Source organism: Mytilus galloprovincialis, chromosome 6 (genome assembly GCF_965363235.1).
Source record: "Mytilus galloprovincialis chromosome 6, xbMytGall1.hap1.1, whole genome shotgun sequence".
Classification (NCBI taxonomy): Eukaryota; Metazoa; Mollusca; class Bivalvia; order Mytilida; family Mytilidae; genus Mytilus; species Mytilus galloprovincialis.
Genome location: NC_134843.1, coordinates 92,851,714 through 92,923,802, shown reverse-complemented (window position 1 = coordinate 92,923,802; position 72,089 = coordinate 92,851,714). Strand labels below are relative to the sequence as shown.

The 72,089-nt window shown below is 33.6% G+C and overlaps 1 protein-coding gene and 1 long non-coding RNA gene across 2 annotated transcripts; one reads left to right on the top strand and one right to left on the bottom strand.

Moving 5' to 3' along the window:
- The first annotated feature begins 36,419 nt into the window (after window positions 1–36,419).
- Window positions 36,420–41,504, top strand: LOC143080742 (uncharacterized). The gene is made up of 4 exons (XM_076256743.1): window positions 36,420–36,940; window positions 38,041–38,103; window positions 39,102–39,162; window positions 40,911–41,504. The coding sequence occupies exons 1-4, from the start codon at window positions 36,434–36,436 to the stop codon at window positions 41,312–41,314; spliced, it is 1,035 nt and encodes a 344-aa protein (XP_076112858.1). The 5' UTR covers window positions 36,420–36,433; the 3' UTR covers window positions 41,315–41,504.
- A 1,798-nt stretch (window positions 41,505–43,302) lies between these two features.
- Window positions 43,303–45,188, bottom strand: LOC143080741 (uncharacterized). Its single transcript, XR_012979786.1, has 2 exons — window positions 44,424–45,188; window positions 43,303–43,998 (listed from the first exon to the last, which is right to left on the bottom strand). It is a non-coding gene; the product is annotated as an uncharacterized LOC143080741 (long non-coding RNA).
- Between the last annotated feature and the right edge of the window lie 26,901 nt (window positions 45,189–72,089).

The following is a 72,089-nucleotide window of genomic DNA, read 5'->3' as shown; positions in this document are numbered from 1 at the left end:
TTTACACAAAATGCCTCAACACACAGTGCGTAAGCAATTAGACAGGTTTGATGGCTATCAGTAGGAGCACCAAATTTGTAGAAGATATACAAAAGAAGATGTGGTATTATTGCCAATGAGACAACTATCCACAAAAGACCAAAATAACACAACCATTAAAAATTATAGGTAACCATACGGCCTTTAACAATGAGCAAAGCTCATACCGCATAGTCAGCTATAAAAGGCCCCGATAAGACACTGTAAAACAATTCAGACGAGAAAACTAACTGCCTCATTTATGTACAAAAAAACATTAACGAAATACAAATATGTAACACATAAACAAACGACAACCACTGAATTACAGGCTCCTGACTTGGGACAGGCACATACATAAATAATGTGGCATGGTTAAACATGTTAGCGGGATCCCAACCCTCTCACTAACCTGGGACAGTGGTATAACAGTACAACATAAGAACGAACTATAAAAATCAGTTGAAAAAGGCTTAACTCATCAGATAGACAAAAAATACAAGTGGACGTGGCCGGGTACTTATACATCCCGACACAAAAAGACACAATGAACAGATCTGAGAGTACTCGCAGTTATCTGACAGCTAGTTCAAAGCCACTAACAACTAATAAAATAATCATGCATCTAAGACTAAACAATCAATCCGTACACATCCACCATCCTATGGATTTAGTGTAAAGACGTCATAAACAGCCAGAGAAAAACATGACCTTGTGCAAACTTGTAGGTCATATTGCAAGTTGTGAGTCGGAAAATCCGGAGGTAATGGTTTGGCTTGGAAAGGAGGGACGAAATATACTAAAGGGACAGTCAAACTCATAAATCAAAAATAAACTGACAACGCCATGGCTAAAAATGAAAAACACAAACACACAAACAATAGTACACATGACATATTATAAAAAACTAAAGAATGAGCAACACAAACCCCACCAAAACCTAGTGGTGTTCTCAGGTGCTTCGGAAGGGTAAGCATATCCTGTTCCACATGTGGCATCCGTCGTGTTGCTTATGTGATAACAAATCCTGTAAATAGTCAAATTCGGTAGGTCACATCATTAAAGGGAAGGAGATTGTAGTTCGATATCATTTGTGTAACAGTCTGGAATGTTGCTATTTAGAAATGGAACGCAGAAATCATCTCTTTTGTCGTAAAGTTTTGTTTTCAACCGACCCTCATTGTCAATTTCTAGATCTATGTAAATCAAGATATGAGGCCTACTTAACTGTATCTGTTGTATCCTTTATCTCCTTAACTGTATCTGTTGTATCCTTTATCTCCAGTTCGGTTGAATAGATGCGTTAAACATACTCACCAAATTTTGAATTATTTAGTGAAAGAATATCATTTATATAGCGGAAAGTAGAGTTAAACTATGCGGTATGGGCTTTGCTCATTGTTGAAGGCCGTACGGTGACCTATAGTTGTCAATGTTTGTGTCATTTTGGTCTTTTGTGGATAGTTGTCTCATTGGCAATCATATCACATCTTCTTTTTTATATTAAAGGATATTGCTAACTTCTTATCTTTCTTTCTAAGAAGTTCCTGTATGAGGTCAGCCTCATAATAATAAAGAAACAAGTCGGCAAGAAGAGGGGCACAATTTGTTCACATTATAATACCGATCTGTTGAAAAACACGTCCTCCGAACGTAACAAATATGTTATCAATCAAGAAATCAAGCATCTTGATAATGTCAGTATCAGAGAATTTTTTGTTTGAATCAGAGTGGTCCTTTACAAAGTAGGATTTATCCCTCCCTAAGACAAGATACTTGTATCTACGTTTTCCATTCTTTTTTATGAATCAACGCAATACCAACTCTTTTAATTTGGAACTTGCGAGTTCACTAAAAAGGTGAGCTCACCGATTTTATTCGATCAATTCGTCTGAAAATAAAGATGGCGTAAATTAAAAGTATCTAAAAAGGCAAAAATATTAGAGGTTATTTTAATTTTTATTGTGTCCAATCTTTTCTACCAGACACTGGAATGCATACCAAGGATATGCTATTTAATTAACGTTTGCAGACGAGGACATCTAGCTTCAGGAAGTTATTGAAATTTTCAGGGGCGGGTCCACGCAAGGGCGTAATGGGCGTACGCCCCCCCCTTTCCACAAAAACAACCCCTATCGTTATTTGCTTTATTAAATAATTAAACACTTACTCTGATTTCTTTTTATACTAATTCCCTATCCGATGGGGACTTGGACACCTTTTTTATACAATAAAAACGGTAAGTAAATCCATACATGAAATGGTTGTTTTGTGTGACACTTCCCCAATTGCCATTTTACATGTACCTGGTGGATACTCACTATATATGATACCGAGACGGGTATGTTCCGACAGACAGGGTTGCATTTTCAGCTCATTTGTCTGAAATGGGGTTATGTTTTTTTCTTTGTATTTGAAAGGGTCAGGTTTGACTATTTAAAACGGAGTATTATAAATACAATGTTACACTATTGTTTCAGATAAGGGCGAATGTTTGATACAATTAAAATGTTTTAACTCGTTGCAATTGTTTGCACCTGTCCTAAGTCAGGAATCTGATGTTCAGTAGTTGTAGTTTGTTGATGTGGTTCATAAGTGTTTCTCGTTTTTATATAGATTAGACCGCGTCGGTTTTCCCGTTTGAGTGGTTTTACACTAGTAATGTTTGCGCCATTTATATCTTGCTAATCAGTGTCAGTCAAGACTCCATGTTGAAGACAGTGACTTTTTTTTTTTTTACCTAAAAAGTATAATGGTTTACTTTTATAAATTGCGACTTGGATGGAGAGTTGTCTGATTGGCATTCACACCCTTTTTTATATCTACTAAATGAAAAACAACGTTCAGAAATGCCCATATAACAAATTTTATATCATATATTTGGGAACTATTCAAGAGACTGACAAAATATAAGTTGAAATTACTAAGGTATACATAATAATTATAAAGACGCAAGAAAAACATTTTTATTTTTATTTTTCAACGTTTCCCTTTATCAAGGTTCTGAAACAAAATTCTGGAAAAGGGGGGGGGGGGGGGGTAGGGGGTTTTAATTTTATTAAAACATAATGGTTCTCTTAGGGAAAATGTGGGAGTTTTTGCGATTGAGATTTTTAAAAAAAACTTTTCACAATGCATGATTGATCATGTGGTGTGACAAATTAACTCCCTTCTTTCAAGGATAGATTATCGTTTCATAAAACGATAATAAGAATTTCCTTTCTGTCGTTTTGAAACAAACTGTATTCTATTCTGGATTTTGAAGATATAAACTACGTTTAAAAAACGTTGAAACCAATCGTCGCAAAACGATGCCATAAGTTCGTTTTTTTTCATTTGGATTTTATATTTCGAAAATTAATCAAATCTGGGCGCCATATTTAAACTGGTGTTATTGAGCTCCGACTCGAGAATAAAATTTTCTTAAAGTGATGGATTAACTATTTCTTTAGCACAAGTAAGAAATTTTTTTAATAGTTTTCGTGCTCAAGTTATTTAAAATGATATTTGGCCCGTTATATATTTGACCTAGAAATAAGATTGAAGCAATTTTGTTCCGACCTGAAATCATGTCGGAAAGTGCTAAAGGAATTTAACGTATCTCGATATGACTTCGCATTCAAAAAAAATAAAAAATGAAAACATCAGTATAAAAACGTTAAAAATTGAATAAGAATGCGAAGTCATATGTTATAGGACTAAGAGAAAGGTTGAGGCGCATGACAGCTTATGATTACCAAGATTGTATTTATATCCTCTGTGTTCTCATGCGATCATAAGAACACAATGATTATATGCGTGAAATGAAACATCATATGAATGAGAATTAGTATTATTTTCAGTTCACTTAAGAGATATATTGATTACTTGTATGGTTTTTTCCTAATTTGGTTAATATATTATGCTAAAGAGGAACACCATTACTTGATTTTTATTATGTTCATGGCCAAAATTTAAAAAATGTCTTTTCCTAATGGAAATTGAATTATAAATAATAAAGAATCTGTATCGCATAATTGAAGTATCTTTTTTTTTTAAATTTATTTATTCCAATGAGTTGAGTGTTTTTTCTTTGCAATGGTTTTTTTTTTCTTTCAAATTTTACATGAAGGCTATCATTCCAAAATTTATTTATTTGAAATAAAAAAAATAGCTACATGTAGCTTTACTTTCAAAATATTTTTTTTTTGTTTTAAGTCACGATGTTTTGTGTTTATATTTTGTTATAGATACTCAAAACCTAATAATTTCGACCAAGCTCTCAAGGCCTGCAGTTGGTTAGATGTAATATTGATAAGAACGACAATTTGTTTAGAGCCAATGTGTGAATCGTAGAAAAATCACACTTACTGACAAAAAATCGGTATTCGTGAACGTCTATTTATGAATTGAACATTATAAACATACTTATTATACAACTTATTGTCATTTATTTCATTTAAATACTTACCAATACCGGCAAAATCGTTGATTCTAAAGGTACCAGTCTTGTATTACAACTCCAGTTTCCGGTTCATGTCAAAACATGGAGGGAAACAAAATAGTGCATTTTTTTCTGACATTTTTTATGAACTCAATTTTTTCTGTTTGATTATAGATTTATGCTGAATTAAAATATATATAATATAAGACTTTAAAAAAATCTTGTATCTTTTAGGGGATATCAATCCAGGAAAATGGAAGGATATCCTGTTTACTAGAAGTGGTGCGGCCTAGTAAAAACAGCAAACCAAAAGTAGAAGAAAAGTGTTTTGACTTCAGGACTACATAACTTTTTATTCTTCGTAGCATGACCCACTTTTTTTTTCGATTAAACCACAATTTCACATTAGTACATACGTGATATGATCATAAAAAATTTCTATGTAGCATTTTTATTTTCAAAGATCAGCTGTTTTGCATGTAGCAGTCAATTACAAGACTGCAACCTAAAACAGCAAATTCGTCTGCTACATTGCGGTTATTTCCCTTTTGTGAACTCTTTCATGCTACGACAGCCTGAATGTTACGTAACCTACACGGAAATTAAAATTGTAATCAACTTTAAGAAAAAACAAGCCGATCGATTTTTTGTCGATTTTGTTTAAACATAACTTATTCAAATTGCACAAAAAATTCTTTTTTTGCAATTTCTTTCACGTTAAACTTTATTTTGACTAGACTATTATTTGTTCACATTTTATGGTCATAAATCTCCTGACCTTGCAGAGCATTTACGCATTCCCTGCCTTTTTGTAAATGCCAAAGTTCATCATGAAAGTAAAACAAAAACAAAACCTCGGGTACATAAAATGTATACAAAAATGTATAAAGATTTTAATTTATTAAGACTTAAAATGGTGATGTTATATAATCAACTTGATATGCATGTTGTTTGAGGTTATCATTAGGAAACAACGACACTGTTGACGACTTTTCATAGATCATGTCTGTCCCACATGTAGTTCTTCACAACGGTAATATCTAATTTTACAGTAACATGTATAATTATTTTTTTACTTGGCCTTATTCTTGAGATTTTCATTTAGTTAAGTTAATTGAAACCAGGTGTTGTCAGTTTGTTTTAGATTTATGAGTGACTGTCCCTTTGGTATCTTTCTTCCCTCTTCTATATATATCATCAATATGTCAGTGGGAAAAGCCGTTTTTGTACGATAACTGTCTGTTTAACGTCAAAAGACAAATATGTCCTGAAGATTTAGGTATACAACGATTTAACAATGAATTTTATAAGTAAGCTCTGCAAATTAAATGGGTCGAGTAGGACGACGGATGGACATATTACCTACGTGGGAGGCGCAAGTTTTTGATTTGGGACTAACTTACAGCAGACTTAATGACCCTTTAAAGAGTCATTTCACAAAAGGCATTTGATTCAACGACCCTAGTCCAATTGGACGTGGCTGTGTATGATAAATCAAATCAAATTAAAAGGACATCCTTTTTATGCCCCACCTCCGATAGTAGAGGGGCATTATGTTTTCTGGTCTGTGGCTCCGTTCGTCCGTCCGTCTGTGGTTCCGTTCGTCCGTCCAGGTTGAAGTTTTTGGTCAAGGTAGTTTTTGATGAAGCTGAAGTCCAATCAACTTGAAACTTAGTACACGTGTTGCTTATGAGATGATCTTTCTAATTTTTAAGCCAAATTAGACTTTTGACCCCAATTTCACGGTCCACTGAACATAGAAAATGAAAGTGGGAGTTTCAGGTTAGTTTTTGGTCGAGGTAGTTTTTGATGAAGCTGAAGTCCAATCAACTTGAAACTTAGTACACTTGTTGCTTATGATATGATCTTTCTAATGTTAATGCCAAATGAGATAATTACCCAATTTCACGGTCCATGGAACATGGAAAAGGATAGTGCGAGTGGGGCATCCGTGTACTTTGGACACATTCTTGTTTTTTTTAGTTTTCCTGATGAAAAATTCTAAAAGATAAAATTGAGAATGGAAATGGGGAATGTGCCAAAGAGACAACAACCCGACAACAGACAACAGCAGAAGGTCACCAACAGGTCTTCAATGCAACGAGAAATTCTCGCACCCGGAGTCGTCCTTCAGCTGGCCCCTAAACAAATATATACTGGTTCAGTGATAATTAACCCCATACTAAACTCCAAATTGTAATAGAAGTGTACAGTTCAATGTCAAGTTAACCATTTATGAAATCTTGTGAGGATGGTGGTCATGATAAGATTTCTAATCAGATTTCAAATCGTTTTAAAAACATCATTTTCTATAAGAAGGATATGATAAACATTTTCGACAATATTTTAACTATAAATCTAACCATTGTGAATTCATAAGAACCTTTATGATTTTATATATACATATAGTGCCCAGAGTATATATATTGTATTTTGTCTCGTGTTTTAAACGGTAATGTGGGTGTACACTAGTGCGGATATCTAGGTAAGCAAAAAATAACTTGAAATGTCGGTCAGAATTTGTTTCTAACAGCCTCAACGCGCAGAACTTCTAATTTTAAATGAAAGCATGTCTACCGCAGCATAATATTGATAAAGATTTTTTATTTAAGAAATTTAATTTTCAATATCAATCGATGTTTTATTTCAATGATTGCTTGTATTGTAACTTTCTCACAATTCCCTGAAAAAAACATGCTGTAACTAATTCAGTTACAATAGTGTTTATGATTGGTTGATCAGATGTTGTCCGTAAAACGACAAAGTGCCATCTGAGTATATATATCTAATAATGATGATCGACAAGGACTTCCGATGAGGAGCGGTTTTTGTCTGAGAAATTATGTCTCGTAAAGAACCAATGTTATTATTGTATTTTGATTACATCCAAATTGCTTTGCCTGAAAACATTGCACTGATATCGTGTCATGCAGTGAAACAATTCTTAGCTTGTGGTTTGTATTTGAACTTTATTGCTCTAAATCCAAAATATTACAGACTGCAGAAACTGTTTTCGTCATGCTAATTAATTCCCAAATCATAAACGTTCAACAATAGGATTTAACATGTTTTCATAGCAATGAAGGGTCATTTGAGTCTTGTATTGTCACTTTGAAAATATTCATCTTTTTCTTATATATTTTCGGATGTCAAATAAATTCATAGATATGAAACAATGCATGGAAATTATAGTACCACATAAAGTCACAATGTAAGGTATGAGTCGACGAACATGCAAGTGTAAGCAGTCGGAATAGCACAATAAAGAGTTAAGTAAGACCCCAGGCTCCAACAGTGTAAGCGTAAAACCACAGGCATCGACAGTGTAAGTATCAGCTGCTGGAGCAGGCATAAATAACATTCTGTCCATTCAGCTTAGTAGCCTGTACTCTGGTACTGTCTTGCATTAACGGAAATTTCGATTAAAGAGAAAAAGAGATGATTTTGTGAAGCAACATTTAATCTGACTCAGATAAATGAACAGAGTAAATTTATCTCAACATTAATACAATATTCAAAAATTTGTATGTCCTTTTAAAAAAAAGTTCATCGGAAGGTACCAAGACCTTGTTGATAAACTTCGCAAACAATACATGATGGTCTTGATATACAGATTCTGCGTACTTACGTTGTTCATCGTCTTAGCAGCGTGTTATATTGTTCTTTTATTTGTCTTTGTTCAATTATTAATAATACCTTTACTGTTTGGACTGTTTTCTGTGTTATCCATTTGAAGTGGCTCGGTACTGATACATCTCGTCAATGTGTTTGTATTCTCTTTCATTTTTGCTTGTGTGGTTTGTATGTGCGACTTTTTGTGGTTTTTTTTCATACGACGTGATTCTGTGATTTGTAGATCTCGTCATTATGTTATTGTTCTTTTATAAATTTGAAAATATTTTGAACGACTAGCGACACAATTATTTTATTCGCGTAGTGGTATTTACAATATCTGGATTCTTAAATTTTTTAAGGAACTTCTGGTTAATTTTAAGTCTCGATCTGTTTCTGAAATTATTTTTATCATAACTTGATTTTTTAACCCTGTATACCACCATTCCCCATGTGAAATAACAATTGTTTTGAAAATACTATGAACGACGAAATTTTGTGACGTTGACATTTTCTGAGTCAAACACGCGCAATGCATGTGGTTTTTTTTAATTTCATCAGATGCTTTTGGGGCTTTTTTGTTTAATATTTATTTGTTTGAGAATATGACTCAGTGATGACTGCTGTACACATATTTCGACTATTTTATTACCAGCTCAGTAGTCAGCACTTCGGTGTTGACATGAATATCAATATTGTGGTCACTTTTATAAATTTCCTGTTTACAAAACTTTGAATTTTTCGAATAACTAAGGATTTTCTTATCCAAGGCATAGATTACCTTAGCCGTATTTGGCACAACTTTTTGGAATTTTGGATCCTCAATGCTCTTCAACTTTGTACTTGTTTGGTTTTATAATTACTTTGATATGAGCGTCACTGATGAGTCTTATGTAGACAAAACGCGCTTCTGGCGTACTAAATTATAATCCTGGTACCTTTCATATTTACACCACTGGGTCGATGCCACTGCTGGTGGACGTGTCGTCCCCGAGGGTATCACCAGCTCAGTAGTCAACACTTCGGTGTTGACATGAATAACAATATTGTGGTCATTTTTATAAATTTCCTGTTTACAAAACTTTGAATTTTTCGAAAAACTAAGGATTTTTTTATCCCAGGCATAGATTGATTACCTTAGCCGTATTTGGCACAACTTTTTGGAATTTTGGATCCTCAATGCTCTTCAACTTTGTACTTGTTTGGTTTTATAAATACTTTGATATGATCGTCACTGATGAGTCTTGTGTGGACGAAACGCGCGTGTGGCGTACTAAATTATAATCCTGGTACCTTTGATAATAATTACCTATTAAATCTGGTTTGTTTACTCATCGTTGTAAATATAACGGAATTAGATGCGACTACCATACAAGTGAGAGGTTAAGCGTTATAAAACAAGGTTCAATCCACCATTTTCTACATTTGACAATGCCTGTACCAAGTCAGGACAATGACAGTTGTTGTCCATTCGTTTGATGTGTTTTATCATTTGATTTTGCCATTTGACTTTCCGTTTTGAATTTTCCTCGGAATTCAGTATTTTTTCGATTTTACTTTTTTCATGATTCCCTTGATAATGTTTGCTGCTTACAAGGGAGCTAAAGAACCAAAAGAAGAAGTGCAATTGAAATCATCTCTAAGATCATTTTGCGGACGCCATGACGAGTTACCTTTATCTAAGGATAAGTATCTCTCGTAACTACAATTCTGTCTTCTTTTGCATGAAGGTGACCTATCGAATACAACTACTACTGATTTTGTTATTGAGTTAATACATTATTACATATGTAATACTGAACAATTATGATAACTTGTGGTCCTTGAATATGCCGAAACTTACATTTTGGTGTTGCAGAAGGTTTTATTTTTCTCGCACTATTTATGACGTCTATATACAATATACCCTTTGGATGATTACTATTTGATATTTAAGCTTCCAAAACAAGATATTTTTTTAGTTCAATTTGCTTTGACCCTGCTTTCAGTAACACAGCCACTTGTTTTTATTCATGGGAAGACCCACTATCCACGTATATTTACGAAAAGGTACCCAACTACTTTTGTCACCTCTCCGCTTAAAACCCTTATTTCTCCGTCAATTCATTCTTAAATTTCTTATTCCATTCACCATTTGATTCAAGAAAAAAAAATGTTATTTCAGCTGATATGAATTGTATTTACCCATAGAGTACCCCTTACCTCCAATACACATGATTTGCCAATACATTTTCACGTGATTGTTTTAGTCCGCCTTCTAGGTCTTCCCATGGATAGAAACAAATGCCTATTGCAGTAACTACAAATAACTTAGATTTGTACTTTGTATCGTACGCTTCTTTTAATTTTATTTTTGTCGACCTTACGTTTCAGGAGGCTTTCCATTTTTTCAGCTGTCTTTTTTTTTTACAGTTCTTATGGTGTTTTTTCACACCAGTTGTCCAGGGCTAAAAGGGGTTGAGCTCCTGCAAATTCGCCACATCCTACATGTGCCTACCTCAAGTCAAAAGCCTATGATTTTATGTCTCAGCTACGAAAGTGAAGGGGCGTTATGTTTTCTGGTATGTGGATCTGTTCGTTCGTCCTCTGTCCCGCTTCATGTTAAAGTTTTTGGTCAAGGTAGTTTTTGATGAAGTTTTAATTCCAAGCAATTTGAAACTTAGTATACTTGTTTTCTATGATATGATCTTTCTAATTTTAATGCCAAATTAGAGTTTGATCCCAATTTCACAGTCCACTAAACATTAAAAATAATAGCGCGAGTTGGGCATCTGTGTACTAAGGAACAATTGTTGTTTTGGTTTTTCAAAAGCACAGACCGTTGGTTTTAATGCATCCTTGTGGTTACCTATAATTTCTTACACCTACGTCATTTGATCTCTTGATAATCAATTCGCATCTCTTAGTTTTTGTATCTGTAAATAAAAGAAAGATGTATGATTGCCATTGAGATAACTCGCCACACGAGACCATTTAACACAGAAATTTACAACTGTAGATGATTGTACGGCCTATACCAGTTAATTTTTCGATTTCATTTTTCCCTATTCAATATTGAAAATTCGAGAATAATTCTGAAATGACGATTAAGAAGAATGTAAAATCAAGTTCGATCTGTGTTTAGTGCATGTGGTAATTTAAAAAGTAGGCAACTACAAAATAAAATGATGATTCTATAAACCGTTTTCTAAAACCATAAAACAAGAACAAAAAGGACGTATATAGAATGAAATTCAAAACAGTGTGGCTGTGGCCATTGATTGACACATTAAATTCATCTATTGACTGGGACAATTTACGTGAACGTTTGTCTGTAACGACCACTGTTCACGACGTACCTACGATAGACATTTAAACTGTGGGGTCACCAAAGGTTTCTTAACGCCTTTAATTATAAAATAATTCGAAAAATTAATCAGGAATAACCTTTATGTTTTGATTTATATAATTGATATAAATCAAAACATCGTGTTATTTCTGATTAATTTTTCGAATTACTTTATTAAGGTGTTGAGAACCTTTGGTGACCCCATAGTTTAAGTGTCTTTAAAAAGTACATGGTGAGCAGTGGTCGTTACATACAAACGTTCACCTAAATTGTCAAAGTCAATGGATGAATTTAATGTGTCAATCAATGGCCACAGCCACACTGTTTTGAATTTCATTCTATAGTAATTATTTAACTTGGTTCCTCAACAAATTGCACAGTTAAAAGATGAGCAACAAAATATGCTTGCCATCTCTTATCCTTTCTGAATAAGGATAACTGTAGGTAATTCTGTTACTTTTGTAAGTAAATAAATATCCTTTTTTTATCTGGTAATTCGTAGTTGACTTTAGACGAGTTTTATCATCTCTAAATGCCTTTTATTGTCGTTATATAACTGCTGTTAATATATTCAAGCATTTTGCTTCCCACATTTGTCTCCGCGTATATAGCTATCAAAGGTACCAGGATTATGATTTAGTACGCCAGACGCGCGTTTCGTCTACATAAGACTCATCCGTGACGCTCATATCAAAATATTTATAAAGCCAAACAAGTATCTGATGTTTACTTTAAAAATACATTTTTGGTAAGTACTTTACGTATTACAGTCTTCTTTCTTTTAGGATAATTTGCTATTATAAAGACACGAATATCTCTTTCATAAATGCTTTTGAACAAATCATTTGTGAAACACATTATTATCAATTTGAACAATTTCCATCACTGTAATTTATTTATTTACTCTTATTTGATCGGTTTTTAGTGCACTTATCCTAGTATGTCGTGTGGACTCGGAGATATATATTATTTTATTCTGTAAAGTTATGAAATAGGGAAGAAAGTATATGTTTATATATATATGTGTGTACTTACTGGGGGCATTTACCTCGTAGTAATATAAATAAAACAAATTGGCCATTCTCGTCTTATGATAGTCTCAAATTGTGTTAATCTTATTGCATCAAAAGCAATAAACGACTTCTTATCACAATTTTATTGGGTGTAATTGGTATGACGTGTCTCGAGTTGCTAAGATGAACTTTATTAACCATAACCAGTGTCTTGTAAGTTATTGTAAATATACAAATAGTGTGTAATGTGCATTATCCATTTTCCTTTCATTTGTTTGTATAGGTCTTTTTGTGCTTATCAAATGGCATGCTTACACGACAATTTTACCGTTCTACATTTGAATTGTACAGTTAAGACAGAATAAAGAAGATGTGTAATGATTGGCAATGGACATCCGACATCTGACAATAATATTTTGACCGTCTAAATTATAATGTTACAAATAATACAACAATGTACTTTGGGGAAAATGTAAAAGTGCCAGTTGGTACAGGGGTATGAATTATATGCAGATAGTTTCATTTTTGTCCAATCCTAAACCTGTTATTAGTCTTCCTAAAACAAACATGTTTGTAAAAGCTTGATGAAGAAATAACTTCAGAATATAATCGATCAAAGAAGAACTGGCAATTAAACTAATACGAAGAAGTTTCGATACTAAGTCACTTGGATATATATTTTGCAGCTAGGAAAGTAGTTTAGTAGGATATTTAACGCCGTCATAAACTTAGTGATCCATGTAGAACTAAACGTGCAATGTAACTCAGCGTAGATACCAGGATTTTATTTTTTTATTTACGCCAGACGCGCGCGTTCGTTTTCAAAGACTTAAAAGTGACGCTCGAATCCAAAAAAATGTCAAAAAGGCCAAATAGAGTACAAAGTTGAAGAGCATAGACGACCAATATTTCTAAAAGTTTTGTCAAATACAGCTAAGGTAATCTATTTCTGAGGTAGAAAAGCCTTAGTATTTCAAAAATTCAAAAGTTTTGTAAATAGTTATCAAAAGTACCAGGATTATAATTTTATACGCCATGATAATTCTACTGGACTGGTGATTCCCTCGGGGAATTAAAACCCCACCAGCAGTGGCATTGACCGCAAGAATTCATGAGGTGAGAGCCATTAAATGGTAACCATTTTGCTATTTTACAGAAATCAATTCTTTTGCGTATGAAACCAAACTACAGTGATGCAAGAATGTGCCATGTTACATGTATGCAACTTGGATGCACAGCTTGTTAAATACTATTGAAATATCTAGTTACGATGGATTAATAAATTTTATATCAAATGATGTATTTGTTTTCCATTCTATAAAAATGTAGTACGATTGCTAATGGCACAACTATCTAACTTATTTGTCTTATCATCTATTTTCTACTTTTAAATATTGACTATGCAATAATCCAACATAGATATAGCCAAAGACATCTATGATGCCTTTTGAAGAAAGAACTGCTTACCCTTCCTTATAATTAAACAATATCATTAATCGTGCAGTGTTTAAAGTTAGAGTGGGACAGACTGCCAGCCTAATATTAGTAAATCACTTTCTATGGAGTGAGACTACATAAAATAAAGAAAATTATTTCTACATGTCTAACTGTTGCGATGTGTTCTTATGTTTGTTCATTTGCTCATGTTTTCTAAATACTGATAACATTCGGAAGTAAGTATTCTCTATAATTTAGATGCACTTTTTTATCAGCTAATCGAAATAAATGGTCAAAATCTACAGTTGTCACATATATTCCTTTTGAAGTGTAAATCATGTGGTCACGCTTGTTGATTCCATATAATGCCTATTTGTCCTTGTATTTGATGCGTATTTTTACCTTTTTTAAGATTTTCTATGATACATATTGCTATTTTAATTGAAAACTATTTTGGTTGGGATTTTGTCTCATTAATTCTGCATCTCAATTTATTATTACCTTGCATTATTTTCATTTGATTAATGTGAACTGGACAGGTGTGACTGCTTGGCCATCTCTTCTATTGGTTTTTTCCATCTGCTGCAGACTTATTACTCTTAGAGACTTCTACTTCAAATAAAGTGGCTTTTTACAAGCCTTCACGCACCACCCGCTCTAAAAGTTATCAGGATTGATGTGAAATAGATGTTGGTGAAAGAAAAATTAGCAATTTAGTATTAACAAACGAGATTAACAACAATATTTGTATTATGACAGAAGTATGCACGTGTGTTTTATACGCTGCATTTCTTGTGGATCGAAAAGGACCCATCGGGAATTCAAACTGCCACTGGTAGTAATGTATGTTGGATAGGAAAGACATATTGTTTTCAATTTGGCATAATTAGAAAGTGGTCTTTTGATTTGTTTATAATAAAACCACACAAGACGTCGGGCGTATCATGCGCTCATGGCGCAGCTGTTTATTGGAATAAGGGAAAGGGGGAGGTAAAACTAGAGGCTCTAAAGAGCCTGTGTCGCTCACCTTGGTCTATGTGAATATTAAACAAAGGAAGCAGATAGATTCATGACAAAATTGTGTTTTAGTGATGGTGATGTGTTTGTACATCTTACTTTACTGAACATTCTTGGTACTTACAATTATCTCTATCTATAATGAACTTGGCCCAGTAGTTTCAGTGGAAAATGTTAGTTAAAATTTACAAATTTTATGAAAATTGTTAAAAATTGACTATAAAGGACAATAACTCCTTAGGGGTCAATTGACCATTTCCGTCATGTTGACTTATTTGTAAATCTTACTTTGCTTAACATTATTGATGTTTACAGTTTAATCTATCTATAATAATATTCAAGATAATAACCAAAAACAGCAAAATTTCCTTAAAATTACCAATTCAGGGGCAGCAACCCAACAACAGGTTGTCAGATTCATCTGAAAATTTCAGGGCAGATAGATCTTGACCTGATAAACAATTTTACCCCGTCAAATTTGCTCTTAAGGCTGCGGTTTCAGAGTTATAAGCCAAAATCTACATTTCACCCCTATGTTCTATTTTTAGCCATGGCCCCCATCTTGGTTGGTTGGCCAGGTCACGGGACACAATTTTTAAACTAATTACCCCAATGATGATTGTGGCCAAGTTTGGCTTAATTTGACCCAGTAGTTTCAGAGGAGAAGGTTTTTGTAAAAGATAACTAAGATTTACAAAATGGTTAAAAATTGACTATAAAGGGCAATAACTCCTAAAGAAATCAACAGACCATTTTGGTCCTGTTGACTTATTTGTAGATCTTACTTTGCTGAACATTTTTGCTGTTTACAGTTTATCTCTATCTATAATAATATTCAAGATAATAACCAAAAACAGCAAAATGTCCTTAAAATTACCAATTCAGGGGCAGCAACCTATCAACGGGTTGTCCAATTCATCTCAAAATTTCAGGGCAGATAGATCTTGACCTGATAAACAATTTTACCTAATGACAGATTTGCTCTAAATGCTTTGGTTTTTGAGTGATAAGCCAAAAACTGCATTTTACCCCTATGTTCTATTTTTAGCCATGGCGGCCATCTTGGTTGGCTGGCCAGTTCACCGGACATATTTTTTTAACTATATACCCCAATGATGATTGTGGTCAAGTTTGGTTTAATTTGGCCCAGTAGTTTCAGAGGAGAAGATTTTTGTAAAAGATGACCAAGATTTACGAAAAATGGTTAAAAATTGACTATAAAGGGCAATAACTCCTAAAGGGGTCAACAGACCATTTTGGTATTGTTGACTTATTTGTAGATCTTACTTCACTGAACATTTTTGCTGTTTACAGTTTACCTCTATCTATGATAATATTCAAGATAATAACCAAAAACAGCAAAATTTCCTTAAAATTACCATTTCAGGGGCAGTAACCCAACAACGGAATGTCCGATTCATCTGAAAATTTCAGGGCAGATAGATCTTGACCTGATGAACAATATTACCCCATGTCAGATTTGCTCTAAATGCTTTGGTTTTTGAGTTATAAGCCAAAAACTGCATTTTACCCCTATGTTCTATTTTTAGCCATGGCGGCCATCTTGGTTGGTTGGCCGGGTCACCGGACACAATTTTTAAACTAGATACCCTAATAATGATTGTGGCCAAGTTTGGTAAAAATTGGCCAAGTAGTTTCAGAGGAGAAGATTTTTGTAAAAGCTAACGACGGACGACGACGACGGACGACGGACGCCAAGTGATGAGAAAAGCTCACTTGGCCCTTTGGGCCAGGTGAGCTAAAAAAGGATTAATATTCAAAAGCTTGGTGAATTGCTCAAAAGCAAAAAAAAAATATTTTAAGTTCATTAGACCACATTCATTCCGTGTCAGAAACCTATGCTGTGTTAATTATTTAATCACAATCCAAATTCAGAGCTGTGTCCAGCTTGAATGTTGTGTCCATACAAGCCCCAACCGTTCAAGGTTTGACCTCTGCGGTCGTATAAAGCTGTGGCCTGCAGAGCATCGGTTCCATTCATTTGTTTATTTCTTTATTTGTGTGAATTAACATTATTACAGTAAATGTTAATTACTACACTTTCATACCACAACAAATATTGTATTGGTACATGTATCACTTATATCTGTATCCATATAACAAAACAAACTAGAGGCTCTAAAGAGCCTGTGTCGCTCACCTTGGTGTGTGAATATTAAACAATGGACACAGATGGATTCATGACAAAATTGTGTTTTGGTGATGGTGATGTGTTTGTAGATCTGACTTTACTAAACATTCTTGCTGCTTACAATTATCTCTATCTATAACAGTACTTTCTGTGGAAAATGTTATTGAAAATCTTCAAATTTTAAGAAAATTGTTAAAAATTGACTATGAAGGGCAATAACTCCTTAGGGGGTCAATTGACTATTTTAGTCATAGTGACTTATTTTTAGTTCTTTCTTTGCTGTACATTATTGCTGTTTACAGTTTATCTCTATCTATAATAATATTCAAGATAACAAAAAAAGCAGCAAAATTTCCTCAAAATTACCAATTCAGGGGCAGCAACCTAACAACCGATTATCCGATTCATCTGAAAATTACAGGGCAGATAGATCGTGACCTGATCAACAATTTTACTTCCTGTCATATTTGCTCTTAATGGTTTGGTTTTTGAGTTATAAGCCAAAAACTGCATTTTACCCCTATGTTCAATTTTTAGCCATGGCGGCCATCTTGGTTTGTTGGCCGAGTTACCGGACACATTTTTTTAACTAGATACCCCAATTATGGCTAAGTTTGGTTAAATCTGGCCCAGTAGTTTCAGAGGAGAAGATTTTTCTAAAAGATTACTAATATTTATGAAAAATGGTTAAAAATTGACTATAAAGGGCAATAACTCCTAAAGTGGTCAACTGACCATTTTGGTCATGTTGACTTATTTGTAGATCTTACTTTGCTGAACATTATTGCTGTTTACAGTTTATCTCTATCTATAATAATATTCAAGATAATAACCAAAAACAGCAAAATTTCCTTCAAATTACCATTTCAGGGGCAGTAACCCAACAACGGAATGTCCGATTCATCTGAAATTTCAGGGCAGATAGATCTTGACCTGATTAACAATTTTACCCCATGTCAGATTTGCTCTAAATGCTTTGGTTTTTGAGTTATAAGCCAAAAACTGCATTTTACCCCTATGTTCTATTTTTAGCCATGGTGGCCATCTTGGTTGGTTGGCCGGGTCACCGGACACATTTTTTTAACTAAATATCCCAATGATGATTTTGGCCAAGTTTGGTTAAATTTGGCCCAGTAGTTTCAGAGAAGAAGATTTTTCTAAAAGATTACTAAGATTTACGAAAAATGGTTAAAATTGACTATAAAGGGCAATAACTCCTAAAGTGGTGAACTGACCATTTTGGTCATGTTGACTTATTTGTAGATCTTACTTTGCTGAACATTATTGCTGTTTACAGTTTATCTCTATCTATAATAATATTCAAGATAATAACCAAAAACAGCAAAATTTCCTTAAAATTATCAATTCAGGGGCAGCAACCCAACAACGGGTTGTTAGATTCATCTGAAAATTTCAGGGCAGATACATCTTGACCTGATGAACAATTTTACCTATTTCAGATTTGCTCTAAATGCTTTGGTTTTTGAGTTATAACCCTAAAACTGCATTTTACCCCTATGTTCTATTTTTAGCCATGGCGGCCATCTTGGTTGGTTGGCCGGGTCACGCCACACATTTTTTAAACTAGATACCCCAATGATGATTGTGGCCAAGTTTGGTTTAATTTGGCCCAGTAGTTTCAGAGGAGAAGATTTTTGTAAAAGTTAACGACGACGGACGACGACGACGACGGACGACGACGGACGCCGGACGCAAAGTGATGGGAAAAGCTCACTTGGCCCTTCGGGCCAGGTGAGCTAAAAATGGTTAAAAATTGACTATAAAGGGCAATAACTCCTTCAGGGGTCAACTGACCATTTTGGTCATGCTGACTTATTTGTAAATCTTACTTTGCTGAACATTATTGCTGTTTACAGTTTATCTCTATCTATAATAATATTCAAGATAATAACCAAAAACAGCAAAATTTCCTTAAAATTACCAATTCAGGGGCAGCAACCCAACAACAGGTTGTCCGATTCATCTGAAAATTTCAGGACAGATAGATCTTCACCTGATAAACACTTTTACCGCTGTCAGATTTGCTCTAAATGCTTTGGTTTTTGAGTTATAAGCCAAAAACTGCATTTTACCCCTATGTTCTATTTTTAGCCATGGCGGCCATCTTGGTTGGTTGGCCGGGTCACGCCACACATTTTTTAAACTAGATATCCCAAAGATGATTGTGGCCAAGTTTTGATTAATTTGGCCCAGTAGTTTCAGAGGAGAAGATTTTTGTGAAAGATTACTAAGATTTACGAACTAGAGGCTCTAAAGAGCCTGTGTCGCTCACCTTGGTCGATGTGAATATTAAACAATGGACACAGATGGATTCATGACAAAATTGTGTTTTGGTGATGGTGATGTGTTTGTAGATCTTACTTTACTAAACATTCTTGCTGCTTACAATTATCTCTATCTATAACAGTACTTTCTGTGGAAAATGTTATTGAAAATCTTCAAATTCTAAGAAAATTGTTAAAAATTGACTATGAAGGGCAATAACTCCTTAGGGGGTCAATTGACTATTTTGGTCATAGTGACTTATTTTTAGTTCTTACTTTGCTGTACATTATTGCTGTTTACAGTTTATCTCTATCTATAATAATATTCAAGATAATAACAAAAAAACAGCAAAATTTCCTCAAAATTACCAATTCAGGGGCAGCAACCTAACAACCGATTATCCGATTCATCTGAAAATTCCAGGGCAGATAGATCGTGACCTGATCAACAATTTTACTTCCTGTCAGATTTGCTCTTAATGCTTTGGTTTTTGAGTTATAAGCCAAAAACTGCATTTTACCCCCATGTTTTATTTTTAGCCATGGCGGCCATCTTGGTTTGTTGGCCGATTTACCGGACACATTTTTTTAACTAGATACCCCAATGATGATTATGGCTAAGTTTGGTTAAATTTGGCCCAGTAGTTTCAGAGAAGAAGATTTTTCTAAAAGATTACTAAGATTTACGAAAAATGGTTAAAATTGACTATAAAGGGCAATAACTCCTAAAGTGGTGAACTGACCATTTTGGTCATGTTGACTTATTTGTAGATCTTACTTTGCTGAACATTATTGCTGTTTACAGTTTATCTTTATCTATAACAATATTCAAGATAATAACCAAAAACAGCAAAATTTCCTTAAAATTACATATTCAGGGGCAGCAACCCAACAACGGGTTGTCTGATTCATCTGAAAATTTCAGGGCAGATAGATCTTGAACTGATAAACAATTTTACCCCATGTCAGATTTGCTCTAAATGCTTTGGTTTTTGAGTTATAAGCCAAAAACTGCATTTTACCCCTATGTTCTATTTTTAGCCATGGCGGCCATCTTGGTTGGTTGGCGGGGTCACGCCACACATTTTTTAAACTAGATACCCCAATGATGATTGTGGCCAAGTTTGGTTTAATTTGGCCCAGCAGTTTCAGAGGAGAAGATTTTTGTAAAAGTTAACGACGACGGACGACGGACGACGGACGACGACGACGACGGACGCCGGACGCAAAGTGATGGGAAAAGCTCACTTGGCCCTTCGGGCCAGGTGAGCTAAAAATGAAAAGGAATAATTTTGCAATACCTTTTGAATATTATAACTTTTTAGATATTTAGACATATTAAGACTAACTAGATATCATTGAGATGGGAGCCATCTCTGTGGGCCCCGCTGTGAATAATGTGCATTAAAAAATTGTATCTTTACCATAGGACATGGGTTTGTCAACTGAAATCAAAGTTTTTGACCTTGACCTTTGACCTAGGAAGTTGTAAATAAATTATGACACACCCTTTGGTGTTGGTTTATAAACATGTCAAGTATAAACTTTGAAATGATAACGGTTCTCAAGATATAGAGCGGACACGATCTTTACCATAGGACATGGGGTTGTCAACTGAAACCAAAGTTTTTGACCTTGACCTTTGACCTAGGAAGTTGCACATAAATTATGACACACCCTTTGGTGTTGGTTTATATACATGTCAAGTATAAACTTTGAAATGATAACGGTTCTCAAGATATAGAGCGGACACAATCTTTACCATAGGACATGGGGTTGTCAACTGAAACCAAAGTTTTTGACCTTGGACTTTGCCCTAGGCAGTCGTTCATAAATTATGACACACCCTCTGGTGTTGGTTCATATACATGTCAAGTATAAACTTTGAAATCATAACGGTTCTCAAGATATAGAGCGGACACGATCTTCACCACAGGACACAGGGTTGTCAACTGAAATTAAAGTTTTTGACCTTGACCTTTGACCTAGGAAGTTTTACATACATCATGACACACCCTCTGGTGTTGGTTAAAATGGATGTCAAGTTTAAACTTTGAAATCATAACGGTTCTCAAGATATAGAGCGGACACGATCTTCACCACAGGACACAGGGTTGTCAACTGAAACCAAAGTTTTTGACCTTGACCTTTGACCTAGGAAGTTTTACATACATCATGACACACCCTCTGGTGTTGGTTAAAATGGATGTCAAGTATAAACTTTGAAATCGTAACGGTTTTTTAGATATAGAGCGGACACAAAGTTAAAGTGTTACGGACGGACGGACGGACGGACGGACGGACGGACAGACGGACGGACGGACAGACGGACGGACGGACGGACAGACTGATCACTATAGGGCGACCCGCCTTAGTCGGCGGGGCCCTAATTAAGTAGATGTTGATAATATCTGCTTGACATGCTTGAAATTCTATCAGATTACTTATGGAGCAGTTATGAGTCTTTGAAGCATGCTCACAAGGTTCTTTTGGTGAAATCATTTTCATATTGGTCAAACTTTGTCTTTGCTTCGACCAGCTTTGGAGGAGATATAATCAAAGAATTGATATAAATCAGCACAGAAGGTTACTTCCTAGCTCATCTAGCCCCAAGAATCATATCAGGCATTGTCATTACTAAAAGCCAATAAATGTATTCTAATCTGAGGAACAATTCGACATTCTAACAAACAAATTTTCTAATGATACTGACGATCCACCACAAAGTAATATAAATAGAACCATACAATAGTAAGCAAATACATATAAAAAAGATGAGGTATGATTGCCAATGAGACAATTTTCTACAAGAGACCAAATCGACACAGAAATTAACAACTACAGGTCACCATACGGCCATAAACAATGAGCAAAGCCAATACCGTATAATCAGCTATAAAAGGGCCCGAAATGACAATGTAAAACAATTCAAACGAGAAAACTAATGGCCTTATTTATGTTAAAAAATAAACAAAAAACTAATATGTAATACATAAACAAACGACAACCACTGAGGTACAGGCTCCATGTTCTCAAATCTAGATATCATCTCCCATTTAGAAAAAAAAACATGTGAAAAATGAACCTATTATGTGTTGCTCTCCTACCTACAAAATGTATTCAAAATCAAAGATGTAGAACATATTCTATCATAATCAATTGGTAACTAATGTAATTACTGTCTCCTGCATGCCCGTCTTGAACATAAAAAAAATATTAAATAAATAACACTCCTAATGCCCAGTTCTGTTGTCACCGTGCAAGACAGTTAATAACACCATATAGGAAAAAAAATAGAACTCCTTTTGTCATAAGACACTGTCAAACATCCAAACACACTGTCCACACTCATCTGTGTCCACGCTTGTTTATAATAGAAAAAACATATCAAAAGCTACCAGGCTTTAAATTATTGACCGTGTACACCACACGTGAACTTCGTCCACAACTAATACGACAGGTAAAATGAAAGGTAGTATCAGATATTTCGTAATAATTGTTATTATCATTTTCAGTACCTGTTTATTGTACATTTACGTATCAACCATAATCAAACTGCAACCTTGTAGTTTGTCTTATTTTTTTTGTCGACTAATGAGTTTTGATGTCCCTTTGATATATTTCGCCGCTTGTAAAATCAAGACACATGCAACGTCAAAACGTATAAAGGTCCAAAAAATAAATAATATAAAACTAATCCTAAATGTCATTATAAAGTTTTTATATTTCTGTATTTAGTCATCTGCTTGGACTTTCTAAATTAAATAGTACAAATATGCACTCATTCTATTCCACCGCACTATAAACAACCTGCGACATTGGAATAATTATGTCAAGTAAATAAACTTAAAACAAACGTTGTAATTTATCGTCTACGTTCAAAATCATGCCAGTGAATACATTTGATCATAATCTTGTTTGGCCTCTTTACGACAATGTTATAACACTTCAATCTTGATTTGATGGTTTATACAATTTAATACACCGTTTATTGACAGAATCCAATTTATTTTTTTACATTTTATCTGTTGAATTTATGAGCGAGCACGGATCAAACATATTTTTCTAAATATATTTCGCATAGTGATGAGTCAATAAGTAAACTTAACTTATATACCATAAAACAACTTTTTTTCTGTATAATTTAGTATGCTTATACTGCAGTTTAATGGGGGCTATGGTTTTTTGGGAAAAAAAGTTTGTTTCAAGTTTTTGGAGGAAGAAAAATTTGTTTTTGATTCTGAGAAAAAAAAATTGTTTGTTTCCCCCTCAGCTGCCACTATATGTAATGCTAAAATTGAAAGAAAAAAATTGTTTTCGACTTGTCACAAAAAAAAAAATAGATTGTTTTTCGCCACAGGCGAAAAAAAAAAGTTTGTCCAGAAAAAAATCCCCCCCCCCCCCCAGAAAATCAAATGGTTGCTGCCTTATAGTTTTCCGTGGAACCATGTGTCACACTCGTAACTGCTTCTCTAATAAGTCCTTAGATCATTAGAATACAGAAAAATAGAAAAAACATAAACAAGAATGTGTCCATTTTACACGGATGCCCCACTCGCACTATCATTTTCTATGTTCAGTAGACTATGATATTCTAATTGGCATTACAATTAGAAACATCATATCATAGGTAGCATGTGTACTAAGTTTCAAGTTGATTGGATTACAACTTCATCAAAAACTACATTGACCAAAACTTTAACCTCAAGCGGGACAGACGTACAGACCAGAAACCTTAATGCCACTTTTCTAGGACATAAATGTGCTGATCAAATTGCGTCATATATACATCTCTTGATTATGACACAAAACGTTAACATCGGTATAGTATGCAAGTATAATAATAAGGTCCGTTTTTCAAGTAAGTAATAGCTTAGCGAGATTGAATAACACATGTACTGATGTACATCCTGTTTTGCACACTTTTAAAAATTACCGATCGAGATTAAAAGGGAGAAGGTTGAGGTCTAAAAAACTAAATTGGTTAATTTATGTTCATCTCCCAAGTCATGAAAGTTGTATGTTATTAAATAATGTATAATTCCTTATTTATTTAATTTTAATGAAGATATGTAATTGTATCTCGTAGACTTATTTATAACTTGCATATTATTGGGTAGGTTTAGAGTTTGACATTTTGAATGCAGATTTATCGTAGCCTGTATTTGTCTTTAGATAATTTTTGTCATTGAATGACGTACATTGTATACCCAGAGTAGTATCAGATGTTTCAATATTAGATGTATTTTGAATACAATGCTCGTATAAGATATCGTGTATCCCCCTCCCTACCCTAACCAACCATGGGCTAGTTTGTGAATTCATACGGACTCCTTACTCATACAATCCCGAGTCACTTAAAAGGTATACAATTGTATGACGTGACGCGCAATGTTCGTACCGTTTACGCGTTTAGCATGTTTCGTGAGTAAAACTGCGCAAAATTATGACGTATTTGTATGACTGCTAAAGACGTCATTCTGTTTCGCCAGGCAAATCGGAAAGTTTCATTATGGCTGATCACCATTTCCACTATAACGAAAAAAGTCCAAAAAATACGAATAAATAATGTCATCAGGTGAGAAAGTGATATAGCTAGACTGTATCATGTTGTTTTTAAGTACCATTGTATGTATCTCATCAAACTTTCACACACACAAAAAAAATCCTTTTTCTATACCATTCACTTTTGACACAGCTGATTCAGCATAAATATTTCTTTTTCAGACAGGAGCAATGGAATACTCAGAAGATGTAGCAGGAATTGACTAAACTGAAACTGTTATCTAGCATATATAGTGCAGTGTATTTTTTTACACTCAATTTTTTTATCAATGGTTATACATGTAGTTCTTTATAATTTGATTGAGGAGATAACCTAGTATTATTCGTGATACATAGTGAAATGGTCATGTTTTTCTCTGGCTGTTTACGACGTCTTTTCACTAAATCCATTGGATTTTGGATGTGTACGGATTGATAGTTTAGTCTTAGATGCATGATTTTTTTCTTAGTTGTTAATGGCTTTGAACTAGCTGTCGGATAACTGCGAGTACTTTCAGATCTGTTCATTGTGTCGGGATGTATAAGTACCCGGCCACGTCCACTTGTATTTTTTCCATCTGACGAGTTGAGCCTTTTTCAACTGAATTTTATAGTTCGTTCTTATGTTGTACAGTTATACCACTGTCCCAGGTTAGGGGGAGGGTTGGGATCCCGCTTACATGTTTAACCCCGCCACATTATTCATGTATGTGCCTGTCCCAAGTCAGGAGCCTGTAATACAGTGGTTGTCGTTTGTTTGTGTGTTATATATTTGTTTTCGTTCATTTTTTTTTTATATAAATAAGGCTGTTAGTTTTCTCGTTTGAATTGTTTTACATTGTCTTATAGGGGCCTTTTATAGATAACAATGTGGTATGGGCTTTGCTCATTGTTTGAAGGCCGTACGATGGCCTATAGTTGTTAATGTCTGTGTCATTTTGGTCTCTTATGTATAGTTGTCTCATTGGCAATCATACCACATCTGTTTTTTTATATATAGTGAAAATTTTGTTAACTTTCTTCCCAGCCATTTTTAATTATTGATATTGCCTCACATCTGTACATCATCCATGTGTGCATTATACTGGCGGCTTTAACAAAAAATTCGGCTAGGGATCTTGTGGCTAACATCTGTTGAAAATCTCACTGCAAGTTTCTAGATGATAAACATTAATGAAAGACCTGTTCCATTGCATCAATTTTTGTAAGGTGCATTTTACATTACATGTATAACCATTTATGTGTTATATATTTGTTTTTCGTTCATTGTTTTATATAAATAAGGCCGTTAGTTTTCTCGTTTGGATTGTTTTACATTGTCTTATCGGGGCCTTTTATAGCTGACTATGCGGTATGGGCTTTGCTAATTGTTCAAGGCCGTACGGTGACCTATAGTTGTTAATGTTTGTTTGTTGTTAACACACCTTAATGTTAGCCACAGGATCCCTAGCCGAATTATTTGTTAAAGCCGCCAGTATATTGCACTTGATTGTCAACAATGAAATTCTAATTAAGGTCTTTCCTTTTTCTATAAGGAAAGACCTTACTGTATTTCTTCTGATTACTATTATTATTCTTTCCGCCAAACTTTTAACGACATTTCCCAAAAAAAGCACGCGACATGTTAAAATGATATTAGGTATCTAGTATCGGTTGACCAAAAGCTATCTTGTGGTGAGGGCACGACCCCGTTACATTTCCTTTATAGGGGTTATCTCCCCTAACACCGGAAACCTTGTTATCATTCTAACTCCGTAACCATAATAGGTAGAAAAAAAAGCAAAGGGTGGAATTTGTTCAGGAACAGACCTTGGTTCTTCGTTACATATGGATCAAAAAGATTCAACGACTCATTGGTAGGGTTATGCCCTTCGAAAATTAACCGATGTTGGTTATCCACTAAAACTCAGAAACCGTAAGTTGTAGCCACCAATGGTCATCATTTTACGTGACTAAGAAAACTGACCAAAGGTCAAGGTCATGAACTAGATTTTGACCTTAGCTTGGTATCGGATTTACTCAATAACCGTAAAAGATAGCTGATAAAATATAACGGAGAAATGTGTGTCTTGTCCAGATCTACATTTGTTATGTTGGGTTCAAAATTATTGGACCAAATATTTTGGACCTAGGGCACGAAAACTGTTTTTCGGGTCCGTAATGATGATTTTTCGCTTATAACTCGAAAGAGGTTAGAGATAGAAAAAAACTGAAATGCAAAAATGTTCAGCATAATAAGATCTATAAAATTAGGTCAAGGTCAGAGGTTAAGGTCCCTAGCAACAACATAAAACACCTTTACAACCATATATTTTTGAACTTGTAAGGCTGTGAATAATATAAATATGAAATTTTTAATACTGGAAATGACATTTTTGTCCCTAACAACGACATTTAAGTCCTTAGCAATCACTTTTTTTTAATACTGGTAGTAATATTTTTATCCTGGTAGTAATATTTTTATCCTTAGGAATGATTTTTGTCCTTAGCAACCACTTGTTAAAAACATAAAAGTCCTTAGAAACCATATATTTTTTTAACTAAGAAGGAAAGACCTTTCAATTGTTCATGAACAATTGACTTTTTAATATAGACATGTTATTTTTCTTGTTTTTTTTTAAATATCTATATTGATCTCAATAGCATTCGTACTTTCCGTAAACAAAGTTTGAAAAATGGCAAAAAAGATGTCGCATGCATTAAATTTATTACAAAGGCAACCAGACGTCGTTTCTAATAGTGTAAACGAGGAAAAAAACGCGGCGCCATAAAATTACACAGTTCAAGCGCACAACTTAGTCGATTGTCGGTTTATCAGTATATATATATATATAGATAGATATAGGAAGATGTGGTGTGAGTGCCAATGAGACAACTCTCCATCCAAATAACAATTTTAAAAAAGTAAACCACTATAGGTCAACGTACGGCCTTCAACACGGAGCCTTAGCTCTCACCGAACAACAAGCTTTAAAGGGCCCCAAAATTACAAGTGTAAAACCATTCAAACGGGAAAACCAACGGTCTAATCTATATAAAATTAAAAAAAACCGAGAAACACGTATAATTTACAGCTACTGTACATCAGATTCCTGACTTAAAACAGGTGTAAACATTTGCAGCGGGATGGATCCAACCCTTCTCCCTTTTTCAGAGACTTTTTGAGCTACGATTTGATTTATCTGTATGTTACTGACTTTTCGGATCTATTTTGTTATTCCATGATATTTATAAGTGTTGCCGTTGACGCGGAACGCATTGCATGTTTTATCTTGCCCGCAATTTTTAACTTGGTTGTTAAACTTTCAAAGGTTATAAAACGAGTAAAACTTGGGTGCGTAATATTGTACGAGCATTTCTTTTATGCGTTTTTATTTTTTAGAAATAAAGTGGCTTCTTTTAAGCAAGGGTTCCATTTTTTAAAACAATCATAAAATTTTGGTAATGATTTTAATTTGCAGTTAATAAAAGCACGTCTGTTTTGAGATTTGAAATATGGAAGGAGAAAAAGGCATAGAAAAGAAAATATAGGAAAACTCAAAGTAAAGTTTCCCCTATAAACACTATAAATGACATTTAAAACACTTTTTCGAATAAGATGGAGAAAAGCTGGGCTGTAATGTTAATGAAGAGGGCAATCCCTACACCACCTAAGAAAAGAGTAGTATTAATGGCCACGTAATTAGAAAATAAAATTGCACAATAATTTACTGTTCAAAAGCTTGAAAAATTAGAGTTTGTTGTGACGCCTGCAGAAAAAACGGACTTTCAACTTGGCAATACTGTTGTAAATGATATTAAAGAGATAGTCGACCAGGCAACATTTTCAAGATCTGATTCGGCAAAAACTGCATTAATTGTATTCGTAGCAAGCACGAGTGGTTAAAACAGAACGAAAGAAAAATTTGCTTTCAAGAAAGTTGGGACTTTCCCTGAAACGGTTATCGAAAGGAAAACGAGTACGTACGCAAATATTTACTCCTGAAAAGTCATGTTGGACATATATTGAGAGAAAAACGAGGAAAGATGCTATTACTGACGATGTAAATAAAATCGCGTACAATTTTTGGACAGATCCTAATACATCTCCTCCATCTGCAAATAAAAATGAAACTAAGCGTATCCGTATCGGCTCTAATAGTTATCAAAAGTACCAGGATTTTAATTTAGTACGCCAGACGCGCGTTTCGTCTACATAAGACTCATCGGTGACGCTCATATCAAAATAGTTATAAAGCCAAACAATACAAAGTTGAAGAGCATAGAGGATCCAAAATTCCATAAAGTTGGGCCAAATACGGCTAAGGTAATCTATTCCTGGGACAAGAAAATCCTTAGTTTTTCGAAAAATTCAAAGTTTTGTATCAGGAAATTTATAAAAATGATCACATTACTGATATTCATGTCAACACCGAAGTGCTGACTACTGGGCTGGTGATACCCTCGGGACGAAACGTCCACCAGCAGTGGCATCGACCCAGTGGTGTAAATAGTTATCAAAAGTACCAGGATTATAATTTAGTACGCCAGACGCGCGTTTCGTCTACATAAGACTCATCAGTGACACTCATATCAAAATAGTTATAAAGCCAAACAATACAAAGTTGAAGAGCATAGAGCAAACAATTCTTTAAACATTCCAAATATATACATGATAAATCTCAAACTGATGTGTTTAATGACTTTTGTATAAATAATCCAAACATAAAATGAACCAAAGACCATTTGAGAGATTCAAGCCGTATTTTGTCCGCTCATGATCAGCAAGACCAAACGATTGTGTTACCGATTCCGAACATTTTAGATATCGAGAAAACTTCTACCCTGTTTATGAACACCTCACTAATATCGTTGTTGCTACTCTGTGATAAAGATCAAGTTAATAATTCTTACTCGAAGGCGTGTTTAGATCGTGAATGTAGTAAATATGGAATTTTGTTATTAAATTTTACGGACGAAGAGTTGAATGTTTCGGATGATGTTCCCAATGTATCGTGGGAACGGCACGGATATATCACTGTGAATTCTAAAACTTACACTTGTCAGAAAATGCACTAAGCCGGATGATATGTTTAATTACTTTAGAGAACTTTTAGACAAATTAGCTGGACACAGTTCCGTGCACAGTGGCAAAATGCACAACTTACTTTCAGCGCACAGAGATATCTGTCCATGTGTAAGTAATTTATCGACATGCAATTCTTGAAGTAGACGGAGCACAACGTTTGACGGATATTCCAGGTATTATCACTGAGCATTTCTTTGAAATAAGCCCCGATGAGAAACATGACCAAAAAGTTCAAACCCTTGTCAAGGAGTATTAAGATTCGATTCGATATGGTGTAAAAGTTATTCATGAGTTTACTGACGGTTGTATAAGTCATGAAATTGTTTTGGAATCTTAATCGACACTTGTTCTAAACACGGATATGAACTTTTAATTCGAAATTTCGAAACTTCTCTTGCAAAGGGACTTCGTGACGAAGCAGGGGACTTTTTAAAGAATCAAGTAGATATGGCCGTTTTTAGCGGGAACGAAATAAATACAGTCGGCGGCATTTTTGTTTTAAATATTGCGGGAAACATTTGAAGGACACTAAGTCACTGTATTGTAAGCGCCGAATATTTAGATATGTCGAGAATACAGATCGTGACACAATATCTTTAAAAGACGTTCCTAGGATTAGAAGTCTCCTTCAGGTTTTTTCATCTTTGGACGATACTTTTTGACAGTTAAGTACCTGTCATGTTATTCATGTGAAAACTGTTCTGTAAGTACTTACAAAAAAGTGCAGAAATTATTCCATTGGAAGTATATAGACAATATCGAGTTTTTAAGAACAACCGAGCCCGCCAGTCGGGCCTCACATAATCTATGGAAAATTACGAAATGGAAGACCTGATTGCGCTAAGCACAATACTGGCAGTATACACTGATTAAGCAGATTCATATTATTATCTTTTTAAATATAAAAAAGACGATGTGGTATGATTGCCAATGAGACAACAGTCCACAAGTGACCAAAATGACACAGACATTTACAACTATAGGTCACCGTACGGCCTTCAACAATGAGCAAAGCCAATACGGCATAGTCAGCTATTAAAAGGCCCCGATAAGACGATGTAAAACAATTTAAACGAGAAAACTAACGGCCTTATTTATATAAAAAAATGAACGAAAAACAAATATGTAACATATAAACAAACGACAACCACTGCATTACAGGCTTCTGACTGGGGACAGGCACATTCATAAATAATATGGCGGTGTTAAAGCAGATACTTGTCCCAAAACTCTTAAAAGGACACCACCGCTGATTTGGGCGTGAGTTTAAGAAATTTTGGATTATTGTTATTTATGATGACTACATTACATTTTGCTAACAAAACTATGATGTATCCTAATAATTTTAAGTCTGTTATCAATTATTAAGAATTGTATAACCGTTCAGTAGCAAATTTTTCTTGCATCGTCATGATGAGGATAGGGACAGAAATTATGCCTTGCATCAAGCCACCTACGGGCCACTCGAAGAGTTGTTACAATGAAGTGTGGCTACAGTATCTTTCAACACAAGGCAGCCGGGTTAATGTCCCCATTCTAACCAAACGTGGCTGCGTACTTGTACATAGCCAGAAATTAGTAGTACTTTTGCTAACTAATATTCATAATATTAAAATGAGAATTGTACCACGTGATAATAGTTAGAAATGGACTGGCTTGATATATTTATAATCTTTAAAACACGGACTACACAGCGACTACACATACACGGTTTGGACTTGCTTATTCTTTGGACATTCAAGTTTCATCTCCGCAACCTGTTTTTGTAATGACATTGTTAGCCAATTTTCAACATGAAGTTTGCAAATTTGACGTTTCAGCCATTTTAGCCTGTATGTTATACTGCAATGTTAAAAGCCTCTTGCTTCGATTTTTAGAATAGCTCAGGAACCTTGATTTTTGCAGCGACAGTCAGTATGTTTAAAGCTAGTATCTAGAAGGAAATTTTAATAAAATTTTGTACATGTGTATCTGTATTTTACTTCATTACTGCATTACATGCAGTCTGCAGTTAAAGTTTTTAAAACATATATTAGAATCATAAACTATCCTTTTTTGACCAAACTTGAACAGAAGCTTTTTACAATCGAAAGATAGTATCAAGAGGAACAATTTTATTGATTTTTTCCTCATTTTTATTGAATGGATGTAAGGATGTTCTGGTAACTAACAGAAAACCCTGGCCGTTTTTGGCACAACTTTTTTGATCTTTTGGTCCTCGATGCTGTTCGACTTTGTGCTTGTTTCGGCTTTCAAACTTTTGTATCTGGGCATCACTAGTAGATCTTGTGTGGATAAAATGCACTTCTGGCGTATTAAAATTTTCAACTTGTTGCCTTTTGTTGACTGTTGTTCGTGTGTTTCTTTGTCAATTGTATTCTCCAATTTATTTATAATGTAGTCTTGTGTTGTTGAGTTGTCATCGTAATGATATATTTCACATGGCTTTAAAAGGGGAGGTTTGGCATGCCACAAAACCAGGTTCAACCCGCCATTTTTTCTTTAAAAATGTCCTGTACGAAGTCAGGAATATGGCCATATTTTTATTATAGTTCGTTTCCGTGTGTGTTACATTTTAACGTTGCGTCGTTTGTTTTCTCTTATTTTTGAGTGTAAATTATCATTGCGATAAGACGTGTCACGGTACTTGTCTATCCCAGATTCATGTATTTAGTTTTGATGTTATATTTGTTATTCTCTTGGAATTTTGTCTGTTGCTTGGTCCGTTTCTGTGTGTGTTACATTGTAGTGTTGTTTCGTTGTTCTCCTCTTATATTTAATGCGTTTCCCTCAGTTTTAGTTTGTTACCCCGATTTTGTTTTTTGTCCATGGATTTATGAGTTTGAACAACGATATACTACTGTTGCCTTTATTTATTGAGCCTGTGGTGAACAGAAAAAGTAGGCTAGATACTGGGTTCTGCGGAACCCTTACACATTTTTTTTTATATTATAAATCATTTGAATGAGTCTTGAAAGTGAAAGTACCTCTTATTTCTTCCCCAAATGTATACACTGTTACTTTAGATTATACGGAAGATGTACAAATTATGCTTACTGTAACGTGTAACCAGGTGTTGATATCTTAAACGAACGTTCCAGTAAATACTTGGATCCAAGTTGTCCACAAACAATACGTCAATACCAAAAACTACAACTATCTATACTATGCACCATGTACCAAAATATATACACTACCTCCTTGCCGAAAAAAAGTAACAATGAACAGTAAAACACAAATATAATAATAACACACTGTCAGCCTGTCCTAATAGAACAATCTGTCCTATACGACAGGGCCGGCTGGTACAATATGTTACTACCAGACAGGGCAGGCTGGTACAGTATGTTACTACCAGACAGTGCGGGCTGGTACAGTCTATCACTACCAGTCAGTGTGGCTGATACAACTTGTCCTCCGAGTAGGACAGTCTATCACTACCAGTCAGTGTGGCTGATACAACTTGGCCTCCGAGCGGGACAATCTGTATAACTAACAAACAATGCGGACTGTTTCAGTCTGTCCTCCGAGTGGGACAATCTGCACTACCGACTTTCAATGTTAGACCAACTTGTAACATCTATCAGATAGTAAAAAATAAACTCATCATAGATAACAGGAGTGAAATTTTATATTTACGCAAGACGCGCGTTTCGTCAAAAATTGTTAAAAGGCCAACAAAGTACGAAGTACATGACCATTGAAGACCAAAAATTCCTAAAAGTTTTGCCAAATACAGCTAAGGGAATCTATTCTTGAGGTAGAAAAGCCTTAGTATTTCAAAAATTCTAAATTTTGTTAACAGTTTATTTATAATTATGAACATATCAATGATAACTCAAGTCAACACAGAAGACTTTGAAGTGCTGACTACTGGGCAGGTGATACCCTCGGGGAAATAATTCTCCACAATATTTATATATAAAGTTCATATTCAGAGTTATAATAGTAAAATTATAGAGAAATAATGTATTAAAGATACATAATGTACTAATGATATTAAACAATGTATTAATGAAAATATAATATATAAACTAACAAAATTATAAATATATATACCTGAAGATACCCTGGTTCTAAGGTACTAACATAGAGGGATCACTGAAATAGCTGTACCAGTGAATAAATCTGTTAACAGCATGTGATATATTGTTGTTGAATAAACAAAAACTGTTGCGTTTAAATAGTGTATACTGTTGTGTATATTTATATTGTGTCCCCGCAACCTGTCTATCACTTTAATGAAAGTTAAAACAGACATTTTCTCTTTAAAATTCCCTATCATTTCAATAGAATTTCCGTGACCCGTATCCGATTTCTTTAGTATAATATTCAAATAAGTAAAGTGGCGTTGATATCTAGATATGCGACGTCTCATTTATTAAGGGTTTTACTGCTGGTCGATAGAAGACCTGTAGTGATCATATTTGCAACCCCCAGTCATCCTTGGGATTTTTTTCTCAATAAAAATAGATATTAGTTTGACTTCCATAGTGTTTGAACAAAGGATTGATTAGTTTTACGTCCATAAGCAAATATTGCATCGGCATTCAAGACGAGAATAAAAATTTTAAATGTTACGGGAAACTGAGGCGATAGGGGCGAGTTTAAGTCTTACAACATGCCACTTACGGACCGTAAAAGAGTTATATGTCAATAATACCTGAAATAAATAGCCAAATCTAGCTTAAGCCAACTTATTTAACTTGCATACACTCGGTTTACAGCTTGACATATTGAATGAAGATTCAATTGTTTAGATAATTCTTGTCATTAAATTGTTGTCGTCATGTCGTATACCCACGGATGGATGTTTCAATGTAAGCTGTATTATGAAAACGAGGCTTGTATAAAAAAATCGTATAACTTGACTTAAAAAAGTTCCAAACCAAGAACTACAACAAATGTGGACAGCATAACCCTTATAAAAAATTTAAACAGTACAGTCAATGGTTTAGACCTACATAAAGTACAATTTTAACATATAAAAAAAAGCAGATGAGTGTTAGTGTTTTTATTTTGGGATATTGTTATTGATGATGAGTAGGTTATATCGTGCTATGTAAATTATGTTGTATACACCTAATAAATTTAAGTCTTTTATCAATTATTAAGATTGGTTTCACGTTCAGTAGCAAATATGTAATGCATGATCAGGATATAGGGACACGAAGCATTATATCTAACGTCACCATTCTGACCGGACGTGGCTGCGTAGTTGATAATCCCTCAAAACCAACTGGACGACTCACGACTGCTGGTGGACGTTTCGTCCCCGATGGTATCACCTGCCCAGTAGTCAACACTTCGTTGTTGACATGAATATCAATAATGAGGTCATTTTTATACATTTCCTGTTCACAAAACTATGATTTTTTCGAAAAACTAAGGATTTTCTTATCCCAGGCATAGATTACCTTAGCTGTATTTGGCACAACTTTTTGGAATTTTGGATCCTCAATGCTCTTCAACTTTGTACTTGTTTGGATTTATACATATTTGAATTTGAGCGTCACTGATGAGTCTTATGAAGACAAAACGCGCGTCTGGCGTACTAAATTATAATCCTGGTACCTTTGGTAACTATTATGAAAGGGTTTAACTGCCGATAGGAAGAATATCTGTAGTGACCATATTTCTACTCCCCATTCACCCTGTGAGATTGGTGCAAAATACTTATGCGTAAAACATCTTTATGTATGTTAAACTATGTAAATTGGGTCGAAAGGAAAGCACCGCTCCCTCGTTTCATTTTATTTATACTCTACATTGGTTATATTTCTTTGGCGGTGATTAGGTTTAATGAAGGATTCAATGCACTTTTCAAACATGATGTTACATATTGTTCGCATCTATATATGTCGATTACATTTCTGAGTACTCTTAAAGTTGCCTACATCAACTGCATTTTAATTTAATACATCCTACTTTTGACCAGCGACTCCTTTTTATTATTTTAGTAAATTGATTGCATAGAAAGATTGACTTATCAAAGATATCTTACGTTGATATTTCATACTGCCGATCAAAATTTGGATACAAAATATCATTGACTGCATATAATGGGTTTTTTCAATTTCATGCGTATTCAAAACTTGAGGATGTATATTTTTTTTCTTCCGATTTTCTCATTTTTATTTTAAAATGCAATGTAACGTTCCTCAACAAATCTTTGGATAACACTGATTTTGTGACGTCAACGCCATATAAACTTCCGTATAAGTAGTTGATAAAACAAAATGATTAATTAGTGTTCTTGCTACGAGAAACTTATACCCCGTTCACACTATGCATTTTTAAACCGGGTTCGACCCGAATTAATTAATCCGGATTAAATTCCAATAGTGTGAACACGTTAAACTGGGGCGAACCCGAGTTAAAATTACCCCTCATCTGAGGTGGAGTTAATGTCGGGCGAACCCGGATTAGTTACCCCACATTCTAGTGTGAACGCAAAGTGGAGTTAATGTGGGGTTGTTGCCATAGCGTTACGTGACGTTTTCTGCCGTCTGTCATTGCCAATACAAAGTATAGACATGGATGCCGAACAAAATTCTTCAAAAAAGAGAGGTCTAACCTGGAGTGACCAGGAGACGAAGGCTTTACTTTCAACGTGGGGAGAAGGGAAAATTCAATCAGAATTGGACAATTCAACAAGAAACACCCATGTATTTTCTTCAATTATAAGAACAATGGGTGGCTTGGGGTATCTTCGTACGGCACCGGAATGTAGACAGAGAATTAAAACTCTTAAAAGAAATTACTTTAATGCAAAGAACAGCAACAAATTGAGTGGAAATGGCAGAACAACTTGTAGATATTATGACGAACTTGAGGACATTTTAGGAGGGCGCCCGGCAGTAACCCCACCGAAAGTTAAGGACTCTTCGGAAAACCACAGCTCTAGAAAAATCTCTTTTGTTGAATGCAGTAAGCCAGAAGATGAAGATGGAGATATGGACATTTTTCAACAGCCATCCACTAGCAGTTCTTCTGCATGTTCCGTGACAATGGTACCAGCAACCGTTAAACTGATTGCAGACGTAAGTATTATAAAACAATGATAAGGTTGTACATGTATTTTATTCCCATTAATCTGCATGTAACACACCGAAAATTAATTAAGGAAGCGTATAGTATTCGTGCGTTTGTTCAGAACAAATATATAGCGAATAAATGTGTTTAGCTTAGTCACAGTTTTTTTAATAAGAAATGCTCAGTATAATAGATTAGTATGATGGAAATTACACTATCCGCATCTAAGTCGAATTTGTTCCTTTCATCACCGATTTCATTCTTACTTTTACATGTTACATTTCCTCTACAACCGATTTCAGTTTTTTAACATCTTTTAGTATTTAGTATTATACAACCTGGGAACAGTATATCTATGTTCCTGATACAACCGAGTCAAACTTCAATACAGGATAAGTACACCAATCAAATATGTCCATAGAAATCTTTATGTTTGATATGGACCAGAAACACGAATCAATACCACACAGTGATCAATAGACAATACACCACATTTTGGCTATGATTTTTGCATTTTTCTTTACATTAATCTACATCATTACATGCATGCTAGCTTACTTTTCAATAATTCAGCTGTATAGCTTTAAGGACATATCATCATGAACATAAAGGTTTAAGTCAAGAAATGTTCAGAGATATTTAAAACATTCAGTGTGGCTGATTTGAAATGTTTGACACTTTTTGTGTAAATGTCAGCCAAAATGTCTGATAATTTCTTTAAAAAATTGTTAAAAGTTATGCTTATAGAAGTGTGCTTTAGCTGACCAGATTTGAGAATATAGTGGCAGTCCAAATGTCAAGTACAAAAACAGTTTCAAGAACTCTGAATTGTGTATGGCTGAACTGGTTTACCAAATAAAATGGGTGTCTCTAATCAGTTATATACAGGCATATGAATATGGGGTGACCATTTGACAGGTCAACACTAGCATAAAAAAGCTACAACATACATTTTTCTGCTTATGTTGTTAAGAAATGAAAATGAATAAAGGTTTGCATAAATTCACTCAATATTTATCAGTATAATATGCAAATCATATAAAAATAAGGATGCTATAAACATGATAAAACTTCTCAGGGTTACTATAACATTTATTTATATTTGTAGTCCCAGATTGAGAAAGACGCCTCTTTACCACAGATGACTCACATATCAAGAGCAGAAAGAAAGGTATATTGATCATGTTAATTGATTTAGTAATACTTGATCTAAATTTCATGCTTAACAAGACATTCCCTTCTAAAAAAAATCTCCAAAACTTATGATTTGTTTAAAAAAACCTATTCAATGAAAGTTTCACTTTTATTACATACATGTAATATACTTGCAATGGTGGAAAATTCTATAATCATATATTTATGCTTAACAAACGTCAAAGTGATCAAGGAGTAACTGTCCCCATGATTCCTTTCCCAATAATTTATGATATATATGTATTTCTGCCTTTTTCAAGTGAACTGAATTGTATGTGTTTATAATAGATATCATATGCAAGTATGAAAATGTCAACACCACAAAAAAATAGTAAAATCTTGAATAAAGATTGAATATTTCAGATAACCAATAACTAATTTGTTCATAATTTTGCTATTTTTTGGTTGTAATGTACACTTTTACATGTTTTAATCCTGCATAAGCCATATAACATTTTGTATTGTACTGAATCATAATTATATGATTCATCACCTTGTATTCTTGATCATTTAGCATTGGCTATAATCATGAATTTTTTATACATTGTACATATAAATATACTCGTATGTATTAAAAAAATGTGGTAAGATTGCCAATTGGACAACTATCAATCCAAGACCAAATAGATATATACAGGAAGATGCGGTATGAGTGCCAATGGGTTAACTCTCCATCCAAAAAATAATTTATAAAAGTAAACCATTATAGGTCAATGTACGGCATTTAACTCAGAGCCTTGGCTCACACCGAACAAGCTATAAAGGCCCCAAAATTACTAGTGTAAAACCATTAAAATGGGGAAAAAGGGTTATGAAATGACCATTGTACAGCAATTTAGACCAGAAAACAAATAACCATTTCTACAAACCAATTAATAAAAAAACAAATTTTAAATATATAGGTAAAAAAGCAAGAGGCATCCAATAAAAAACAGTTTACCTACAAGTAGATTGAACGGTTACTTTTTATTTCAGAAAACAGATGAAAGAAAGAGAAAAGACCAGAATGACCCTGAATGTAGAAAAAAACAGGGAAGTAAGTATAAAGCAAACAGGCCCTTTTTATACTATTACATACAATGAATATACATATAGGAAAATGTGGTCTGAGTGCCAATGAGACAACTCTCTATCCAAATAACATAAAAGTAAACCATTATAGGTCAATGTATGCTTAGTCCATGTAGTTTACCATTGATAGTACCATTTATATAGTTGAAAACAAGAAATGAAAAGACTCATATTTAGACTCAGAAACAGGTTCCAGTACACAAAAAAATGTATTTTTTTTAAGAAAATAAGAAAATGTGGTATGACTTATAACATAAACATAACCTCAGTGCTACTGGAGATGTGCAAATTAGATCTCATCATTAAAATGCTTGAGACCAAATAATTGTAAAATCCAAAATCTGATACAAATGTTATTTTAAAAGCTGAATAAACACACATATAGCAAGATAGTGACCTTGACATCATTGTTATGGTTCATTGTCAAATGTTATTTCTTGAATTTCATGTTGATTTTTTTTATTGTCGAGCCTGCGACTTTTGTCTCAGAAAGCTTGACATAGGTGTAGTGATCCGACGGTGGCGGCGGCGTTAGCTAACTTTTTAAAAGCTTTATATTTTAGAAGGTGGAAGACCTGGATGCTTCATTCTTTGTAAATGGATGACTCATGTTACGAAGTTTCCGTCAGTCACATGTCCAATGTCCTTGACCTCATTTTCATGGTTCAGTGACTACTTGAAAAAAAGTTAAGGTTTTTTGTAATGTTAAATTCTCTCTTATTTTAAGTAATAGGATATCTATATTTGGTATGTGCCTACCTTGCAAGGTCATAATGCCCGTCAGACAGTTTTCACTTGACATCAACCTCATTTCATGGATGAGTGAACAAGGTTAAGTTTTGGTGGTCAAGTCCATATCTCAGATACTATAAGCAATAGGTCTAGTATATTTGGTGTATGGAAGGACTGTAGGTGTACATGTCTAACTGGCAGGTGTAATCTGACATTGACCTCATTTTCATGGATCAGTGGTTATAGTTAAGTTTTTGTGTTTTGGTCTGTTTTTCTTATACCGTATGCAATAGGTCTACAATATTTGGTGTATGGAATGATTGTAAGGTGTACATGTCTGTCTGGCAGGTGTCATTTATCCTTGACCTCATTTTCATGGTTCATTGGTCAATGTTAAGTTTTTGTGTTTTGGTCTGTTTTTCTAATACTATAAGCAATAAGGTCAACTATATTTGGTGTATAGAATGATTGTAAGGTGTACATGTCTGTCTGGCAGGTGTCATTTATCCTTGACCTCATTTTCATGGTTTATTGGTCAATGTTAAGTTTTTGTGTTTTGGTCTGTTTTTCTAATACTATAAGCAATAAGGTCAGCTATATTTGGTGTATGGAATGATTGTAAGGTGTACATGTCTGTCTGGCCTGGTTTATCTGACCAGGACCTCATTTTCATGGATCATTGATAATTTTAAGTTTATGTGATACTTGTAGTAAAACTTTTATCTTTAGGGCTATCAACATAAAATCAATCATGGTTAGTAAAACAGGCGAGACATTTCAGCGTGTGCCCTCTTTTTAATTAAAGAATTAAAAATACTTAAAAAATATTAAATTTGTGAAAAAAAAAACATACATGTTCGCAATTGCCTGTTGTTTTGGTAACATGCAGAAAATTTTCAATATGCTATTAAATTCATGGATTAGTTCTAAAATATGAAATTTTCAATTTGATTTTTAATAGTAATATTTATATTTTTATTGCCTCTGGGAAAATCAGAAAAAGTGATGAGAGCCTTATGGCTATGTTAAAAGAACAGCAAAATGAGTTTTTATCCAATGAATCAAAGAGATGGGAGGAAGAAAAGGCTCGAGAGGAGAGAATGAGAAAAGAGGACAAGGAACATGAGCTGAAACTATTTTCTATGTTTGCTACAATTATTAAAGGACAGCCATCATCCCAAATTACATCAGGTCATGCATCATCAGTATCGTCATTCCCTTCTTCATCATTCCAGGCTTCACCATTACATTCTGCATCAACATCATCAACATCATCAACATACCACAGACCAACCTCAAATGTTAATCATGCTTCTTTTCTTCCAGAAGCATCATGCAGTAATATGAGCTTCTTGAGGATGCTAAATAATGAAGACTGTTTTTAGCTGTTAATTTTAATTTATACCAAGTTTATGTTTTTTTTTCAATCAATATATTTTAATTTTAACTTTAAATTTTAAGATCTAGATGAAAGAACATTTATTTATGTTTGTGAAAAGAAATATTGTTGTTCCTTTAAATTTCTGTGTAAAAATTGAAAATAGAAGGATATGTCCTAATAAAAACTTATCGTTTTTTCCTCTTTATTAATGCTGTCTCCCCTGCAACCTCTTAGATGACAAGGTTATTTGCCCTTGACCTTAAATCTTAATATTTCAAAAGGTAAAATATATGATGCTTTATACTTTGCATATAGATATCTGATGTTATGACGTTTCCTTGGGTCATATGGCTATTGTCCTTGACCTAATTTTCATGGTTCAGCGATTTCTTTAAAAGAAAGTTAAGATTCTTTGTTATAATATTAATTTCTCTTTTTCTTTAACAAATAGGATAACTATATTTGGTATGTGCAGTTTTATCTCAGATACAATAAGAAGCTGTCAATTATATTTGGTGTTTGGAAATACCAGGAACTGTTGTTCTAAGGTGTACATGAATCATCTGACTTTATTCTCATTTTCATGGTTCGTTTGTCAATGTTCAATTTTTTTGTTCAGTCTCTTTCTTAGATACATTACTGTAATGAATAGGTATTCTATATTTGGTCTGTGAAATGATTGTAAGATGTACATGTCTATCTTGTATCATCTTACCTTGAAATAATTTTTCTTTGTTCATTTGTAAAGTTAAATTTTCAGTATCAGGTTTGCTTGATAAGTGTTAAATGTGAATACAGAAACAATGCCGTCATCTCTGTAGACTGAACAAAAAAAAAAGAATCTGTATTTCTCACTTCATTCACAGAATGCAGAAAAATAGGGATGTTTATCCTATAAATCTTAATATTTTAAAATTGATAACAATATTATCATATCTTGTATATGGATGAACTATTGTAGCTTAATTTGAAGCTTCAGTATAGCATATCATTTAGTTTTTATTAGTCCCCTACCAAGAAAATTGAAGGGGAATTTATGTTTGCACTCTGTCTGTTGGTCTGTCATGTAAATCAGCTTTCCATATTTTTTTTGTCATGCTTCAAGATATTGGTTTGATATTTGGTATATAGTATAACCATGACAAGTTACAGATCAAGTTCTACTTTTTGTTCCAGTCTGATAAATTTTTGCAGAGTTATGCTTGAACTTGGAAAATCCACTCAAATAATTGGTTTTCCACTTTTTATTTTGCTTAAAGATATTGACTTGAAATTTGGCTTATAGTTAAACCATGACAAATTTCAGATGTGAATTGTGTTCTGGTCTGATGATTGTTTTCAGAGATGGTCTTTGGACTTGTTGAAATTATTTTTTCCCCAGGAAAGCCGGCAATAAATTTCAGCATATTCAATTATGCTAAAAATATATATAAAAATAGGAAAATTTTGTACGATTACCAATGAAACAACTCTCCATTTAAGACCAAACGTCATTGATGTCAGCAAAAAGTAAAATTACACAAAAAACAAACTCAAGGGGAAATTCTAAAGGAAAGTCTGTAATCAAATGGCTGATCGATAAGCTCAATCACATATAATGAATGGAAAACAACTGTCATATTCCTGAATTGTTACAGGCATTTTCTTAGTTAAAGAAATTGTGGATTAGACCTGGTTTTAGAGGTAGCTAAATCTCTCACTTGACAGTCGCCTAGCATTTTAAGGTTACTACATCCTTGAATGCAGAATCTTGGCTTTCAATACATATTAAGCTAATTATTGACCAATTTAAAGCATTTCAGAGGATAAACTGCTTAATTTACAGTGCAAGATTTTCTCATTGTTGAAGTTCATATATATTGAACTGTAGTTGGTTACATTGTTCATCTTAGTTAATGGCATACTCATTCAGTCTCATTAGCAATCATACTTTACTGTAAATTACTGATATGTTTTAATAACAAGCAGGATGTCATCACAATAAGAATTAAACTAATAATAATAATTTAATACTGTAGATCATTTTATATTTGAACTACTGTTCCCTTTCTTGTAAAAGGTAGTTAATTAATGTATCCCTGACTCGCTCTCCAGTTTGTGTTGCTGCCTGGCAATCATTTGGGGCATTATTCATTTCCTCTTGTTCTAGCCATTCTTCAGGGAATTCATTCAAAAAAGTTTCACATATATTATGCAATGTACAACAGCACTCTGCAACATCAGGTACAAAAAGTGTAGATAAATCATTTCTTTTCATTAAACATCTCCGTCTTCCTTTCAATCTGCCAAATGCATTCTCCACCACCATCCTTGCCCTTGACAACTTATAATTAAAATATCTCTTTTCTGCACTTAATGCTCCATTGTCCCTGAAAGGTTTTATTAACCATGGCATTAATGGGTATGCAGCATCCCCAATAATAAACGGAGTAATTGTTGTGTTATTGAATCTTTTGTCTAGTTCCTTTCCAACAACATTGCCTCCCTGAAATTGTGCATATATGGATGAATTTGCAAAAACTCGTGCGTCGTGAACACGACCTGCCCAGCCAACATTTATATTCCAAAACTTATATGAGGAGTCAACAACTGCCTGTAAAATAATTGAATAAAAGCCCTTTCTGTTGTGATAGTCAGCTGGTACTTCTTTAGGAGCCAGAATTGGAATGTGTGTGCCATCTATGGCCCCTGAAATAAAAAAAAGAACAAACTTAATTAATCAGATATTCTGAATTAGACTTTACACAAAGTGTTCCATCAGATTTTCTGAATTAGACTACACAGAGTGTAATCTCATTTTTCAGAAATGTGTGTTTCTTTGTTAGAGAATTTCTGTATATTTTTTTGCGCTGTCTCATATTTTCTTTTATATCAGGGCTCTTGAAAAAGTATATCTGTGTTACATTTCTGTTGTCGAAAACTGATTAGTGTATGCAGAGACATATATAATACACATGTGTATATATGTCTCTGGTGTATGGTAAGGAGAATATACAATGTTAGGTTGGTCACAAAAATCTTCGCAAATGTTGTAAAATTTGGTTATATCAGAGACCTATATACGTGTTTCTTGCTAGATATACAATTTTAGTGTACATATTTCATAAACTTACCTATAGTGTTTGGAAATCCCCATTTGTTTTGAAATCCGTCAATAATATCTTTAAACTTTTCTGTGGTTGGGTTTCTAATGAATCGTGGTGCTAATGTCTCATTAATGCTTGTAACCACATCATGGAAGACAGAACAAGCCGTACTTCTAGCAATCCCAAACAAATGAGCAACAGTCCTGTATTCACAATTTGTTGCCAACTTCCATAGGGTACTTGCAATTTTGAAGTCCACTGTCAAAGCTTTTCTAAACGGAGTATCATATTTAACTAACGTATCATGTAAATTTTCTTTTAAAAAATCAAATGTTTCTTTGTTGATTATGAAGTTTTGGATCCATTCTTCATCAGTAAAACCTGGAACTATACAGTCCCACCAATTCCGTGAACGGGGTTTGCTCCATATCCTCCTTTCTGCCGGTTGTAAATTTGAGCGTCTATTCATCAGTAATAAGTTGTTTCTTGCCATCAAATACATCCTCATTCGTCTCAACCTAGCAAACCTATTTTTTCGCTTTAAATTTGTAATCTTCCGCCGATTTTTCCGTATCAGTGACAAAAGAAAGAAGAACAGTACCGTGGCGGTTTCCATTTCGTTTGTTGTCACATACGCTGTTTACAAGATGTTGCGCATGCGTGTTTATTTTTGTTGAAGGGAAAAACCCAAAGTGGGGTAGTTCTTTTTCAAGTGTGAACCGGTGTAATTAATTCGGATTAACTAACCTGGGTTCGACCCGGTTTAGATTTCATAGTGTGAACACGGTATTAATTTCATCGGAAATTTGTTGTATTTATTTATTAAAATCAAGAAATCAATGCACAATCTTTGAAAAAGTAATAGCTTTGGACCTTGTTTACTGCTAAGTCGCAAGAATATATAGAAATAGAAGCACTTAAAAGTCTCGTAACTGCAGTACATCATTACACGTAGTAGAAAAACTTGTTTCATAACGGCAAACACGATTCAGAAAATGACGTATCTATGTCAAGCATTGTACCCTAAAACCATTATATGATAAATAGTCATTATGTGGTTGCAGCTAAGCCCATGGGTCCACTTCTTATATACGAGTTGATAGGACATGCCGTTGGAATAAATCATAGGTCACCTTTTCAAGCTTGAAAATATGTGTATAGGTCGAGAAAACTTATCAGAAATAAATGATATAATCTACCAATTTTCTCTCTTTTAGCACCGATATTCCAAAGTTACATTACACACCAAACGAAACCCAAACAATATGGGTAAAGGTAATATTTTTACCTACGCAATATAAGAAAAAATATACATTTTAACCGGATTTTTGTGACAAAAATGTCGGTTATTGATTTGGAGATATACGGCGGTCGGTCGGGCGGCAGCTAAATATTGTCCGTACATTTACTCATGAACTTCTCAACCAAAGCTTTTAAATTTTTAATATGTTGTTACTGATGACAAAATGGAAGTCAAGTTCAATAACGACGATTTTGAATTTTACCGTTCAGGAGTTATGGTCCTTGAAAGATTGAAAAATTGTGTTTCTAGTCATGTTGTTGCATTTACTCATGAACCATTCAATCAAAGCTTTTAAAATTTTAATATGTTGTCACTGATGACAAAATGGAGGTCAAATTTGATATTGACGATTTTCACTTTCACCGTTCAGCAGCTATGGTTCTTGTGATATTCCAAAATAGCAGGACACAAATAAATGTTAATAAATCTGGTTTGCTGTCGCTTTGACAGATTCTTGTTGCAATCTTTATTAGAAGAAATCTAAATGTTGTAACAATGTCTTAAACATGCGAAGAACACGACACTCTTCAAACAGGAAAGATCGAATTTAATGTCATTCTCTATCCGACGAGAAGTGGTTGTGTATTTTTCAATCTGCAGAGCAAAACTAACAAAGTTTAACCTCCAGTTTGTTGAGGCCGGTAAAGGATGACATTATTTAAAAATTTTTGTAAGTTTTAATTCGATCATGATTCAACTATTGTTTACATTTCGTAAAGGACTGGTTATATTTATTAATAAAGAATTGTCTACTGTTCGACACTAATATTAGTATGATTTGTTAAGCAATAGAAATGTGTCATGTTTGTGCCGAGGAAGCTAATTGACACCAATTAATTCCAGCTGTACGTCTGTTTAAATTTCATTATGGCACGGAATTATGAACTATACTAATCGTTAATGAAATCCAGTAATTACGAGTGCTAAGAGTTGGAGCATTTGTGCACTATTCGTTATATTTAAAATTCGAGCGGTGTCGCTGTTAGAACCTCCAATAAATCATTTATATAAATTGAGATTATTGACAATATTTAAATGTTTAGAATCGTCAAATCCTGGACAGAATACGCCGATTTTATTATTATACTTCTAACCAGCTATTTAATTTTACGGTTTCATCGGATAACGCCTTCACTGCTACGTAAAGGGTCTGGGATCAGCATCATGATTGGACAGCAAACTTGGTCTTCGAATATGATCAATCATTATTTGACTAGGCCGTTTAAGATCTGGTAGTTAAATCGCTAAAACAGTTTCTGGGATCTATCTATTGAGCTCGATTTATTCGTATATTTTTGTTTTACAAATATAATCGTTTATACTAATTTACACGTTTGATTGCCATTCTTTTAGGCATATGGAACTTTTCAAGTTTAACTTGATAGCTTTATAGAATCACGTTCCTGATTACTTTCGATGATGTATTGATGAGATTTAGTATATATAATTAGGTTAAGCTGTATTTCCTTTTAGTAATATTTTTTCTGATTTCTTATTCAATAAAAATACTGCAATCTGATTGGTTGATTACCCCGGTGTAAATAAGACCCACCCTTGTTCACCTCGGGATAAATAAATTGTCCCAAAAAAAATGATTATTAAAGGATCATGATCAGAATGTTTACATTAATGCTAAGAGCAGCTGTACACCTATTGTTACATTTAACATTTTAATCCATTCAAAGTTACTTATTTTCCATAAAGGAATCTTAAAGGAGACATAATAGGGAAATTTCAGAGTGAAATAAATTTACCAAAAGAAAACCAGGACGTTAGAAAAGGAGGGAAATAGAAAGGACCAAAACTGTCTCGTTTTTTACTTGCCAATGCCTAGATCTTACATAAAATGAAATAAAGTACAGTCAACGATGCTACCATTTGTTTTTATGGGTGGGAGGGCTGGAATTAAAAATGTTGTCCTGCATTTTTTTTTAGTTGTAATCATTGCGGGGAGGGGGTTGGACTGGGATCGGGTGTTTTAAGCTCGGGATTTCGGAATCCGGGAATTCTTTTTTCAAATTTCTGGATGTTGGGATTTAAATTGATTTATACTCGAAATTTCGTGTTTTTAAGCCCGGGATTTCGGGATCAGGATTCAGGACCCCTCCTACCCTCCCTCATATGATATCATTTTCCTGGATTTTTATTTTTCATTCTTTAAGGAACTGCAATTTTCATTTTAGTTTATCCAGTGGCGGATCCAGAAATTTTCATAAGTGGGGGCCCACTGACTGACCTAAGAGGGATCCCGCTCTAGTCATGCTTCAGTTATTCCCTATATATATACAGTTGGGTGCAGACCAAGCATTACATAAAGTAAACGCAAGTTAACGCGGCGTGCACATATTTCGTTAGTTAACTTTAAATTTCGCGTTTACTAGTAAACGCCCGTTTACTTCATTAACGTTAACGCGGTCAAAATGGAAATTTCTAATGTCTACTCGAGTAAACGCGCGTTTACTCTGTGTCCGTTTAGTCAGTAGTAAACGGCCGTTTACTTCAGATTTCACAAGTTTAATTTTACGTGCACGTAAAAGTAAACGGGCGTTTACTACAGATTTCTCAATTGTATTTTTACGTGCACTTGAAAGTAAACGCGCGTTTACTTTTCGCGTTAACTAATTGTGTATCTTATAAAATAATCGTCGTGTGCATTTGTACATTTATTTATGTTGTTAAAATGACTTAATATTTTACGTATATGTGTTTTGAACCTTAACATTCAAAAACACTTTTTATTAGAAATATAAACATTTATCTAGCGGATATTTCTAGATCATTACGAATAAATTAATTAAAGAGGTGTCATTTCATTAAATGAAATCGTCAATGTGTTGATCGAAAATGGACAGATGGATATTTTGATGTACCTTATCATGTGATATATTAGGTCAGTGTATCCAGGATACGAGGTCAATCTGCGTTAACGCGCGTTTACTACAAACAGTAAACGGGCGTTTACTTTTTTTTTTACAAAAATAGAAGACACGCCTTTTTCGCGTTAACGCGAAGTAAACGCGAAAGTAAACGCCCGTTTACTCTTTACAAAATTAGAAGACGCGCGGTTTTCGCGTTAACGCGGAGGTAAACGCGAAAGTAAACGCCCGTTTACTATTTATGTCTACTAAAATTTCGGAGTTAACGCAGAGTTAACGCGGCGTTTACATGAAGTGCACGCGAGTAAACGCCGCGTTAACTTTTTAGGCCCGTTTACATGTAATGCTTGGTCTGCACCCAACTGTAAGCAACCAATTTTTTTCCCAAAAAACAATCCGCCTCTGTTATCTGTAATTGTTTACATAAATTGTAATCCTGCTTGTATTCCAAATTACTGTTCCTGCCTTGTTTGTTCAAAAGCCTGTCTTGCTTTTTTTCAAATTTCATCCAAGCCTCCCCTCAAATGGTAGCTCCATCCCTCTGACAATAAAATTGTAACCAAATAAATAAATAAACCATGGACAATTATACAATGCTTCTGTTTGTAGGTCTTCGTACCAAATTGATTAAAATTAAAACTGAATTGACTCCACAAAATTTTTTTTTAAAACCATACCTGTAGTTTTTAATGGAAGACACTATGGGCTTAAATTAGTAATACACTTACTTATGTCAAACAGGTTATGATTAATTTATAATTTTAAAATTTCTGGCATATTTGTGCAATAGAATATTTTATTACATGATTTATATTCATGTAAAAAGTTAGAAGATACTGAGGGGATACTCAACCACCAGTGCATCATTTACATGTTACGGAACAAAGACAAAAAGAAGAAAAATAACCATCCGATTCAGTCCACAAAACACAACACATATTTATGCACTCTCACATTCATCTGATTAAAAATATACTACATCTTTCTAGTATCTTTTTTCAACCTTTTATCCTGACAGGTGTAGAAAATAAACGGGTGTCTTCTATTCCGTCCGCAATTTAGAGAAAGTCAAGTCTATATTTAGAATCATGGTTCAAACTGAAACTACACATATGTATGATATAAATAGAACATGCTATTTTTGCCCTATCAAATTTTAATTTCGAAGGGATAGAAACATTTATTTTTCTTTTGTTGTGCTTTTGTCATGTTTGTGTATCTTTCCAAATTTTTTTATCAAATGCAATTTTGAAATAACTATAAAAAAAAACAGTGTTGTTATTGCAAGCGACAAGTGAAAATGTTTCTTCTCAACTATCAATTCAAGATTATTACTGAATAGAGTAATCATTCTCTATAATAATAAGGGTCCCAAAAAATAATGTAAAATAAATAGTGTAACTGCCGTGCTTTTAAGTAAAAACCAGTTGTATCTAATTTTCATAACTTCTGCAGAAATACTAAAAAACAATTTTAAGTTTAACGAACTTGATTTCACAGTATACGGATTTTGCACAGTCAGCTCTATTTCATATCTCACAAGCCGTGGTTATTAGCACGAATAGTTTTGTTCTTAAGTTTGAATTGTATATTTTTGAATCTGTAGACCAATAAATTGAAAATCTTGATCATGTAAAGCATCTGCCAACTTAAAAGCTTTTCCCTATGTATCATAGGTATTTTTACGTGTCATGCTTTTAACTTCAACAGCTGGTCTCTCAAATCAAAAATCAGTTACATCCTTTTTTTGCCCCTGCAACTGAAATAGGGGGGTATCGTTTTACCCCTGTCCGTCAATCCGTCTGTTCGTCCCATAATTGGTATATAGTTTTTTGGCATAACTCCTCCTACTGTTTAATTCCTAGGAAGTTTTCACTTTGCTTTCTTTTGAGAAGTTAAGAACGTACACTGCACTTCAATGGAACTATCCCCTTGTCAATCAATTTTATGTGACTACATGTTCATTATGTATTCCGTGTGCATGGAATGGGTTGACATGTCATAAGATGTGTCTATATTGTTGTATGGTCGATTAAAGCTAGTGTATAATGATTTTTAAAAATAAATATGAATTCATAACTTCATAAAAGTCATGGCCGGTAAAAGTGTTTCTTACCAAAAAACACAATTATCGTCCTTGAGGTCAAAGTTCAAGGTCACATGAGGGTCAAAATTTTAAGAAGGCTCACCACCTCATGATGATACATTCACATGCCAAAGATGTAAGGCCTAGGTCAAAAGGTGAAGAAGTTGTGGCCTACATGGTTGTTTTTCACGAAAAAAAAACAACATAAAGTTGACCTTGAGGTCAGAATTGAAGGTCACACAAAGTTCATCATGATGCAAGACACTTAACCTCGTTATGATACATCTACATGCCAAATATCTAAGGCATAGTTCAAAAGACGAAAAAAAATATTGCCATTATGTACTTTTTGAATAGATTTTGCTCTTATTTAAGGTAGCACAATACAAAGATTTTATAACTCAAACTCCCAAGTTTTAAAATGCTGTAACTTTCTTAATAATGCTTGAAAATTTATAAAAGTGGTAGTTTTGGATAGCTTACAGATTACTCTTTCAAATTAATGAACCAATTTGAGGGTGGGGCGTATTTCAAACTTAAATATCAAAAAATCTAACGGTTCAATTTTGAAAAACCGACTAGTATAGCACTCCAAATACTTAGTTTTATGAAAAAATTAAACGACATTTTTTTCAAAAAAAAAATCTTCTTCAAATACTAGAAGCACAGCATTCACTTTTCGGGGCTGATTCTGGTACCCCTATTAAAGTTCGGGCAAAATTTTAAATCCGGAATTAAAAAAACTTATTAGAAAAGGGTATCAGTGAACTAATATTCACCTAAGCTATCATTATTAGCTATGCTATTGTCAATTTAGGATTAAATTTTTAAAAATTGAACATATGTAACCTTATACCCATATTTCAGAAACTTCAAATTTTGACCAATACTAGTATGTAAAAGATGCCATATTTGAGTTGCAAAATCTTTTAAACCTACGGTTCAAATCTTTTAAAATTTTTTCAAGTTTAGGTTGGCCTTGTTTATCAATGAAAAAAAATTAAGAAAAATTAAACGACAGAATTTTTTGGGGGTATAGTGTTGGGTACCCCTTAAGAAAAAAAAATGAAAAAAAATAATTTAATAATTTCTTGCGTCCGAAGCACTTTCTGGATTTACCTTCATCAGGAACGCTCAAAGCCAAACATTTGAAATCCGAAGATGTGTATGTACCGACACCGTTGAAGAGCTGTATGTAAAAAATACCTATAATAAATCAAAAAAAAATATTATGTAGATGTGCAAATCATCTACCTTGTGAGCAATAACCCTCTATCAAGAAAATCCTGATAGGAAATGCAAGCACGGTAATATCGTATCAATTGGGAGATATATACACTACGCAGGTGCTGCTGGAATGTTGCTACTTAGAAATGGAAAGCTGAAATCATCTCTTTTGTCGTAAAGTTTTGTTTTCAATCGACCCTCATTGTCAATTTCTAGATGTAAGTCAAGATATGATGCCGACTTAACTGTATCTGTTTTATCCTTTATCTCTAGTTCAATGGGATAGATGCGTTCAACATAGTCACTAAATTTTGAATTTAGTGAAAGAACATCATCTATATAGCGGAAAGTAGAGTTAAAGGATATTGCTAACTTCTTATCTTTCTTCCCAAGTGGAAGTTCCTGTATGAAGTCAATCTCATAAAAATAAAGAAACAAGTCGGCAAGAGGGCACAATTCGTTCCCATTGGAATGCCGATAGTCTGTTGAATAACACGTCCTCCAAATGTAACAAATATGTTGTCAATCAAGAAATCAAGCATTTTGATGATGTCAGTTTCAGAGAATGTTTTGTTTGAATCAGAGTGATCCTTTACAAAGAAGGATTTATCCCTTCCTAAGACAAGATACTTGTTTCTTCGTTGACCATTCTGTTTTATAAAACAAAGCAACACCAACTCTTTCAATTTGTCTTTTAGTTTGGAATGTGAAATACTTGTATAAACTGTAGAAAAGTCAAATGTTTCAATACTATTACAAGATGAAAGAGAGTTATATTGTATGTACTTTCTTTGGAATTTTTAAGTTTCCCCATCTGATTCACGCCACCTCTAGAATAGACAGTTTCCCAATAACTTTGAAGCCTGTCTTTGATTGTTGATAAAATAGATGTTAATAATTTAGAACGAGGTTTCCTGGAGCACTTGGAAGACCAAGCAATATACCTTTGTGTGTTAGGACACTTATGCAGTTTAGGTATCCAATACAGTGATGTAAGATCCAGTTCATCATCTTTGGTTGAAATTCCAATTGAACATAGAACAGACCTATGAATATCCAGAATTTCCTCTTTGGTTAAGTGTTGTGAGGATATATTTTGTGTTTCCAACTGAATTGTCAATACCTAATTCGTTTATCAAGCAGTTAATGTAATGAGTTTTACACACACAAACGATGTTGTTTGGGGCTTAATCTGCGGGGACAACAACATATTTGTCATGAAGGTAGGATAAGTGTTTTGCAACATTAGGGTCTTTAAAGATTGACGTAGCATGGACATTGATAGACCCATTCAGTTTCTTAATTCTGATTAGTATCAACGACCTCACTGCCTTAATCCATTCGAAAAGAGTGTCTACGTCTTCCGTCTCACGCTTAGTTTATTGTCTGCTAAATTATAATCCTGGTACCTTTGATAACTATTTAGCCCTTTGCCTGGCATAATCCTGGACTGAATCCATCAAAATTTGAAAGTTGTATTTCCAATCGATGGATTTCGGCTAACGATATTTTGGACCTTTCGATAACACATTTCGTAGGGAAGTGTTATTAACAATGTTCAGGTCACCGGTAATAACGTGGCCAGCCGGATTATATATGCATTGGGAACTAGCACAAGTGCAATCAGGAGGTTTAGACTTGAAGTTGTCAATACGGAGATCCTGCAAAACGTGTTTGTAATTTAAATTTTAGTTGCAATAGGTTTTGTATAGGTATAAGAAATGATTGGTACAGACTGGTCTTTGAAATAAGGAGGTATTTTCGATTGAACCAATTTATGATGAAGGATATTGCCTAAGTTGACGCCATCGAGACCTTTGTTGGCAAAGGAAAGATCTTTTCTCTTTTTCATCTTTTCCAATGCGGACTGGCTTGAAAAGTCTGTGACTAGCAATATCCGACGTTATAGCTGCAAGTTTGTATTGGTTTGAATGAGGGTTTGTAACATTGGTTTCCAAATATAAATTGAACAGAGAATGAAGTTTTGAAAGGGGTAATGAATAAAGTTTAGTGCGAATGTGCTAACGGCTTTTGTATAAATGGTAGCAAGTCATTAAGATAGGCGTCATGCAGAGTAGGTAATGTATAATGACGATGACTGCGTCTACATTTTTAAACATCACGCTATTATGATGTTGTTCTATTATAATTATTGAATATTTTGAACAATTTTGTTTTTATCTCTACCTGTGTGACGTTTACATTCTAACATCAAACGCGCGATTCTACACCAGAGATGATGTTAACCTAGCTAGGCATTCGGTAGTTAGACTTAAAATTTTTCTATCCTTTATGGGTTATTTTTAACCTACTTAAAAAATTAAAAGTGATGACTGCTGTAACCCTATTTTGATAATTTTACCTATTATGTCCGTTTTGTTCACTTATCGTTGCCACTATAATTGAATTTGATACGACTGTCATACAAGTGAGTGGTTGAGCGCTATAAAACCAAGTGCAATCCTTCATTTTCTACATAACAAAAATGACTGTACCAAGTCAGAACTATGACAGTTGTCCATTCGTTTGAAGTGTTTTGTCTTTTGATTTTGCCATTTGATTTGTGAGTGTCCGTTTTGAATTTTCCTCGTTTTTTTTACTTTTTACTAAACAAATTTTTCGTCGCTCTATTTTTTTTTTAGTTGTTGAATTTTTGAATTCATGCAAGCACATTTCCTAATCTTGTTTAGAGTATTACTTTTGACGTAGCTGGAGTTATAAAGAAGTAATGGCATTACGGATTCACTAAACTTTTTTATATAAAATATACAGCAATGATCTCTGTAAATGTTAATATATAATAAATGTTCCTGTAATAATATTCATACCTTTAAAGAATGTTAAGCCCATAAAATGTATACTGATTAATACACATTTATTGATTTTATATAGATTGATTTTTTGTTATGTATTAATTTTAAATTTGGGGTTGGAACTTACTTGTCTTTTTTCTTATCTGTTGATGAGTATCAATCTGACAAGTAAACCTCTTTTCAATTGGTTCTTCAATTTGTTCCTCTGTTGCAGGGTATCCCATAGTAAGAAGATTGAGTGCTTATAACTAATTGTATCCCCATCACATTCTTATAGGTGCCTATCCCAATCTGAGAACCAATTATTAAGTGATTGGTTTTGTTTTCACTCTCCATACTAACATTATTTTTTTGGAGTTGAAACAGGGCCGTTCATTTCAAGTTCTGTCATAAAACATTAAAATAACAGATATACTTAACTCCGCGGAAAATTCAAAACGAAACGTTCCTGATCAAATTGCAAACCAAAAAGTTAAAACTCAATAAACAGTCAAATGCAAAATAATTGTATTATTTTCGACAGCTAGTCGGGGAACTTCTTATACTCTTCTATACTAGAATTTGCTGAGCTATAACTGTCGCCTTCTATGATTTCTGTAACCTTTGCGGACCTCACTTTGCTGCTTTTCATTTCTCCGTTTTCTTTTATATGCAATAGGCAACTTTCCTTTTTATCTGTTTCTCATCTTATCGAAAATTACCACTTTGTAATCTGATATGTGTTGTCTTTTGTATAAATTTATAATAGATATTAAAAATCGCTATTGGAATCCACACAGGAATATACATTGATTAATAAGGTAATATTCCCAAGCAGTAAAAAAGTATCTGACGTGCAGAATTTCATTACTTATTGCTACTAGCTAGCTTTCTGGTTATCATATAAAAAAGTTAAATTACAAAAATACTGAACGAGGAAAATTCAAAACGGAAAGTCACTTCAAATGACAAAATCAAAAGCTCAAACACATTTTAAAAACGAATGAATAACAACTGTCGTATTCTGACTTGATATAAGGTTATCTGAAAGGGTTATTTCTCTGACAATTTTTATTCTTCCTTTTCGAAAATTTGCAGAAAGTTGTGTTCCTCATATGTGACGTATTCGGACATGGTTCTACATTTGTTCAAGCTATGTGGTATGGGCTTTGTTCATTGTTGAAGACCGTACGGCGACCTATAGCTGTTTCTGTGTCATTTGGTCTCCTGTGGAGAGTTGTCTCATTGGCAATCATACCACATCTTTCTTTTCTTATTTGTGCTTTTTTTTAATAACGTAATCAGAAATTCAGAAAGGATCATAAAGATTTGACTTTAAAATTAAATTTCGACCAATCATTTGCAGGTAACAGTTATAACTCTAGCGAGGAGATACTCAATTTTAAAATTTACAGGTATGTTTGTGTGTTGAAAAAAAATTTAACTCGTACTGTGTCGCTTCAAAATATAGGTTACGAAATGTGTCATAGTGTTTTAAGTTGAGATGATATGATATTGACAATAACAGGAAATTATCCAACATATCAAATTGAAGAATAATGATGTTGATTTCCTGGTTCGTTCCTAAGCCGTTTTTATTAAGCTTCTTACCGATCAACAAGTCACAATTACAATGAATAATTGCTTGGTGAGTGATAGAAGCGACAGTCGTAATGGGATATACGTAACAAAAAATTTAGATCATAATCTTCGAACGTTGTCAGTTTGTTTTAGATTTATGAGTTTGACTGTCCCTTTGGTATCTTTCGTCCCTCTTTTAACATTTTCTTATCTAGGTGCATGCGATCGTTTGGTTGAATTTTGCTAATGATATGTTTGACATAATTTTTTAAACACTGTCTATGTAGAAGTGTTAACCGGTTCAGTTCATCGGTCCTACCGTTTCTAAATATACATGCATCCCGGCAATCAAATAATGGGTTTTAGCAATCATTAAGGCAAATCTAAATATTAGTAGTTTTCAGATATGAATTTATTCTTTCTAGTTACCTATCTGTGTGTTGGCAAAAGATATAGAAATCTGCAGTATTGTAGCGCTGAATGAATAACTGATAATGTTCGATGATATCTGAAAGTTACTAATATTTAGATTTTCCTTAATGATTGCTTAAACCCAATTATTTGATTGCCGGGATGCATGTATATTTAGAAACGGTAGGACCACACTATGATAGTAACTATAAAAAAGAAGATGTGGTATGATTGCCTTAGAGACAACTCTTCACATAAGAGCAAACTAACACAGAAATTATCAACTATAGGTCACCGTACGGCCTTCAACAATGAGCAAAGCGCATAGTCAGCTATAAAAGACCCCGAAATGACAATGTAAAACAATTCAAACAAGAAAATATTCACCTAAGCTCAACTTTACATGATGTGTTTTGAATAGACGAAAAATGCATTGTGTGTACCCAATTATAATCCTGGTATCTTTTAACCTAGTTTTACAACCTTGAAACAAAGCCAAATCTGTTGGATGTTTTTTCAATCGAGGGTATTAACATGATATTTGGTAGTTAATAATAAAAGATACCAGAGGGACAGTCAAATTCGTAGGTCGAAAACAAACTGACAACAACATGGCTAAAAATGAAAAAGACACGCAGACAAGAAATAGTACACTTGACACAACAAAGAAAAATAAAGACTTAGCAACACAAACCCCATCAAAACTGGGGGGTGCTCCGGAAGGGTAATCAGATTCTGCACATGTGGCACCCGTCGTGTTGCTCATGTTATTACAAACTCGGTAAATAGACTTAACATTAAGTGCTTGATAAACGAATTAGGTATTGACATTCACTTGGAAACACAACATATACCCTCACGACGCTTACCAAAGAAAAAATACTGGATAATCATATGTCTGTTCTATGTTCCTTTTGAATTTCAACCAAAGATGAAGAACTGGATCTTCCATTACTGTATTGGGTACCCAAACTACTAAAGTGTCCTTACAAATAACGGTATATTGCTGGGTCTTCAAAGTGATCCACGAAACCTTTTTCTAAATTATTAACATCTATTTTATCAGCAATCAAAGCCGGGTTTCAAAGTTATTGTGAAACTGCCTATTCTAGAAGTGGCGTGGATGTGCATACTAAAACATTCCAAAGATCTTTTAGAGTACATACAATCTAACTCTCTTTCATCTTGCAATAGTATTTAAACATTTGACTTTTCTACACTTTACACAAGTATTCCACATTCCAAACTAAAAGACAAATAGAAAGAGTTGGTATTGCTTTGTTTCATAAAAAAAGATTGGCCAACGTAGATACAAGTGTCTTTTCTTAGGGAGGGATACATTCTACTTTGTAAAGGATTACTCTGATTCTAACAAAAAATTCTCTGAAACTGACATTATCAACATGTTTGATTTCTTGATTGGCAACATTTTTGTTACGTTCGGAGGACGTGTTTTTCAACAGACTGTCGGCATTCCAATGGTAACGAATTGTGCCCTCTTCTTGCCGACTTGTTTCTTACAAGTTTATTATTATTAGGCAGATTTCATATAGGAACTTCTTAGGAAGAAAGATAATAAGTTAGCAGTATCCTTTAACTTGACGTTCCGCTATATAGATGATGTTCTCTCACTAAATAATTCAAAATTTTGTGACTATGGTGAACGCATCTATCCCATCGAACAAGAGATAAAGGATACAACAGATACAGTTAAGTCGGCCTCATATCTTGACTTGCATCTAGAAATTGACAATGAGGTTCCGGGGAAAACAAAACTTTACGACAAAAGAGATTTCAGCTTTCCAATTGTGAGCTTCCCATTTCTAAGTAGCAACATTCCAGCAACACCTGCATACGGGATATTCAATTGATAAGATATTCCCGTGTTTTTATTTCCTATCATTTTTTTCTTGATAGAGGGTTGCTGCTCACAAGGAAGCTTCTAAACCAGGAGTTCCAAATGGTGAAGTTGAAAATCATCCCTTCGTAAATTTTACGGACGCCATCACGAGTTGGTTGACCGTTATGGAATAACCGAATCACAGATGATAACGGATATGTTCCTTACGCCCCTGTATGAAGTCAGCCTCCGGATAATAAGGAAACAAGAAGTAAAAGTACAATTAACTAATTAACTAATACACATGTTTCCTATGATGTGATCTTTCTTATTAGTTTTGACCCCAATTTCCAGTCCACTGAACATAGAAAATGATAGTGCGAGTGGGCATCCGTGTACTATTGACACATTCTTGTATTTCCTAAAACTAGAACCAATTTGCTTAAAACTTTTGCCTGAAGGAATTTTATTTGCGTTTTTGAAGTGATGGTTCAGGATTGAAGAAACTATAGATTATTATTTATCATGGAAAAAACTTTATAAAAGGGTACATATCTCTGTAAAGCGTACTGTAACCTTTTTCTCCATGACAGACCATTACTGAATACCAAACTTATGGAAGCAAGATACAATATATCTAGATCTTCTAGGTAATATAATAAACCCAAAATTATCAATAAATTATGAACATATGAGCAATATATCAATACATTTCAATGTATCACCATGGTGTCAAAAATAATGAAAACTGATTGCAGATAAAAAAAAAAAAAATTGCCTCAAACATGATGGACACAAAATTTGAAAAGTGAGGAATCTTTTGATCGTATCTTCTTATTAGGGGTATGCACTTTTAATTCAGTTCTTTTTAAATAACGGTCTTTGATATACAAGTAAAATGTTTTATAAAATACCGACACATTTATTTCCTTTTGCAGTAATGCTGACAATACAAAGGATATGGGCTGTTGATGAAAGAAAGCGGAAGACGGTAAGGAACGCGTAGCCGAAATGAATCGAGAAAAACATTGTATCCTGACAGATCTTTCAGAAATGACTTAACTTTGTTATTCATTGTCCAGAGTTATTTGTTAGGTTGTTAAAGAAAATCGTGAATGTTATCCAGGTCGGATATTGTATGAAATTTAAATTAATACTAGAACACACCCGCGAAATCACAGGTATTTAGAGCGTGGTTGAAAGTATGTACTGTTGAAGAATAAGGTTTTTTTAAAGATTTTATAACTGGGGAATTTCAGGAAAGATATAAAAAGTAATAGGCATTTGGTGACAGGACATTTTTAGCCCTTCTCCTTTTTTTCCAAAGTCACTTATATTTTGTTTTCTGTTTTTCGTTTACTATGAACATACATATACTATAAATAAAGTGTATTTGCTATTTACTATCAATTCCAAGTTTACTATTCTGGGCAATATAGTCATTATAGAGATTCCTTATATAATATAAATCAGTGAAAGCCGTGGATAGTAAACTTGGAAATGAGAGTAAATAGCAAGTACGTTTTCTTTATAGTATATGTATAATCATAGAATACAGAAAAACGCGACATAGATTTCCTGTCCAAAAGTAATTATGAATATTATTTGTGGTTTAAAACAGTCCAAAACAGAAGTCTTATCTATGACTCAAAAGTCTGACCGATGACGGAAACAATATCCGGACACCTTTATTTTCGTTTTTCTCCCAAAATAACCTAATCTGAATACTCATAAGCAAGGATGACAAATGCGACTTTGCATTGTACCTATAGGACACACTCATGATTGGTTTATTGTGGAAGGAAGAGAAGCGACACATAAAATGAGGTCTTCTCGTTTAATAATAAATATAGATAGATATAGAAGATAGATTCATAAGCATCTAGAAAAACAGGGAAAAGTCTTCAAAATTTCTGAATGTTGAAAGTCAAAACTACTCGGATTATACTATGAAACAAAAGGCTTCGGTTTACGTACACATAGTAAAAGTAATTTCAAAATTTGTTTTAGAACTTTAGTGGCAGAGAGGAATTTTATTTGACAGTATTCCAACAAGGCTGATTGACACATTTATTAATCTTTTTTGCTCACACTTTGCTCTTCTAATTGGAAAAGAACATCAAAATTTGTTGAGGAAGAATTCTCAGATACGCTCACTGGATACGAGTGAAAAAACTTGCCTTATTTAATCAGAGGATATTTTTAAGAGTATATCAATAACGCGAAGGATCAAGCAGACACAAGTGTATACATGAAAACGTAAAATAAACCAACCAAGAAAGATGTACAGCTCCACTATCTTTACACAGGAAGTCATTATCCTAAAATTAAAAAAAAAGAAGTTTAAATGGCTTTATAAGCGGTCGTTCAATAATGGGACAAAACAGGAAATTGAATAAATAAAGGCAACAGTAGTATACCGCTGTTCAAAACTCATAAATCTATGGACAAAAAACAAAATCGGGGTAACAAACTAAAACTGAGGGAAACGCATTAAATATTACAGGAGAAAAACGACACAACATTAAAATGTAACACACACAGCAACAGACTAAGCATTAGACAACATCCGATGAGAATAACCAATATAACATCAAAACCAAATACATGAATTTGGGATAGAAAAGTACCGTGACACGTCTTATAGTAATGTGAATTCACACTCAAAAATATGAGAAAGCAAACGACACAACGGAAACACAACGTCAAAATGTTACACACGCAGAAACGAACTATGATATAACAATGGCCATTTTCCTGACTTGGTACTGGACATTTTTAAAGAAAAAAATGGTGGGTTGAACCTGATTTTGTGGCATGCCAAACCTCGCACTTTGATGGCATTGTTAAATATAACATTACAATGAATTAAAGTTATATATAAATAAAGTGATAAATACGTGTTTTTTTTTAATCCGAAACCAAAAGTAAATGTTTGATACATTTTTGGAGTCAGCAACCTTTATAGTATATTGTTTAATCTTTTAAGAGCTGTTAACATGAACGTAAATATTTTAAAAACAAAAAATGTTGTGAGTGTCTTTCACTAATTGATAGTTCGTTTTCAGTATAATCCTTTGAAAATAGTCTATATTTTTGTAAATCAAATTTCCTATAGCAGCCGATAGGTAATGGACATAATCAGTTGAAACTGTTAAACAAGATGTTATAAAAAAAAAAGATGTGGTATGATTGCCAATGAGACAACTATCCACAAAAGACCAAAATCACACAGACATTAACAACTATAGGTCACCGTACGGCCTTCAACAATGAGCAAAGCCCATACCGCATAGTGGGCTATAAAAGGCCCCGATAAGATAATGTAAAACAATTCAAACGAGAAAACTAACGGCCTTATTTATATCAAAAAAAAAAAAGAACGAAAAACAAATATGTAACACATAAACAAACGACAACTACTGAATTACAGGCTCCTGACTTGGGACAGGCACATACATAAATAATGTGGCGGGTTTAAACATGTTAGCAGGATCCTAACCCTCCCCCTAACCGGGGACAGTGGTATAACAGTACAACATAAGAACTAAGACTGAACTATCAATCCGTACACATCCAACATCCAATGGATATAGTGTAAAGACGTCATAAACAGCCAGAGAAAAACATGACCTTGTGCAATGCCAAGTTACAGGTATCGACAGATTGTAGATATATAACATACTAGTAATATTTAGTTAGCTTTAAATTTACTGATAACAAAATCAATATTTATACCAATAAAAGCAATATTCAATGATCTTATTACAGTGTTGAATAGGTAACCTTTTAGAATAAGTTTGTTTAAAGAAGCGACAAGTTTACATGGATCATTTCTATTTTTCCGGGCACGGTTTACAACATTTCCGTACAAATGAGGATGTGATATCCCGGTACAACCAAACTTCAAAACCAAATCTTGATATCTATGGAAAAATTTAGTAAAGGTTTTAAGTAATTTATGGTAACGATATCCTTGGTTTAATTATTTACCAGTAATACAAAGGTTGCGTTCGTTAAAATCAAAAACGTCACAACAGACACGGACATAACGAACAAGCTGTGAAATATAAACACCGTAAGATGGTGCCAAAGGAACATCACCATCTAAAAATGGAAAATTAACAATAGGGAACGAAAAATCGTCTCTTTTGTCGTAAATTTTAGTGTGGAGTTTCCCGTTTAAAACCGAAATATCTAAATCCAAGAAAGGACAGTTATTACCGAATAAATTTGATTTATTTAAAGTAAGTTCCGTGGGGTAAATTTCCGCAGTATATTGAGAAAATTCTTGATTATTTAACGAAAAAATATCATCAAGATAACGGGAAGTGTTGTTGAATTTATCAATTAAATGCAATTTCGACGGGTCTTTACTGAGTTTAGTCTGATGTGATTCGTAACAGTACAAAAACAAGTCTGCTATTAAAGGGGCACAACTAGTGCCCATGGGGATACCTACAACCTGTCGATAAACTTTGTTGCGGAAACGTACATAAATATTATCAAGGAGAAAATTAACAGCTTCAATCATCTCATCACACCTCCAGTAAGTATATCTAGCATATTTACCTTTCTCATTAGAGAAGAAGGCTTTAAATGAGTTGCAGCAAATATATCTACATTCAGCTTTACCAAACGACCATTTAATAAAATATGAAAACTTTTGTTTAATAAGATAGTGTTGAAGTGTAGTGTAAGGAGTAGAAAAACCAAAACTATTAAACAGTAAGACAAACTATCGATATCAAAAGTCAGATTAGTCGTGAGCTTTGAAAGGTGAATGATACTGAAGGGAAATAAAATTAAAATTAACTGGCCATGCGCAACCCAACAACAACTACAAAACAAAACATCCATACATGCACTTGTTTAATTATAAAAGAGAGACGAAAGATACCAGAGGGACAGTCAAACTCATAAACCGAAAACAAACTGAAACGTCATGGCTCAAAATGAAAAAGACAAACAATAGTACACATGACACAACATTGAAATCTAAAGAATAAGCAACACGAACCCCACCAAAAACTAGGGGTGATCTGAGGTGCTCCGGAAGGGTAAGCAGATCCTGCTCCATATGTGGCACCCGTCGTGTTGCTTATGTGATAACAAATCCGGTAAATAGTCTAATTCGGTAAGTCACATTCATGAAAGGGAAGGGGATTGTAGTTAACACGTAAGGAACATATCCGATATCATTTGTGAAACGGTTATTCCATAACGGTCAACCAACTCCGAGATGGCGTCCGTTAAATTTTCGAAGGGATGATTTCAACTTCACCAATTAGAACTCTTGGCAGTCTATTCTCCATATGGAAACATTGATTTTCAACTTGATCATGTTCGAGGTTTTCTCCTTTAGAAATGCACTCTTTATGGAAAATCTACTGCACAAACTGTTTACAGAAATTATTTATCACATGTAATACATGTGTCTTGTCCTTTTTTTCATTTTTAAAAATCCAGGGATCACACTAGTTAGGATGCTTTGATGGCTTTATTGTACTTTTGAGTTAAATGGAACATGTCTTTGGTTAATTATAAATTTGAAATTAAATAACTTGAAAGCAAAATCTTTTCTTTAAAATTTAGATTCTTTCCTTACTAAAATCCAAAAAAATATAATTATTCAAAATTAGATTTAACTCAATTAACCTTCAATAAGAATTGAATTATTTTAATGCTATATAAGTGTAGCCTTCGCAGTTCATGATGTAATATTGCAAAGACTTTAACGCACTTAAAATCATTAAAATAAATCATGTTTCTCATTCAATCTTTAGGATATAAATGTGATCGACAGCTTTTAAAATATCAAATTTGATTACTGTGACTATTCTTTCGTCAGTCTTTTTTATAACAGCAACCAGATAAATCAATTGATGTTGGAATTTATTTTAATACTAAACAACCAGGAAGTGCGAAAACTGCATTAATTTTTGTCAAACTTTGATATGACTTTTATGACTTTTGTCATTTGAAGATTGAAGAATCAATAAAATTAAACAAACTTGCCAACATGCAAATTTCTACATTAAAATGATTGTTATTGGTAACAAGAATAATATGAGTAAAATATTGTCATGGAAGATAAGCATCAATTTGCAATAATCCTGCAATTTTTAATTTCAGATTTTAAGTTTTGGATTTATAGGGCTTTAATCATAAAAAAAGGGGGGATTTTCAACACTTCGGACAATAACTCAAAAAGGCTTTTACCAATGTCCATGAAACTTTGGTGAATTGTTTATATCTATTGATGTAAGCTCCCTTTCAATTTTTATAAATTTCAGATTTTAAGTTTTGGATAAATGGGGCTTTATTCATAAAAAAAGGGGGATTTTTAACACTTCGGACAATAACTCAAAAAGGCTTTCACCAATGTCCATGAAACTTTGGTGAATTGTTTATATCTATTGATGTAACAAATAATACTTAATAAAATCTGATGAAAACATAAAATTTGTAAAATCTTTAGTTCAATTTAAAACATTAAATTTCTTGTAAAAAATAGGTTCCATGAATGTCATACGTTTGTACTATTATTGAATGGTTGCAAGGATGAAAGCACATTAGCAGTCGCTGAGATACTAACTGTTCCCTGAGGCATATATCATTTTATGATAACATTTTTACTATCTAAGCTATGGATAAAAATCAAATACTGTTTTTGCATATAGGATGTTTTACTCTTGTTAAAATTGGTTGCAATTGAAATCACAAATGATACCTTAGCATTGCAGCTTTTTTATAGAGTTCGGTTTCGGTGGAAGGGTTGAGCGCAATAAAAAATGTTATAAAACATAACTAGTCTACAATAGCACATAAGTGAACAAGTGACAACATGAAAATCCTAACATATGACTAAATATTCCTTAAATGTTAAAGGGTGTCATTTTATGAAAAAAATAAGGAAATCAAGTCTCCTAAACATTTATCAATATGATCATCTTGTGAATATTCTAAACAATAAAAAGGTAATAATCATTATCCACCATATTAAGCACCATCTGAACAACTTTTGCATACATCTTTGTATAACTTAGTATGGATTCCTTACTGTGTTCAACAGAATCGAACTATGAGCAATATACCCCAAGAAAATTACCTTCTTTCAAACTACTATAAAATTTGGAAATCAGCCATAGAATTACTAAAACCCATAATCATATATCACTTTCCTTGTGTTGCATTGAAGACTTCTATGTTATATGCCAATGTTAATGATATTTGTTTTTTATGCTAAATATTGAAAAGCTGAACTAGGTTTAATCATCAGTGTCTTCTTCACTGTAATCACTGTCCTCATCATCAGAAAAATCCTCATTTTCATTCTCAGAAGAGGCCTCCTCATCATCAATGAATTCTTTATCTTCATCATCAATGAAATCCTTACTTTCATCACCTACTTCCTCATTTAGATCATAACTTTCAGTAGAGTCACTTTCACCATCTTCACTTTCCCTGTTATCTTCTTCCTGCTCCTCATTGTCATTGTAGTCTTTTTTGCCATTTTTATACGCCCGTCGTCTTTCAAACAACGGGCGTATCATGCGCTAAAGGGCAGCCCTTTATTTTTCAAATAAAACAGATTTACTAACACATTTGGATAAATTTTTAAAGGGTCATCGTATTACATTATTTAACAGATCAATACTCCAGTATATTGATTTTTCTACTGAAAACATTCAAACTTTATTAGCAGTAAGTCAACCTGTGTTACACAAGCATTGGGCAAGATCTAAAGTGAACATTTTATAATACGTTGTGTTTTAGAATAGCTGTTACAAAACATTAAGAGCATTATTTCACTATAATTAAAATATTGATTCTAATATGACGTGATTCTTTCGTTTTGTAATCAACACCGTGATAAAATTCTCGATATATCTATACTTATTATTTACCCGCACGTTATTTCTCGTTGTATCGTGACGCCTGCGAAAGGTAAATATTGCGCACACACAAGTGTCACCTGTTAAGATTAAAACAAATGTAGAACATAATAGTAGAATTTTGAAGATCATTTACCACCATTAGTCAGATAAATATGCAAGACAATATATTATTCAGTCCTATGAAACTTGCCAAACACAGAAATATTCCAGGTTCCCGTCGGTATTTTGTTCCCTTCTGCCAAAAAGCAAAATGTGCAACCAGTGATTCCAGCTACTTATAAATGTACAGCTACTACATAGGCCCAGTTTGAATCAATGTTTGACCATGCAAACCTATCACAACAGGATGAGGAAATGTTGGAACTTGATGATCTGGAAGTTTTTTTTATTCCCAACCATGATGAGGATCTGAATAAGATAATATACTAATCTAGAAATAGAAGAATCAGTGTAAGTGGTTGAACCAATTAATATAAGATTTAAACCTGTTCCTAGTCAACACAAAATAGACACAATTGCCATGAAACGTCATCAGTTTTAAACATCAATTTTATCCATTATAAACGGAAAACTCCACACGAGAAACTATCAAATTAGCACATTTTCGTATCATAATGTATATAAAGAAATTTCCTAGTCCATTCGTTTTTTATGCGTTTTATTATTTTATTTTGCCATGTGATTATGGACTTTCCGAATTGATTTTCCTCTAAGTTCAGTATTTTTGTGATTTTACTTTTTACTTATCCTCCATTTTCGATCTTAGTATGAGGCTATGGATATTACTTTAAAAAGATACATTTAATAATATAATCGATTATATTAAAATGACAATTGTTTTCAAGTGAGCTATTCGAATTAGGCGCCTCTGGTTTGATATATGTACATTTGACAGTACCTTGATGTCACGTTCGGTGTTTTGTATTACTACTTGCTTCACGGTATGCAAATGTACGGATATTGTAATTACTTCGTTAGTAATGTTAAGTCGGAAACTTAAAATTGTAGGAGTCATGTTAATGAAAAACATGATTGGTTTAATGATGTTCATTAATTTGTCAACGAGAAAAGTCTTTTGCATTTGATATTTTCTATTTCATAGTGAGTTAAATATGTTCTTTGTTTAATGTCATAATTAGTCTAGTAACCGAATGACATGTCAGGAAAGCGTGATGTTTCAACAGTCAAAGAACTGCTGCTAAAGTACTTCACTTGTTTGATGTGCAATTAATAAAATAATGTATGAAAGGTTTCCTGCTGAGTTAGCAGATTCTATTCAGTAAATAGTTTAAAGTTAATAACATTGTTGGTTTATTGAGGGAAATGGGGGAATAACGGAATAATTGTTACAACTATTAATGGTTATATAGTAAACATTTTAAAGTTTAAATAGTAGCCATCAGTTCATAAACGAAATATACGTGGAACATGACAGGAGAAATGTAATTGAACAGAACTCAAAATAATGTAATGCAATTTGAGCAATATGGCAGTTATAACTAGTGGCTTGGGGTCAACTTACTCACCTTGATCACAGAGTAAATCTCAAGTTATTGGTAGGATCAGGTTTCTTTGTTTATGAAGTATGATTGACATTTTCTGGAACTTGGTAAACTGATAATGACATAGGCCATGTCTAAAAATAGTCAGTGATAATTTACGATATTGCTTTCTTGTATTTTCCATTGATAAATAATAAGGAAAATGAGGGTTAGTAATGCAATTAATACGTTTTTGAAATTCCCCAATTGATGAATTTAGAAATTATTTGGAACCATAGGTTGGAATGATAAAAAAAAACTACACGATAAAATGTATATGCAACTTACATTTAGTACATTTACAAGGCGCGGACTATTCTCCTAAACCCTTAGCTTCAAGATGACATCCTACGCAAGGTCTGCTTTCAATTTTAAACTGTTTGATTTCTCCACTGTAGAGATCGTATTGTGCACACTAGCACCATACAATTTTCATTGGATATATTTTGTTTCATTGTTTCGTTCCTATGAATATATTTACCGAAACAATACTCATCCCCTCACTTACCTTTTTTTTTAAATGTATTATGATTGGTCACGTCGAGCACTGAAATGGGTGTTCTTAAAGAGAAAGATCATACACCGTCTACGTTGAGAAAACGTAATTTAAAAGCAGACACTTCCGCATGATAAAGATAATTATTAAGATTTTTCCTACTTGTTACATTATCAGGAATGCTAGAAAGGAAACATCCCACGCTTTTTATGTTTATTATGTAATCTACGGAAGTATTGTGGATATAAATTAATCACAATTAGCTAGTAAACTGATTACAATGTCCGGTTTAGTCGTAGGAAAATGCCCTTTATGTCTTTTGTACTTTATAAAACTCGTATCTGTTTTGTATAGGTTATTATATTTTCAGTCGTCTGAAAAAAGAAGGATTAAAACGAATTGAAATTGGGTTTGTTGTTAAATTTCATTCACCTCATTATTTTATTTGAATGTCTAAATGACTGATATTTAAATTAAACTAATCCAATTTCATTGAACATTGTTTAAAATACATGATGTATATAATTATAAATGTCTATACCACCAGATCATGGTCTGCAGATGACTAACAATATGTCTTGCAGATTCAAGTATATAACCTAAAATATATGATAGAAGTCATAGATTTTATTTATTTTCGCCATACTAAATATTGGTACCGTTAATTTTATTAATTTATCATGCCTCATATCATACATTTGATTGAATACTTTGCGTCAATGCAAATGATCCATACCTTTCGCTAACATCACATTTATTTTTATATAATGGATGGATTTTGAAAATTAGTGAAAGAGTTAGTGTAGACCACTACTGATAAAGATATGTCCATTCCTATTCCTTATTAGTAACGTTTAGAATGAAGCCTTTTTCCTGGTTAGTATGCTCGTAAAATTTAACGTGTAACGCTATTCGCTTTTCGAAGACATTTGGTATCATACAGTTTACTTACTCAAAGCTGTGTTCATCCTTGAAGATGTTGAATCTCTAGGTAGCTATTCCACTGTGTAATGCTACATTTATTTTCCATGCGATCTCATAAATTGTCCTCATGAATAAGTCTTTGTGCAATAGATAATATCCAAAATGTTTGAAAGGAGTCCTGGAGAATATCTGTCAATTATCTGACAAGTCTTGTTGTTGTTTGCTCATCCCTGTCAAATTTTCAAATCGACAGTTAAAATATAAACTCAGAACAAAACTGGTGTGATGCCCTTAGAGTAGTAAATTTAAAATCCAAATGAAGTTCATAACCTATACTATTAAACGAGAAGACCTCATTTGTGTGTCGCTTCTCTTCCTTCCACAATAAATCAATCATCATGCCTCTGTGTCCCATAGGTAACATGCATAGTTGCATTTGTCATCCATTCTCATCATTATTCAGATTGAGTTATTTTGGGAGAAAAACGACAAAAAAGGAGTCCGGATATGATTCCGTCATCACACTAACTTTGAGTCATAGATAAGACATCCGGTTTGAAACATGCACAAATACAACCAATCGTATGATAGATAACAAAAATTGAAAAATAAAAAAGCCAATCAGAGCGTTCTCAATATCATGGTGTTTAGATCGCAAGAACTATTATACCTCCTTATAGAGGACAATTATTTTTCGCGTTTATCTACATGTAAACTACGATTATACTACATTAATATATAGAGACTCTCTGTATTCTGTCTACTGTTTTCTTTGAAATGATTACTATTTGAGGGGTCATACCAGTTGCATATATATATTAAAATAAGTAAAACATGTGACACACTTACAACCAATCGCATGATAGATAACAACAAGAATGTGTCCCAAGTACACGGATGCCTCATCTGCATTATCATTTTTTATGTTCAGTGGACCATGAGAAGGGAATAAAATCTCTAATTTGGCATTAAAATTAGAAAGATCATATCATAGGGAACATCTTTACTAAGTTTCAAATTGATTGGACTTCAAAACTTCATCAAAAACTACCTCGACCAAAAACTTTCATCTGAAGCGGGACGAACGGACGGACAAACGAACGAACGAACGTACAGACGGACGTAAGGACGCACAGACCAGAAAACATAATGCCCATAAATGGGGCATAAAAATGAAAAATAAATAAGCCATTCACAGCAAGAATCACAACTATTATACCTCCTTAGAGATTGATGTCTATAAAAAATAAAGGTAAATCTGTATATTCAGATCTTACTGAAACAGTTTAATACCTGCAACACAAAAGTCTTGGTTGTTTGTGAAAAGGTTTATTCCAAGATCAACATTTAGAATAAGCAAGCAGATATGCAACTTGCGAATATGGTTTGTATCAATTGCAGATTTGTTATTTCCGGGAACAAATGCTATTTGCCGAAAATGTAAAGATGACCCAGTCCAATCTGTTATGCTACAATCCCTACAAAAAATCGTATCAAATCACTTGGATACTCCTCCAATAATATCAGAAGGGGAACTGTGTGTAGTCAACCCTAATAACGAAGAAAACGTAGCAACTGATCGCTCGAAAAAAAACTTGCCAAATTCATCAAGAACGAAAATGGATAGTTTTATTGTCTGCTTACCCTTCCGGAGCACCCAGCTCAGAGCACCCCTAGTATTTATGGTGTTCGTGTCTCTGAAGTCTTTATTTTTTTATGTTGTGTCTTGTGTATTATTATCTGTCTAATGTTTTTTTTTTCTTTTTAGCCAAGGCGTTGTCTTTTTATTTTCGTTCTATGAGTTTGATTGTTTGTCTGATATCTTTCGCCCCATGTCTTGACTCATAGAACGTGTTCATAGTCTTATTAATAATAAATCGAACTTGATAGAGACATTTCGATATTCACGGATTATAAAAAAAAAAGAAATACATTCACGTGATGGTTATTTTTCAGAATTTATAACTATACATGATTACGACATGTCAACATTGTCACACATGATCCACAACGGATTACTTATGGAAGTTAAAGGGATAGACAACACACCACAACAGGTCACGTCAGGACTGACAGCAAGATATATGGACATATTCCTAGATGTAACCATGAAAACACAGGAGCAAATACCCGAGTACTCCAGATATGTATTTGAAATCCTATCAGGAACATTTATCAAATCCCAGGAATTTAAATTGGAGCAGGCAAAATTTTACTGCTGGTATTCAGCCCTTTACTACAATACTCTGCTTACAAATAAGATTAAAGAATACATAGAGAGTACTATACATCCTGGATTACGACAGAAAACGGATCACACAACATAAACATACAACAACCACGTACTGTCAGCTTCAATCTTCACTTCCGATTCAATGTTCGTATTGATTTCTATCTCGGAACATGTAAACAATAATACTGTATTCCGAAAGCAATACAGCTTATAGGATACATATACACAATTTTACAAGAGATATATAATATATATAAATACAAGGTGTGCATAAAAGAAAAGAGCATATAATACATAATACATAATACGAAATACGAAATACGAGCGGAGAATGATACAATACTTAAATAAAGTAAGTTTTTCTGAAGATTTTAGAAATATACCTAAGTTATTCAATTCTTTAATATTTCTGACAAATAACAACTGTATAAGTTTGTATGTAGATAGTTATCAAAAGTACCAGGATTATAATTTTATACGCC

Excerpts from the sequence above, each read along its gene's own strand:
- LOC143080742 (XM_076256743.1), top strand. The coding sequence starts at position 36,434 with ATGGATGCCGAACAAAATTCTTCAAAAAAGAGAGGTCTAACCTGGAGT. Across the intron at positions 36,941-38,040 it reads CCGTTAAACTGATTGCAGAC|TCCCAGATTGAGAAAGACGC; the intron begins GTAAGTATTATA and ends TTATATTTGTAG. Across the intron at positions 38,104-39,101 it reads TATCAAGAGCAGAAAGAAAG|AAAACAGATGAAAGAAAGAG; the intron begins GTATATTGATCA and ends TTTTTATTTCAG.